At 42.2% G+C, this 72,089-nt stretch overlaps 1 protein-coding gene across 1 annotated transcript; it reads right to left on the bottom strand.

Moving 5' to 3' along the window:
- Window positions 1–44,775: 44,775 nt before the first annotated feature.
- On the bottom strand, window positions 44,776–45,900 carry LOC108017915 (uncharacterized). Its single transcript, XM_017085084.4, has 3 exons — window positions 45,593–45,900; window positions 45,402–45,534; window positions 44,776–45,346 (listed from the first exon to the last, which is right to left on the bottom strand). The coding sequence occupies exons 1-3, from the start codon at window positions 45,842–45,844 to the stop codon at window positions 45,246–45,248; spliced, it is 486 nt and encodes a 161-aa protein (XP_016940573.2). The 5' UTR covers window positions 45,845–45,900; the 3' UTR covers window positions 44,776–45,245.
- Window positions 45,901–72,089: the final 26,189 nt, after the last annotated feature.

Below are 72,089 nucleotides of genomic sequence, written 5' to 3'. Positions count from 1 at the left end.
TATTATCGCCAATATAACTACCAGATTACATAATTGATGTATTTACATATGTTTACATATTTAATATTTAATACCCAGCCTGGACGCAAAGGCGCCGCCGGGAAATAAATTTATTAATTGTGCATTTATTGATATATTTTTATTGGCGACGGATACTGTCTCATTTAAATTTGTGCATTTAATTTACCCCTTATATGTAGTCGTCTTTTTGCTTACACCGAAATTCTTTGTGTTAGCTTCGCAACAGTCTCGGGTTTGTTTTTGTTTCCATCGCTTACCCACTCCACTACGACACTCGAACTTGACACCGCGACGTTTGTGTTCCGACTTTGTTTAGCTTCGCTTCTTTGTCTTTCAGAACGGCAGCTTAGCCACCACGAATCTTTACTGTGTCAATTTTTGTTGTTTATATTTTCGTTTGCCATAGCGGAGACCCAGTCCCCGCGATCCCCTTCCCCTTGTCACTGCTTGGCAAGGCAACAGCTCAGTTTTCCAACGAGCTCTCGTCCATTGTTACCGAGCGGCATCTCAGCCCCCGCGGCCCCCTCGCCATATCCGTGGGCAAGACCGCTTGAGCATGCATTAAATCGCTGGGCCGATTTAGCTTGCACAGCTCCATATGAGCAACCCATTCCAACAATATAGGAACAGCAAGCAGGTCCCCAGTGACTCTGAATCCGAGACCGAAGGGCCGGCAAGAACTTCTACACCGAAAAGTGTAAGCGTCGGCACTCCCTCAGACAGAAACATGCCATTTAACCCAGACCAAATAAAGGCGGTAGTAGAGGCTGCCGTCAACCATGCCCTACAGGACAGCCAGCGCAGGGAAAATGAATTGCGCCAGACTATCCAGCAACTAGCCAACCAGGTGGCGGCGATGCAGGTCGCACCCGCCCCAACAGTAACTCCTCAGATTAAAGTTTATGCACCCATAGACATTAATAACGCCGTCATTTGTAATGAGCCACTGGACGCCGTCAAATGCCTGCCCGAATTTTCGGGTGCCCAGGAAACATACGTCTCCTGGCGGCAGGCGGCAGTAGGCGCATACTATATTTTTAAAGATTTCGTAGGAAGTTCACGCCATTATCAGGCAGTTATTATAATTAGGAGCAAAATAAGGGGCACGGCCGATGCAGTGCTATCCTCATTTGGCACAGTGCTTAATTTCGAAGCGATTATAAATCGACTCGACTTTACTTATAGTGACAAGCGGACAATGCATGTCATAGAGCAGGAGATGGGCACCCTCAGACAGGGGAGTCTCTCGCTTCTACAATATTATGATGAGGTTGAAAGGAAGCTCACCCTCCTCACCAACAAGGCGACCATGACATATGAAGCCTCCGCTGCACAAGTTTTATGCGAAAAATTCCGGGATGATGCCCTTCGCGTATTTATCTCTGGGTTAAAACGCAGCCTCACTGACGTCCTCTTCGCGGCGAAGCCCAAGGACATGCCATCAGCACTTGCCTTGGCTCAAGAGGTCGAGGCGAACCATGATAGGTACACCTTTGCGTCGTCATTTGCAAAAAGCCAGGAGGATAGGGAGAAAAAACAATTTCCTAAGGCGCAAGAGCGTCAGCAGGCCACCGCTCAGGCTAATTCCCAATATAGTGGCGGTAAAAATCCCCATTTCACTAAGCAGCACAAGGCACAGGTGCACCCTGCTCTACGCAGCGAGAGGCACCAGGGAGACACTCCAGAACCCATGGAAGTGGATCCATCATTGGCTAGAATGCTTAAACCATCACAAGCCCCGGCATACCAGAACAGGAAGCCGGCGGCGTCCGATAAAACCAACCCACAAAAAAGGCAAAGAGTAAACCACATTGCCCAGAGCGCTGACAAAACTGGTGACACGTACACCGCAGCGGCCTCTAGCGCGGCACAAGAAATCGATGATGACGCTATCAACGAGTACGACTCGGATGCCATAAATTTTTTAGGGGAAGATCCCTGCTACCCGTCATCAGACGAAGAGTAGCGGGGATTGACATGAGATTTCTAGTTGATACGGGCGCGTCCAAAAATTTCATCCGACCATATGAAGGTTTGAAAGGTGTCCGCCCGGTAGAAGCTCCATTCAAAGCTCATTCGATCCATGGAGTCACCAATATCACGAAGAAATGCTTCGTGTCAATTTTCAACTTAAAAGCCACATTCTTCCTTTTACCAGATTTGTCCTCTTTCGATGGAATCATCGGACTTGACCTTTTAAAACAGGCAGGGGTGTCACTTTGTTTGGCCTCCGGTCAGCTCAAATGGGGCACGGAAGTAGAGAGCATCGACTTTCATACATGTCCCGATGTAAATTTTACTGAGGTGGACTGCTCAGATGCACCACCTTTGGTCAGAAAAGCATTTTTAAAAATGCTCAGCGACAGGAAAAAAACCTTCGCAGACCCCAATGAGGCCTTGTCCTACAACACGTCGGTGGTTGCCACCATCAGAACCATTGATGAGACGCCCATTTATGCCAAACTTTACCCATATCCAATGGGGGCAGCTGATTTTGTAAATGGCGAAATCCAAGATCTGCTTAAAAATGGCATCATCCAAAAGTCGAAATCCCCATACAATAACCCAATATGGGTTGTAGACAAAAAGGGCACCGACGAAACTGGCAGGCGAAAAATGCGTTTGGTATTGGATTTTCGCAAACTAAACGAGAAAACAATACCCGATCGATACCCCATGCCGAACATCTCGATGATATTAGGAAACTTAGGCAAGGCCAAGTATTTTACAACACTGGACTTGAAGTCCGGATATCATCAGATCACGCTGGCAGAATGCGACCGTGAAAAAACTTCCTTTTCCGTTAACGGAGGAAAGTACGAGTTTCGTAGAATGCCATTTGGATTAAAAAATGCAGCCAGCATTTTCCAAAGAACAATTGATGACATACTGCGAGAGCAGATTGGCAAATTTTGCTATGTCTATGTTGATGATGTTATCGTCTTTTCGGAGGACGAAAACTCCCACATCCGGCACGTGGATTGGGTTCTCAAGAGCCTACACGATGCAAATATGAGGGTATCAACAGAAAAGTCACGATTTTTCAAGAAAAGCGTCAGCTTTTTAGGGTTCATAGTCACCAATAACGGGGCTACCACAGACCCAGAGAAAATAAAAGCCATTCAGGAATTCCCAGAGCCTAAGAACATATTCGAGGTCAGGTCATTCCTTGGCTTGGCCAGCTATTATAGATGCTTCATAAAAGATTTTGCGTCCATAGCTCGGCCGATCACTGATATTTTGAAAGGGGAACTTGGAAGTGTCAGTAGACACAGATCCAGGAACATCCAGGTGCAGTTCACCGAGCCCCAACGGCAGGCTTTCCAAAAACTGCGTAACATTCTGGCTTCCGAGGATGTCATCCTCAGATACCCCGACTACCAAAAGGCGTTTGATCTAACGACGGATGCCTCAGCGTACGGCATTGGCGCAGTCCTATCCCAAGAAGGGAGACCCATAACAATGATCTCTAGGACCTTGAAGGACAGGGAAGTTAACTACGCTACCAATGAAAGGGAGCTATTAGCTATAGTTTGGGCACTGGCCAAATTACGCCACTATTTGTATGCAGTCAAAGATATAAATATCTTTACTGACCACCAACCGTTGACCTTCGCAGTGTCGGAATCTAATCCGAACGCGAAAATCAAGAGGTGGAAAGCCCGCATCGACGAGTCCGGCGCTAAAATTTTTTACAAACCCGGCAAAGATAACCTTGTTGCGGATGCCCTCTCAAGACAGCAACTTAACGTTGTGGAAGAGGAAGAGGCTTTTTCTAGCGCGGCCACAATTCACAGTGAGCTGTCGCTAACCTATACCATTGAAACCACGGACAAGCCTTTGAATTGCTTCCAGAACCAGATAACTCTGGAGGAGGCACGCTTTCCGTTAAAACGCAGCTTCGTCCTCTTTGGGAACAAGAGACGGCATGTGATTAACTTCTCCTGCAAAGAGTCATTACTTGATGAACTCGCAGATATAATCGTTCCTAAGGGCGTAAACGCCATTCATTGTGACTTGCCCACGCTGGCAATGATACAGGACGAATTGGTTCGGCAGTTTCCAGCCACCAAATTTTGGCATTGCAAAAACCGTGTAACGGATATTTTTGCAGTTCCTGAAAGACGGGAAATCCTCACCGTCGAGCACAACAGGGCTCACAGATCGGCCCAAGAAAATGTTAAGCAGATACTCTCCGAGTACTACTTTCCAAAGATGGCCAAGCTAGCCACTGAGATTGTAGCAAACTGCAAAACATGTGCGAAAGCCAAGTACGATAGGCACCCAAAGAAGCATGAGTTAGGCGAGACTCCGATCCCCTCTCATGTGGGAGAACTGCTACATATCGACATCTTTTCCACAGACAAGAAATACTTCCTCACTTGCATCGACAAGTTTTCGAAGTTTGCAGTTGTGCAACATGTCCACTCTAGGACAATCGAGGATCTTAAACCGGCCATACTCCAAATCATGAACTTTTTCCCTAGGGCTAAAGTAGTCTATTGCGATAATGAACCTTCGTTAAACTCGCACACTATCTCAGCCATGCTTGACAACCATTTTGGCGTCAGCATTGCAAATGCCCCACCACTTCATAGCGTTTCAAACGGGCAAGTAGAGCGCTTTCACAGCACCCTCTTGGAGCTTGCTCGTTGCCTAAAAATCGACAAGAAGATAACCGATACTGTGGAAATTATTTTATTGGCAACCGCCAAATATAATAAATCAATTCACTCTGTCGTCGACAAACGGCCAGTCGACATCATGCAAAAGCATCCAAACGACCCACAGACGGACGTCCAGAATAAGATCGTTAGGGCGCAAAACACGCTCAGGGCTAGGGAAAATGCCTCCCGACAATGCAGAACATTCGAAGTCGGCGAGAAAGTTTTGGTTAAGTCGAACCGAAGGCTTGGCAATAAACTCACACCACTGTGTGAGGAAAAAGCTGTTGAAGCGGACCTGGGGACCACGGTCCTCATTAAGGGGAGGGTGGTCCACAAGGACAACATTAGATAATAATTCATTTTTTCTAACGTTTACACCTAGCCACTTGGCGTAAGTTTTCTTTTCCACAAGGAACAACATTAGATAATAGTTCATTTTTTCTAATGTCTACCCCTAGCCACTTGGCATAAGTTTTTTTTCCATATTTTCTCACCCCTATCCACTCGGTATAAGTTTTTGTTATAATTGTGCTTTTTTCTTTATGCTTTGGTGGTGGGCTACAATATTCTAAACAAACACTACAATACATCCAATATTACAGGTTCGCATTCGTATCCCTGTTAGTCCTGCTTACCGTAACATCGGGGCACGTCTCGGACTACTCGCAGGCCAAATATATTCCCATCATTGATGGTAGAATTTTAGTTTGGGAAGAATTCGCGTTCGTCACACACTCGGCGAATCTCTCAGAATATAGGCGCGTGGTGGAAGAAACAAATGGCATGATCAGCATGTTTCCCCAGTCACACATGCAGAAACTTTTGATTGTCGATGTTGCTCATCTGCGTGACCTGCTCGACTCGTTGAGCATCCACCACAGAGTAGCTAGGAGTTTGGATTTTCTAGGAGCGGCGTTAAAAGTAGTGGCGGGAACGCCAGATGCAGAGGATTTCGAAAAAATTAAATTTAATGAATTCCAGTTAATAAATGCAAACAATAGGCAGATAAACATCAATAGTAAAGTACAAGACCAAATTAATAATATTACTTCCACCGTCAACCAACTTCTGAGGTCAGCCAAGGGAACCCAAGTTGACACGGGGCATCTTTATGAGATGTTATTATCCCGAAATAGAATGATTAGTATGGAGCTGCAAAACTTATTGCTAGCGATTGCTTTAGCTAAGGCCAACATTGTGAGCCCTAGTATACTAGATCATGCAGACCTAGAAGATATATGGATAGAAGAGCCCACAGATACCCCCATCAAAGACCTATTGTCCGTTGCTTCCGTTAAAATATTACAGTCCGATAACCTTTTGTATTTTGTCATCAAATTTCCAATAATCAAATCATCCTGTATTAAAATCACTGTTTTTCCCGCGTCCCATCATGACACGATGCTCAGGCTGGAGGACAAAATAATAGCTGATTGCAATGGAGCAATTCATACGGTCAACAATTGCTCCACAACATCTGGAGCCACATTTTGCCAGCTGGCGGTAAGAAGGTCGGGCGCACAAGAGCTCCACGCTGGAGGCATAGCGCACTGTGACATCCAGCACAGCGATCTACATCCAATTACTCGCGTAGATGAAGGCATCATAATTGTAAACGATCGTCCGGCACGTGTGAGTGTAGATAATGGCACTTACATCCACTTACGAGGCACGCATCTCATTACCTTTATTGAGAGTGCCGTGGTTAATGAAACCCGATATGTCAATAATGACAGGGCCCAGAAGAGGGTCCCAGGAGTAGCCAGCTCGCCCTCTCTGAATATCACTATGGAGCACAACATCCTCAGTCTTCCATACCTTCACCGCTTGAGTGAACGTAATCTGGAACACATAAAGAGAGTCGGGGAGAATATCAACGACTATCATTCACATCAGATAGTACTGGTGGCAGCAGCAATATGTTGCGCGTTGATCTGCGTCGGTTTCACCTATCGGCGAGTCATCCAGGCCAGGAGAACTACGGCCCAAATAGCAGATATGATCGCCCAAATAGGGTCGGCCGAGGACGGCCTTAATTCTGAGGGGGGAGTAGTTAACTAAGTAAGTTAACCGGGCGACGGCAATGACCGATCGTCCGAAAGCTCGCTCCGGCCAAATTGCTGACACAGCGTCTGGCCGGAAGCCCGTGCATAGCCGGCAAGCACTACCCATTGGAGTGGCCGCTATGAGTCCCTTTTTATGTTAGCTTTAAGTTTAGTTCTCATTTTGATTTGAAAGAATAAAGAGCTAACGCTCACGAATTGAAACTCCGGCCATCGCCGTATTTGATTTATTGAAATTACACCCAGTCTGAGTCTCTAGGCCAGCGGGCTAAAAGAGGGCAGTTACCCTCTCAACCTAATCGTCATATATTTACTGTTGATGACGCAGGCCAACCGGCCAACTACAACACACACAGCGGCTGATATTACCAGCTACAACTACGGTCAACCGACCTCCTGCTACAGACGTTCTGCCAGCCAGCTTCACCCCCTCCACAGACGGACGGCCAGCCGGCACACGGATTAATTAATTATTTAATTTATATGTGGCGATGGGGAAGTGCGGACGTCCAAGCGTGAATGTCACGTAGCCATTGGCAGGGTAAATAAATAAACAGACCGGGACACTGGACATTCACACGACAAGTCCGCGGATGGAGACCCAAATATATATCAGCGATAATTTATGTGCGTGCTGACATGCGGGACCCTTGGCCCCCAGTCTCATTCCCAATCCCGATCCCGATCTGTACCTTTACGGCAGTAGCTTGTACGCTTTGTTAACATTTTAATGGCATAAACATTATGATTTCTGTTATTTCAATTGGGAACCCGAATTCGAACTCGGGACTCCGAGACATCTTATCAGACCGGTGGCTCTTGGCCAACGTGAATGCGATGCTGGCTACCAGATAAACCTGGTGCATTTGACGATGAGGCCCAGCCTCCGATGTGCGTATATTTATACATCCCAGTATTTATTCGACTGAGAGTGCGACTGCCACTGCGGGAATTATTATGCGTAACACGTTCGGTTTGTTGGCTTTTTCGTCGGTCGCCATAGTTGGCCCCCAGCAGGCGGTCAAAAATGTTAACAAGCGCAATTTGAACGCCGGGCGGCAGAACAGGGATCGGAATATTGGGATACCGGTTGAAAACCCCCCATCCATCCAGTGCATGTGTGTGCAATTGATTTTTGATGGCCGATAAATATAGTTATGAATACTTAACTCGCCGGGCAGCCCGGGCCCATGCCGATGGACAAAGGTTCGCAGGGGCACCGCTAGAAATGATTTTCGCCAGGGCCGACACAATAACAATTACGGTAAGGCAGCGGCAGAAGTCGTTTATCTGATGAGTTTTTAATTAATTTTCACCCATTGACTTGCCATCGATAAGAGGCGGTTCGGTGAAATGTTCGGATACTGGCCCAATATGGTGATATGGTCTGCTCTCCTCTCAGGAATTATCAAAAATGTAGTATCTCTTACTTTATCTGGCATCGAGAATTTCAAGAAATACACTTTCAAAATACACGAAAGACTGAGAAAAATATTTTTGATTTATATTATTTATTATCTATTTTAAAATAAAGATTTATATATATTATTAACGGTGAACATTTAAACATTTTAAAAATTCTAGGAGGAAATTTGTAAGAAAATATGCTTAACTTCCTATTTGCTGCCTACCTAACATTCAAGTTTACCTAATTTGGTCAATTAAAACGGGTCTGTTTTCTTGTAGGCTTATTTAATTTAAAGATTCCAAGCATGAAAATATATTTATTTAATTTAACCTATCCTGAAACCAAGAGCTTCCTGGATTTTGGCCGTTCTCACTCTACATTTTTCAGATACATTTTTTTTTTCTGATCCATCTTACTCTGCATTTCTTGGCCCGCAGTGTGGCTTGCACTTCCTGCCCTTGGTCAATCACTCAACAAGCCAAATTAGCCGCAATAAAAAGCAGGCAGGAGAACGCAGGAAATGCGCCTCAGCGTCCAGCTTTCAGTCCAATTGCCGCGCTTCAAATGCAATTCGCGGCTGTCAGCGGCCGGAACATTAGACATCCGATGGCAAATGACTCTCGACTGTCCGCTTGAGGTGTTAATTTGCCAGGCGAACTGTCAGCGCCAAAATTAAAGGCAAACTGGCCGCGGATTTGGATTCGTATTCGGATTCTGGCCTCAACTTGCATTTGCAGTTGCGCATGCGTGGAAGAGATCTCAGGCGGGAAATAAGGAACCGGTTCTCTAGTTTGTCATATCGCGGCAGTTTGCGGTGATTCCGACCAAGAGCCGCGATCCGTTGACGGTTTGACTGTTGGCTAATTATGTGACGGCTGCTTAGATTGAGACATAACAAAAAGAGGCAGGCGACGGACCTTTCACAATGCCATTCAGCCAATTTAATTACCACTCCAAGGCATTCGAGCAATCCCCGAAGGCTGAGAGCCTGCTTTCCGATTCCTTTGTTATGCCCGGCTCGTCTAGGGCAGCGGCAATAAAAGTGTCAGAAGTAACACTGTGTTATATAAGACATCGAAATTCGAAGGGGTCCCGAAATCCCCCAGCTATTACCCGCAATAAAAGGCCAAGACTCCTGCGGGATTAGTCAGGGCTGGCCATAAACGCTCCAGAAGATCTTCTAGCTCCGGATGGCGGGAGTTCGGGGTAACTTCTGGCCCAAACAAAAGGGTTGTGTATAAATAAATAAAAAATCATCAATGCATCGACTGCGTCAATAACTTAAAGGATTACGCCCCAACCAAATGTCTGGGCTTAAATCATAAAAGATCTCCATCTCTCGCCTTGTCGATCTCAACTCTCTTGCCACAATACCATTTGACTTGCCCACAAAGCAAATCACACAATTTAATGGGTTTGTTGTTCGACTCCGAGGCGGGGACTTGAAACTGGGACTGTAAACTGGGACTGTGGGGATTGGGATCGAGCTGTTTTCTTTGCATTTCCGTTGGCGTTTTTAAGTCGAATTTATTTGGGCACTCAAAGGCCATAAAATATTTGTGGCCTGGTCTCGTCGTGAACTGCAGCTGTCATAATTTAAATTCATTAAAATCACAGTATATAACCGAGTTATTACCGCCGTTCCACAAACTGTCACAAAAACTTTTTTATGCATCCCATGGGGTAATTGCTTCTCTGAAGCACTAAACCCATTAAAATGCTACTCCAGTAGTTGGCCAGACTCCACACTAGGCACGATTCCGGGTATTCCCGGAATAGGAATAGTGATAGATATAGATAAGGTTCTTTTTTTGGTGCCCCGATTATAGCCCATAGTCGACCAGGTATGTCCATTCGGTTGGCCATGAATGAAGCAATTTGCTGCGACGCAGCTACGTGATTTCGATATGATTTTCACTCCGATTACTTTCCATTCAATCCAATCTGGGCTTCGGCATCACACGTCGCCGTGATCGAAAAAACGCACGGAAAATTAGTAGCAATTGGTTTAGTTGGTTCAGATGCGTTGGAAATTGAGATTTATTAGGCATATGCCGCAGATCTGTTAGGATGATTAGCTCTCGGGTTCTACTACGTGTCCAGCATTTAAAAGTATGCGTTGATTCTCTCAAACTGAAGAATATCTCTAGGTAAACTTTACCATTTACTTTCAGGACTGATACCAATGTGGGAATTAAAATTTGATTATTATCATTACCGTAACATTGCTGGGTAATAAATATTTTCCCCAAAGGCTGCTTTATAAATAACTAAGCAACTTGAAAGGCTCTGAGATATCTATAAATCGCGTTTGATTTGGGCGAGGCTCACATCTAATGTTTATGGGGTGCTTTTCTTGAATTTTAGCCACCCTGAGGTCAATGGGGTTTACCTTTCACTTAGCGAATTGCTGACTTCCAAATGTAATTTTCTTTAATAGCCTTTTTTTAAGTGCGTCTGACATTTTTATAACTTTCAAAAAATATTTTAGTATCCTAGCAGAAAAGTTAGGTCTGCTATGAATAATAGAGGTATTTATGATTTTTAATCACTTCCAAGCTTGATTACATAAGCACTAGGCTTAAATGGGATTATACAGCTAGAAGAACCATAGACAATAAGAATTGCATAATGTCTATAAATGTCAAAAACTTGTAAGTGCATAAATATTTTGGTGTTTTATGTTAGGATGAGATTTTAATTGGCAATCTCTTTTGATTAAAAACTCGTACATGGGTACTTATTTTTCTATTTAAATATTTTTTGAATCCCAGTTTACGATGCTAATCTGTTGCACAAAATGTTAACGGTTAAGAGTAGTTCTGGAAATTGTTTGACGTTGCTTAGGGCACATGACTCAACCTGACCAGGAAATTTTCCTGCTTTTCCATCCTATCCCATATGAATATGGAAAATGGCAAACGGCAGCGGATTGTCGGACTCGGTGGCAAGTGAACTTAATTTACAATCGCGCTAGAGTCATTCATTTGGGGCAAACACCTGCGAGTTGCAAGTGGCAACCTCCTACCTTATATCTTTATTTTTTAGTTTTTTCCTTTTTTTTTGTGCCCCAGTGCCTCCGTGTGTGGGGAGTGAATGCGAGCATATTGAAATGCATCGCGGATCGGTGGCAAAGGGGAGGCGTGTATGATTTTTGATTTATGATCTGTCACAAAAATAGTTGCCCCCGCCCCACTGTGCGGAATATATAAAATGCGTGCAAAGGAACTGCAAGAGGAACAGGAAGGCACTAAAAGATATTTACGATGCCCATGGTGCGGCCGCGATGTGTCCAGTCGAAGTTATGCATAAAACTTTCTATAGAAGTCAGAACTTGTGCCGGGCCTATCTTAACACGATCAAAGCCAGCCACAACAACAGAAGCAATCAATTTTCGTTGTTGTGATAGCCGCGGGTAGTCAGACAGCCCGTCTCCCCAGCCCCCCCAATCCGCAGTCTACTGGCCAAAACACCCATCCACATCCACTAAGCCTGGCCAAAAGGAGCTGCAGGCGAGGCGGTCGCTTAATAAATATGATAATGCAGCGCACACATGTACTAGCCGGCCGGCCTGCTCCACTAATTAATGTAACAGCGACATGGGCAGTCGCTCTGCCATCCTGGATCTGGTTCTAGTCCTGGTTCTGGTCCTGCTCTCACTCCCCTGGCAGCCCCTTCGAGAACCCCTTCGGGAACCCCTCCAGAACCCCTTACCATAATAATAATAAATAGTGTCAAGATTAATTGAATCGTTCGCACTTTTGAGCGGCCAGTTGCCAAACAAACCCAGGGACTCTGGGAACAGACAGCGGCGGAGAATGGGTGACACATGCTGCGACAAATGATATATCGTCATTTTTAAACTTTGCAATTTATTATAAATTTATTTATGCCATCGCAACCTGTCCAGGCCCCTCCCTCCAAGGCGTCGGTTCGGTTTGCTTTCGGTATGCATTTCAAACAGACATTTCCATGGCGATCAACCAGCCCCTGTTGGCTTGCCCTGCACTACCAAAAAAAGCATGGTATTAAGAGATACAGATATTTTTTAAGGGCTTTTTTATTACCAAGGGATGAGGTAAAAAATTGAATTTTACTCATTGAAAAATGGAATTGCGGTGTGTGGGATTACATGAGAAATACTTTTTTTGACATCCGATTTCCAGTGATGTTTTATAAAAAGTTTACACCACTTAAAGATTGCAGGAGAACGAATGTTAAAGAAATGGTTGATTATTTGTAGGATAATAGTAATCAGCATCCAAATTTTTTCTTTAATTAATAAACCTTTTAAGTTTGAAATCGGGTATGGTTGTGATACCCCTACATAAACTTTAAGTCTTTGGAACTTTTTCCTTTAATCATTGCGTTTTTTTCGAGTTAAACAAATTATATTTTGCAGTGTATTTAAGTATAGCAAAAAACTGTGGCGGTCGACACCTTGCAATGCGGGCAATTCCGTTTCATAGTTCATTAGTGTGGCACTATAGTGGCATGATTTACGCATAAACGCGACCACAAAAAAAGCACTTGCCCAACAAGTGCAGAAATTAAGAGAATTTCTCGATATAATTGGCCAATAGGAGAATCAGATCTTGCATAACCTTGAAAAGGTCTTACGATCAGAATCTTCAGAAAACCTTTATTTATTCGTTATAAAAACCTACACGTAAGCCTACAAAAAACAGAAAATGTACCTACACATAAAATTTAGCCTTTTTAGACGAATTACCCAATGACCATGACTTATTTGGAAATATGACTTCGTTGCAAGATATTTATTTCATATGTGGCATATGAGATTTATGGACGATGGCAATAAAATGGCAAACGAAATATTAAAGTTGGTAATTAATCAAATTCCGCGCGGTCCCGTTAAGCCTTAAATGCGCTTAAGTGTTACCAAAATGTCTGAAAAACCAGATGAGAAATCACAAAAGAAAGCTAAGAGGCGTTTAAAACAAAGCTCCATCCATCGTTTGCCCCTCGAACGGGGCACTCAGCTCCGAATTTTTGAGTGAAATGGAAGTGCACGAAATCCGTAAGCCATCGGCCCGTCAGTTCGCCGATGTGAGTCAGTAGAATGTGGAAATAATCGCAAGCCCGCGCATAAATAATGGACTCAAGTGTCAAAGGGGCATATCATCAATTTGTTGAGTTCTTACCCCAAAACGAAATAAAACGAAAAGCAGGGCGGTGCAGATCCAGATCCCCCTCGGTACACATTTAAAAATAAAACCAGCCAGCGAAAGAGCAAACAATGCCCCATAGATGGAGAAGCTCTCGGCTTCGGCTCCGCCAGTATTTCCAGATTTTTCAAACAAATTTGCTGAGTGCTTAAGTGCTTCCGAAACAGAGAAACAAATCTGTGACATGTGTTTCTGTTTCGGCGCGGAAATCGCAGCGGATTGGGGAACTGAGTTCGAAGGGGCTGCAGGAGAAATGCAAAGAATGTCCACCTTTCCATCCCGATGTCGACATTGTTGCGCTTTAAACCCGATTTTTGTCGCGGCCCTTTTTTTAAGCGGATTTCACCCCGAACAAGTGAGCCAAAACAAACGAGCGGCCAAGACGACTCAGGGTTCCGGCCTGATTTATGTGAGCTGCTTAGGAAGTGCCATGATACGGGAGGATCTGTATCTGTCCGAGGGCCAGTTAACCGTGATTGTCCCCGGGAATATTTCATATTCTCCGCGTTGAGGAAAAGTTGTCAGGCCATGGGTTTTCCACCTGGCCCGAAACCCACACAAAACTGGCTTAATCGCCAGGAGAAAGGAACGGCGACTGCTGTAATAACAAAGGACAACTGAAAATGGGCTTACTGCCACAAATTGAGCAATACCCACTCTATATATATATATATATATATATCCCTTTGCCTATTAATGCAGCTATTTGGAAACTAATGAGAGCTGCACACAAAAAATCGAGAAAATAGAAAATAGAAAAGCCAAACTAACAACAAACAAATGGGACAGCAAAAAACAAGCAAGCTGCACTCAGAAATCCGCTTACAGCGATGAGGATACAGAACGATATGGTTCGGGAATGGGAATGGGAATGGGAATGGGATGAGGATGAGCTGGATGGCTCCCAGCGATGACCAGCATGGAGCGGAGTGCAAATGAATGCGCATTTCAAATTAAGCCCTAATCCTTTTACAATTGATGCTGTGCAGCCAGCCATGTACCTGTGTGTTGGCCATATGTGTTCTTGGGCCAGTGTGGTGTGGTTACAGTTGGTACTCTGCCGTGCTCCTTGTTGTTTCGCTGCCAGGACTCCTGAGAACCGCTTGTTTTTGCTCTTTCGATTCCCTTTTTTTTTGTCTGAGCTACAGAAATATGTTAGTGTTTAGGTCCTGGGTGTGAGGGCAATATGTTTTCGGGTTATTGTCCATGTCTGTTCGGAATATGACCTACCGCATGATGGTCTCTCTCCTCTGGATTAGAAGGAGGCCTCAATAATACTCCAGAGCAGACTGTTTATTTTTTTAAGACTTTCGAGTTTGCTGTGTCTAGGCTTCTGTTTTGAGAGATCTCAATTATCCACGGGACACTGCAGCCGCCACCCTCGTCTCAAGATCCTAACCAAACTGATTATTGTCTGCCTCAAGATGCAAGAAAAGCCCTTAGATAAACAATCCAAGTAGGGGGAGATTTGCTAAAGTGTTAGGACCTTTCAACAAATAGAGTATATCCTTACACTTTTAGTTAAACAATGTTAAATACGGAAAATACAAAACCATTTAGTAGTTTAAAGAATGTATTTCTATGAAACAGGTAGGTAAACCTATCGAAAACACCTTCATCGTTCATTAAGAAATATCTAAAGTTAAAAATTTCATAACAGTTAAAGAAAATGGAAATTCCAACTAAAACGCTTAAACTCATGATTTTAATGTGGGTTCTCTCCATACAGTTAAAGTCTTTTAATAAAGAGTGACAAATTTTATAAAGAATACTTTGCATATAAAATGGTTCTATCTACTTTTTATTCATTATTTAAAAAGGTCCCCTATCTGGTGATATTTAGCTCCCAAATTTGTTCCTCCAAATGAACCACAAATCGCATTTTTACTCGCCCCATAAACGCGTTTTGTTACGCTGCAGTGAACCATTCCGAACATTAGTATTCCAGTTGGTACTGCCCCTTCCCATAGAGATCCCCTATGAAACTCCTACCGCACCTTGTTAGTGACCCCATAGAAATGTTGGCATGACACATCTGCCGAGGGGGAGGGCGGGGGAACAGGGGCTAAAGAGCATTTCAAAATCGAAAAGCGTTGCGAAACGGGGAAAATTTGTTTTTCCTACATAAGTTAACACATTGTAAGTGACAAAGTATGCACAAAATCAAATAAGAAATTCGTTACAGGTCGCCTGCCTGCAGCGCGCTTAATTTCAAACAGGATTTACGAGGTTGACACACATTTACCGGGCTCAGTTGGGATGGTATGGCGGGACTAGGGATGTCCAGGGGACACACACGAGGACCCATAGGTCTTGGGATGAGGAAATTGTGAAAAGAGCAAATCGCTCGTGACGAACCCGAATTTTCAACGCTCGACTGAGGATTTCCACTGTGCGATGCGTAGAAGATGCCAAAGTGCTAATGAAATGTCCTTTTTGGCTCAGACCAGCTCAGCTCAGTCGAGTTCTATCTGCTTTCAGCTGCCCAGGGGCTCAGATGCGATCCAAATGCGATCTTGGCTGTGTGGCGTGGCGAATGGAAATGCGTCTTGCAACGCAAAATTGCTCGCTCAATTGCGTTTTGGGTGAAACAGTGAGGCTTGTCTGTAATTTGTTGCATGCCATCGGTCGCAATTTGCCGGCCACCTCAAGTGGAATCCGGGCATTAATATTCAATTTTCCAAGTGCAGTACTTAGAGCAGCTTAGAAGAGCCTGCATTCTGGACTCTGGACTCTGGACCATGGAGTCGAGTGTGTTCGGCCCAATTAGCTGCAATTGTTGGCAATTGCTCTAAATGCAAAAGTGGCTTCCACATCTGCTCTAGATTCAATTTCTACCGGCCATGGATTCCAGTCAACTAGACAAGTCGGATTAAAATAAAGAAAATATAAATGTAACAAAAATCAATGCAGAATTTGCACATGTTTTTGGGAACAAAGTAGACAGTTCACTACAATGGGAATTATATATTTATTAGCCTTTATTGGTTCAGGAGAAAAATTATTCAATTTTAAACGATTAAAGATGGTATTCCGTAATTCATTGCAGATAAAGATAGATAGACTGTATTTTTTGGGGACAAAAAAAGCTCAAATATTTTTTAAGTCCTTCAGTATTATAAAAACTTACAAGGTTAAATTGTCTTTAACGAGGATTTTTAAATTTGTAAACTTTTTACAGAAATGTTAAAATATTTCTTTGTGAAAATTAACTTTTAAAAAAATAATTTCTGACGACTACATTGCCTATAATGTTTACGAACGTTACAAAAAAATAGAAATTATTTATTTCTGGCACTAGAATATTTAAATATAAAAGAAAAATCCATTTTTACTTTCCCAAAACCTTTTGAATCACTACTTTTTTCAAGGGCGTGATTGCCTGGTGGCCTTTCAACTGGGGAATATTCAACTACCGAACAGATGCATCTTATTGTTTTGAATGACAGCTGAAACTGAGCGAAAACCGCAGACTATTTAAACACTATAAACAACAGTTAGCTTCCGAATAATTCGCAAACAAAACAACTTTCCAGGATGGCACGCAGCACGAGTTGGAATTTCTTTAAAGGAGAGAGTTCTGGGTCCTTCGAGACACTTTGGCGCAGCTTGACACTGTGTTTGGGCCAAAATATTTGCAACGTATGACCAGCGGTCGGTCATTCGGAATTCCACGAAGCCAAGGCACAAAAGATTTAGCAGAAGTCGCAGGACTACCGAATCGGAGGCAGAAGCCTTGAAATTGCATTTTATGACATGCCATTAAGTTGATTGCACAGGCAGCTCGGAGCGTGCCAAATTGGACATCCAGCCGGCAGTTGACATTTCCCGGCTACTAACTAGGCACCACTATGGATTCAGCACTACGATCTCGGGAATCTGGACCCTGGACTCGGGTCTCGGGACAGTGGACCCTGCGCATGCGTGGCCAATCGCGGTACGTGTGTCCAGTTTGCCGCTGCACGCGCACAAAGCGCAGTTAGTCACAGCAAATTATGACGGGATGGGATGGTCTAAACGGGAAGGGGCAGCGGGATGGGATCTCACCTTGAGCGGCACTTAGTGCACCCACCTGGTAGCCGGGTGGACGGCCATTATCCTTTGGCAACAAAAAGCGTGGCTAAATGGCCCGCTGCCGGCTGAGCCGGCTAAGACAAATGTCACGTGGTCCGAAAGGCAGAAGTTAATGCCGGCCATTGTTAATAAGCGTGCCGAAATGGGAATCTTGTTTGGGGGGATGGTGGCCAGGGGACAGGAAGTGATGTAAAGTGATTCACTGTGAATCCGGTGCAGGGAAGTGAGACCCACAGGCTTCTTTTCTACCTACTCAGTCTTGACGGGAAAAAATAGAATTTAAGCTGTAATCTTAAATATATTTCTTTTAAAAAAAAAAAAAAATATTTATAGGCGAATGGATTCAAATTACAAAAACCCTACTGTAGTACATATTATAATATATATTGAAATGTTCCCCATTATTTATTTTTAAATGCAAAATTCTTTGTTTCAGACATTTAAATCCTGTAAATGGTGGTTATCCAAAAAAGGAATATGAAAAAATTAAACTATTTAAGAACGAATTATGTTTTTGGAAAAATATCTATATTAATGAATTATAAATCTAATAAGTCACATTAATATAAGAAAGTGGTGTGAAATATCGTAAAAGGTCGATTTGCTGCATGCATATCTCCATCTCTCACGCACTTCTTTGATTTGAGTAACGGGTATCTGACAGTCAAGTCCATCGACCATAACGTTTTCTCTTGTTTTAACTATAATCGGTGTACCGAAAACACCTGATGTGATATTTTCATATTATCTTCTCAGAATTAGAAAAATTATTGTTTATTAAACTGTGTAAACATTTAACAATATTTTTTAGGGTTTGTGGACAGCTATCGGATTTCCCATATTCAGAAGAGAGGAAATGACGGTCGAATAAAATCGTGCTCTGGGCCAGCTTTCCGGTTCTTCATAATCAATCAGAAATCGAAGCAAGGACCCGCATTCTTTACTTCGATTTCTGATTGATTTTGAAGAACAGGAAGGCTGGCCCAGAGCAGGATTTTATTCGACCGTCATTTCCTCTCTTCTTCCGTTCACAATCATCATTAAGCCATTTATGATGCCCAAATGAACCCAAATTTGGATCTTGATATGGATGTAAAAAGAATGGACATTGCCGTCTTTAACAGCGACATAGGAGTGATCGAGGTTCGATTTGGGGCCTCGCAGGCATAATTTTGAGGAGCTTGTGGGAGGGATCGACCTTGAAATTCAGCGTCCCTATGTCTTGGCCACGATATTGCTTATGGTGTCGGTCATCATTTTCCCACTTCTTCCGTTTATAATCATCAACGTGGAATTGATGATTCTGAACGGAAGAAGTTAGGAAATGGTGAACGAAACCCGAAGCGATTTCGTGGCCAAAACCCTAGGAGCGGTGAATTTCATGGTCGATTGCTTCCACAAGCTGCTCCAATTATGTCTGCGAGACCGCAATCCGCAATCCGATCACGCCTATGTCGTTTTTGAAGACGGTATTATCCATTTTTTTTGCAGCCATCTTAAGATACAACTTTGTGTTCATTTGAAGAGTGGAACAGCTTACAGCACTTAATTTTAAAGTGCAGGCGCAAGGGCTCTCTTTAAGGCCTGGCAGGACTTCTGAGGACCCGGATCTTCTGGGGGCACTGCTCCTGACGAACTGATATGGGCGTAATGTTACTCCTTCTGCACAATTGCTCCATTGGCTTGAGGCTCCTCTCACTTATTATTTGCAGTTGCTGGATGATGGTCATCCTGTATTGCTGTTTCGACTCCTGAATCTGACTCCTCTTGGGGCTTTGGTGGGATTGATCCCAAGTCAACATCCGCAGAACCAGGAGCCGTTGTCCTTGAAAGCGAGGTAGCCAAGGAGCTTGTCAGCCCCAATGTTCAGAAAAGTCAGGAATCAGAGTATCTGGTGGTCTATGCTCGTTCATTTGCATTTCTTTAACTGGCTCTACAGCAGATGTCTCGAACAGTTTCCAGGTCCAATTCATTGTGCACTCGTTTTCCAAACTCCGGCTCTTCAGCATCAACTTTGCGAAATTTTGCTTGTTCGGGGTTGGTAAACGTCGGGCTTTGAGTACTCTAGATGATTTTGTTGGTGGCATTAGCTGCTCGACGGATCTAAGTGGATGGGTTTAGAGCTCTCCTGGTTGGCAACCTTAAAAACGACGGCCTGCAGACAAAACTTGCCGGGCGACGGTTCTCAGATCGGAGCACTGAAATGGTTTTAATAAAATGGCTTTAATTTTTCGCTTAATTTACTAAAGATGGCTTACCAGGACGGAAGGAGTTCGGACAAAGGTGTCTGATTTTGAGGCTTCATTATTTCTGAATCTTCTACAGGCATTTGTGCCCTAAACAGAAGAAAACCCACTTTAATGTACGGAAAACATTTATTGTTCCGTTCCTACCTGTCAAAAAACTTGGAACTCCTGCGCTTTTTCTGACCCCTTGTGGTCTTCATTTTTTTGCGGCTTTTTGAGGGCTCTTCACCGTCATCCGAAAGAATCTTCTGGAGCATTTCGTTGCTAAACAAGAGATTCGTGAATTCCGTGTCCTCCTGGTCCAAAGAATCTGAGGCAGGTCTCACCTGTTTCGACGGAGTAAACAATTCGACTTTCGACGGACTTGGAATCGCGAGAGGAAAAATTATTTATGCCGGGCAAGTGCGCACAGTCTGAAATCAATTTAACTAATGTCAAACGTCGTACTGAATTGTCGGATGTAAAAATTTTTCACAACTCAACCCGCTTGCTGCGTTTGCAATTCTCGTTCGATAAAACCAATCTGCTGGAAACAGAGTTGTCACCCTATTTCCCTTAAGAGCCATGGCAACTAAGTAACATTTAAGTATTAATATTAATAACATATTAAGTATTTAAAATTAATTTAGAAAGTATGTTTTAGTTCTTCTTACCTTGTTAATAATTATAGGCATTAACTAATAATGAAAATTGAAATATAACTTGTTTTTACTTCCGAAAAAATATGCAACCGGTCACAGCTGTTAGGTTTAGATGTTGACTTAAGTTTGTTCACCTTAAATTATTGTTGAGAGTAAAAGTACATACAAGTAAGAAGGAAGCTTTTTCTTGCTTTTTTTATAACGAAAGATAACATTTTGGAAATAGTTTCATATCTTCAGCACTAGAAATTTACTTTGTTACAGTAGCGCTTGCATATTTTCCCACTAAACTTTAAAAACTCTCTCCATAAATCCACCCTAAGCTAATATATGGCTAACTCCCCCGCAGACCAACAAACATGAGGAGACCATAAAATAACATTATCTATTCAGAGGGCATTTCCAGAATTTCTCATTTGCGAACCAGTTATGGCCCCCAAATGATAACGACTTTTTGCGACAACGGCCGCGCTGCAAACGTAAGCCAAAGGCGATTCCAAAAATGGAGTAAAGTGAAATTATTAATGTTTAATGCAGCGCAACATGCAATGCAATTACTCGCGCTTGGCGGGCAGGGAATGGAAATTCTGGGGATAAAGAACTGCATGCAAAAGCGAAACTTGTGACAAAAGCGCGGAAAGCGGAGCCGGAAAACTTTTGCCATGATGATGAAAAGCGTTTTGTGCGGGCTTAAGCCAATTTGTGCCAAACACAGAGTAGCAACAAGTGGGGAAATGGGGAAAACAGAGCGAGATCTCTGGGAGATAGAGGGCAAAAGCAGGGAAAGGCAGCGAAAATGCCAAATTAAAGTTGCCATGAAGTTTTCGCCAAGCGGCTTAAAGAAGCGAACAACTGCCAAAAGCCGTATAGCATAATGAGAAGAGTTTTTCGAGTTTCCCGCGAGTTCTGAAATTGGCAATCGGAGTTTCCCCCGTTTGCTCTGAATCTACTCCGCCGATTAGGCCGATAAAATCTTCCATGAAGAAAAGGGCCTGAAACCTGATTAACGCATGAAAACCGACGCAGGGAACCAGAACTCGCACTCTCTCATAATTATTGGCAATTTCACGGCAATAAAATCACAAGCGTGCAAAATCAAGAATGATAAAATTAGCGGAGGCAGCGTGAAGTGTGCAGGTGGAATTACACAATATTTAGTCTCAGGACATGGCCATAATCCCACTGCCAGCTTCTTGGGGGCGTCACCCTCTTAAACAGCTGCAATTTTTATACGAAAATATTTATTAAACAGGCCCGTTTGGCTCTGTGAACAGCTTAAGGCCTCCTTTTTTTGGCTTTTTCCTTTTTTTTCTGGCGAGGTGTGAACGCGTCAATGTGGCCATGAAGCCAAGGGCTCAGCTCAGCTTGGCTCAGTAGTCTGGGTTTCAGCCAACAGCTGTTGGCCTTTGCCTTTTTGCATTCATTTTTTTTGTAATCTTTTACCCAGCGTAATTAGGCACCTCTCTGGGTAATTAATAAAAATGATACCCGTAACAGTAAACTGGGGAAAAGCGCCCCAAGCTGAGATTCCTGTCTAAGGCAAAAATGTGTAATAATTATGATTAAAGGGGTGGGGGTTCCATCGGCCAACTTTCTTTGGGCAACGTGGGAACGCCTTCGCTCTGAATAGGTTGCAATCTTCCACTGATGCGATTGTTGTGGCTGTCAAAATATTGAAAGAACCTCAAAGAAGCCGGTCCTCCAGATTCGCACACTCATTGGGCGGCGAGCATCAAAGTGGGAGGAACAAGTATATAAAGTATATATAAACATAACATGACAGTATTCCCACCTTTATTAACCAATTTGCTAGGGTCCGGCGGTGAGTTACCAAAGACCTCTAATTGCTACGGGCCACACTTGTAGCCACACACGAAGAGGCCGGTTGACAAACGCACCTTAATACGATTCCCAGGCCGAAATTATTGTCAACGTCATCGTTTTTGGCTGTTGCGTGTGGATTCTAGATCGAACAATGGGGTCTTCAGATTCCCGCAAGAGAAAAGCCGAAGGAAAATGTTGCCTTAGAGGCTATTGTCACCTGGACAGGACCTCCTGTGCCCGTTGTCCTACATTGTTTGTGCCATTTTTTTGAGCCGGCCCACAGCTAAGCGGCAGTTAGGACTCATCTCCTGCACTTTGCAACAGTCGCCCCGTTTGATCCTGGCTGCCTCGGCTCCTTCCATTTTGCTCCTTGATTGCCACCGCCTTTGAGGCTTTGTTGTGCGTCGGTCGATTTGTTTTCATTTGAAACTCATTTGCTGCACTTGCGATGCCTTAAAGTGTTCTTTTTTTTTGCGAGGCGGCCCTTTTCTTCTGGCCTCCTCCACGTGCAATTGTTTCCGCTCAATTGCCAAACGGAAAATCGGCAAAGGAAAACCCTGCCAACTGTGTGGTCCATCTCACAGGCTGTGGCCATGGCTGGGAATCAGGGCAGTTCAAAAAGCATTGCATTTCGGTGCTCGACTTTGCATATGCTTAACATGCTAGCCTCCTCTTTGGCTCCTGATGATGTTGGTTTGGGCCACTGCGGGGTGCTCGGTCCATGTGGTCGGCCACTGGAGATGTACAGTGGAAAATATATAGTTGGTTAGGATGTAAAAAAATTTATAAAAAATTTATGTTTAATTTAATTTAATTTGAAAAAAAAATTAATACTAATTCAAGTTACCAAAACAATTACAGAAAAATATAATGTTTACTTTTAAGATTTAAGAAAGGCAATTTTGGAATTTTCTCATTTTTTCTTTAATGCTTATAATACTTTTTACAAGCGTATATTCAATTTTAACTATAACTAAGTGCTTAAACATTTTTAAAGATTTTTTAAATGACCTTTATAAATAAGATTTTCTATTTTCTTGAGTAGGTACATGTCATGTCAAATCTTGTCTTCGTATAGGTTGCCTAATTTAAGTAATAATGCCCCTGACAATTTAGTTATAGCTGAGCTTTGTTCAACATTTTCTTTTCAAGTGGTGAACCTCAAATCTTTTAGACCCACCGTATCTTAGACAATTGTGAACCCAAATGGTTGTCGGTAGCCGAAACTGTTTTGCATGATTGACTGTTTGACATAATGAAACGCATGCGAGAGCAAGCGGAGCTGAAAGCTGGCAAGTAACCAGATTTGGACGCCCGCCCCCGTACCGCCCCCGAACTCTGCCCCTCCCCCTCCTTCCCAACAAATCACGGTCTTACCAGCGACCCCATTCCAGACCCACGCAGATCGGCAACCGTTCCATAGTCGTTGTTTTTGTTGCTGCCGGTGCATCCACTAATCAAGTGCAATGTTGGCACGGCCATGACCAAGTCCATGTTGCATGCCATGTGCACGGAAAAAATATCTAGCTGAATTAGAACATTATTATAATCATTTTGATATTCTAATATTTAAAGGGTGTTGGCAAACCTGATAAAAATGTAACACTTATAGGAAGGTTTTGTTCTTGACAATGTAAGAGTTTCGTAGTTCCTTTAAGAGTTTCAATTTTAGACCTTAATATTAGGAATATATTTATGTTTTCCATCTCTAATATTTTGATAGAGATTTAAAAAAATATGATATTTTTTTTTTCTAATTCAAAACATTAAAGTATTTCATCTCTTATAATTTGATACAGATCTTAAGAAATGCATTTTTCGTTTTCCATCATTTTATTCATATTTAATTAAACACACTCAACAATTACTTTTACATACTTGATTCCTTAAAATCTCCATCTCTTGTTTTTATGAACACCCCTTCCAAATATTCTAATCAATTAGAGGTCTTTGAAAACTATTATTTTCAGTGCACCCAGTGGATCCAGGGAGGCAGCTCTCTCATTTTGGCCAGTCAGTATTGTGGTTTTTCCTGCTGCCTTTTCTTTTATCAACGCTGGCTCAGATCCTGGCTGTCACTCGGCCCCCGGTGGGAAGTTGGCCCGATGTGCTGCTGGGATGTGGGGCCATTGGCCGCCGGCTGTTGGTGTTCGTTACGTTGTTCTGCCCCCGAGCTCTAATCAGTCATTGCACAACATGGAGCAAGGAGCAAGGCGAACTCGGTCAGTCAGTCAATCTGACCGGGCCAGAACAGAACAGAACCCAGCTGAAAACAGTTCAGTTCATCAGCTCCAGTTCACTCGGGGGGCTAATGAAAATGAAAATCTGTGTCATTGTGCTTAGTTTGCATATTGAGCAGGTCGAAGGGGACTCTGGCCGAATTCAGCACTTTCTTCTGCTCAAGAAGCACACAAATTAGCCCCAACATTCTGGGCCAGATGGCCAAGTAATTGCCAACGACAGCAAAGAGGTAGGCGGCACAAGTGGAAAGCACTCCAATGCTTTTTTCCCTGTTAACTCGGAAAAAAACCACAAAAATCAGAGAGTTTCTACACCAAACTGCACACATTTAAGTTATTTTGTAGGCGAAAAAGATTCGAGTTTTTTAAATTCATTTAGTTACATAGGAATTCCGCACTAAGTGATTTCTATGAAACCTTCTTTAAAGCAGAGTATACATTTTCAGAACACTTTAAAGATTTATTTTCAAGAAATAAGTAAGTAGCCATTATCTACACAAGTCTTAAATATGAATGCTGTAATACAAAATATTTTTAAGGTGAATTTCGATATTATTTTTTAAGATATAAATAGTGAAAAGGGTTACCTAATCGATATTTCTCATTTATTGAACTTAAGGAATGTGGTTTGGTCTCTATGCAGTGCAACCAATTTGCAAGTGTGCACAATGCCTCGGCATTTGAGGGCAAAACCTTTGATTCCTGCTCATAACTTATGTATGAGATCAGTGCAAAACGTGTGTGGGCTCCGAGTGTCGGCAGTACTAAGAGGCAGTCAACCAAGAGCCAAAGAAAGATGACAAGAGCGGAGCTATTAAAACAAACGCCCACCGACGAGTCGGTCTGGATGACATGCATTCGCCGGGCGAAGTGATGAAAGTGTTTCACAATCACCAAAGACAACGCTGGCGGCACCTTCAGACGGAGTCGAAAAACCGAAATAAAAGAAGTCACCCACGCACCACAGGAACAAAAAGAGATGAGGTCCCAAAAACCCCGACCCAGGAACAGAAAATACGGATTCCATCCAAGGCGTTACTAATTCGTGTCACATTTTTTGCTGCCCGTTTCGCCGGGGAATTTGCTACACTTGTTACACGGTTCACACGCCGGCCGAGCATCTTCCGGCTTTATCCCCTGACTTTTCTTCTTTTGGCAATGATACTTGCGGTAGGTCGACATCATCGATCGAGCTGCCCATTCATCTTCCCAGCGGCTGCCATCGTTGACAGAAGTCGGGGAGAAAAGATCCCGAGGATATGGGCGGATGGATGTCTCCTCCGGCATTACTAATTGCCGATTCGTTACGAAAATGTGTGACTTTTGGCAGCTCCGGCAAGTGGGATGCGACTCACTGTGTGGGCGAGGGCAGCGACCACATATTCAGCATGCACCACAGTGCCGCAGCACCACCGGGGTGGTGCAGTGCCTCAAGCTGGGCAAAGGAGACGTCAAGCGGTCTGGATAGGTTCTGTTCTAAAAAGAGGAATAGAACCCTGAAAAAATGAAATAGAGCGGTTTATCAAAGCAGTTTCCATACATTTCTAAAGTAACACTTGGAATTTATACAATTTTTTAAGTGGCTTACTAAAATTTCCAAGAAATGTTTATATTTGGTGGGTCACAGATAAAATGTATAAGATGTGGTTAAAATTTTAAATAAATTTACAAAATTAAAACACTCTGATATGAAATGTTTACTATATAAAGAATGTGTGATACAGAATCATGGAAATGTCCTTAACTTGTTTGAATTTATTTCGAACTATTAGACCTTACTACGGTTTCAAGTGATTAATTTAATAGCACTTTTAAATATTTTTATTGGTCAAAAACCTTGGAAAAATTTTATAATAATAATAATGATACGTAATAATGATATATCGACTTCCTTAGAAGTTACATCCTAAACACCTTCTACCATAGCTATGAATTTTAATCTACTTCAACAAAACAGAACTCTGGATAGTATGCTCTTTAACTAAGCTTGTTGCCTCATCGATAGAAAACTGCAGCAACAATCTCTCATCGCTGGCTACTCAAATTCACGGTTTATGGCCAGCTCCTGCCCCACCTTTGAATGTTAATCAGACTTCCCGTTTACTGGCCACCAGTTTCCCCTGGGCAAATGCGAGTGGAGCTCGAGTTTCACTTAGAACTCCCCTCCTTAAACGGGAACCGAAGCATGGTTTAATGTGCGCCTAACAACGATTGCGTTGAACGCTTTTGGCCATGATTTGGCGTACGCCATTTAATCAGAGATATCTGCAACACCTGCCGCATGCCGCATGCTGCAGCCCCAGCTTTGTGCAGCTCCTGCAGCAGCAATAACCAGATAAAGAAAAGCAGCAGCCGCAACTCCAAACGCCTGCACTTCCTGTGTGTGAGACGGGAGTCGCTGGGGGCAGCACTGAGAGAAATTGTGGGCTTAATAAAAATATGCTTAAAAAAGTATGTGGAATGTAATGTCTTATAAACACATAAAGTGTAGGGCTTGAATGGGCTTGAAACACATAAACTAAACTAGGTAAAATTGTGATATATTTCCATATCTTACTGAATTATTCATGGTACAAATAAGATTTTTTGTTTTATAATTTACAAGAATTTACATGAAATATCTTAAATATTTACAAATATGTTAATAAAATAGATTGTAAAATATATAAAATATCAAAGCCATCAAAAAATATTTTTAATTAATGTTAGATTTGAAAGTATATAAACACTGATTGCTAAGTGTCGTGATTTTTTTACAATGTTATAGAGTACAAAGGTATTGGTTATGTATATTTTTTTGTAATATGCACTATTCATTTTTTAAAAATACAATTATGTTTCAATTTTTTTCTCTGTGCAGGGAGTTGATCTAGCCTCTTGGCCTTGGCATGCCACGTAACTGGAATCGGAGTGGATGCGGTTGGCGTGGTCGGGGGCACAGGGCGGCGCTGCTGGGGCAAAAATTAATTAAGTTGACTTCTGGCATTGGCAATGGTAAAACTCCAGCTTCAGCTTCAACTACGCCTCCTCCCCGCCGAATGACTGGCCATCAATTGCGAGCGGAAGTCGTAAGTTTTGGCATTCGACTTTCCGGACTCTCTGCCCCAGTGCATTATGAAAAATGAGGGAAAACTAACGAGGCGAGTTGGCCTGCACTGGCGCCGCTTCGAATTGGAGTTGGGAGTTGGGAGTTTGGAGCTGGCAGCCCAATCAGGCGCACATGTTGCCAGTGAGCCTGGAATCGCAGCCGCCTAATTGATGAACTGCTGAAAAGCTGGCCAGCACTACTTATACCTATATCCCGATCCACTTCCAGCCCCAGATCTGTGCGTAGGCGCAGAAATATTATTTACAAATTGATTAATTGTTGTTTATTGGAAGTCATCGTCGGGCAGACGACTTTAGTTGGCTTGATAAATGAACTTGGCCCTGTGTGGCCCCGGTTCTCATCGCTGGTGTCACTCCGAGGTCGAGCAATCAGTCATAAGTTAAGCACACCAGAACACACACACCTCAGCTGCATGAAATGCAATTGGTAAAATACCTGCGTCCGTCTGGGGATTTGGCTTTAGCCCAGTTGCCCAACCGAAACTGTCGCTCCAAACTGTCACTGCAGTGCACAGTGGGCACAATAAAGAGAATGAGTGACATTTGTAATTGATTTCCAAAGCGCCTTAGCTTTGGATTACAGCACATTAGCGGTCGGTCGGTGAATGGGAATGGATCTGGGTGAGGTTTTTGGCCGGAATGCAGGGGAAAAACTGCAATCGGGTTGGGTCATTCTAAGCCAAGGAGTTCCACAAAAGCCGTCAAATTGCATCACACTCACATCTACTTGGGATTATCTAACTCCACTATCTGCGGAACCCCCTCTAAAGTGCTTTCGCTTGTCGCTCCGATTCTTATCAAATAAGTTGTCTTACTTTTTACACTCCATTCACATCTCGATCGGGCAAACAGCATACACGCACTGCGGAAAGTAAAACTTGTCATAAAAATTAAGATCAAATCCAGGTTTTACGAGCAGCCACACAATTGCAGACAAACTTGTAGGCACATTTCAAATGGATGTAAAATAATTTAAAGGCCATCATTAACATTATCGCTGTCGATAAGCAGCTGGGCGGTCTCAGCACCCATCACCCATCACCATCCCAATCCCAATTCAAAGTCGAAACCCAAATGTAAAAGCCCACCTCAACACTTTCTTTGGTTTTTATGGACTCGAATTTAACGCCGTTTGATGCCAGTTGTTGCTGGCTCTTTTAATTAAAAGTAAAACCAGGTTAAGTATTGAGCAAAAGCGCAGCATGATAGTCGGGTTCAGATAGGGCTAATACGCGGCAGGGGCTGCCACTCTTGTTGGCCATTAAAAGCGCGTAAATCTCGGGCCTACAAGCCATCAAATCGGAGTTCATTAGTTGTGAAAACACGAGTCGGCGAATCACTGAGCCTGGCCGATACGGCTGTGCATTGCACATTGGCCCGCTGCAGCTGCCAACTTGGAAATTATGCTCGCTGTTCACCTTCGCTTTTTGGCCAACTGGCTTGCCAAAAATTTCGTCTCGCTCAGAATCCAATTCGAAATGCGTGTCGAACACTGGAACATCATGGAACGAATTCTCAAGCCGAACAGGACAAAATGCCGAGCGTGAAAATCCGTTTTCCTTTATGCCAGTGGTGAGGGAAACTCAAGTGTGAAAATCTCTTGTGTGTGCTGGCATTTCGCATCTGCAAAAATATTTCTTTGCCCAGCGGAGAGCTGGAAAGTCTCTTGATTGGATTAGAGCCGTGGAAAAGGTGCATAAATGTTTCCCGTTTACTTTTTTTTTTGGGGTTCAAATGGCACCCTACCTTTCATAATTAGTATACCTATAGGTATGTGCCTTCGCATGGTTTTTGGTAATGTTTTCAACTACCCCGAATCTGGGTCATTTCATTATTATAATAATTATTATTAAAAAAGTTCCCCCAACCGAACCACACCTTCGGCTCGGGAGATTGTAATGGTCTGGAAGCGATTTCATATTTCATTCGGCTAATGAAAACTCCCCGTCGCGTTAATGAGTCAAAGTGCTGAAATTATTTGCATTCACTTTTGCCGCTCGATGTATTAATTTATTGTGGCTGTGCACGAAAGTCCATAAATCAGCGCACAAAGGTGTTTCAATGAAACCGAAGCCAAAAAACCAAAGCTGTAATGAAAATAAAATTGAAAGCGAAAACAAAAGCACTTCGGGCGCCGCATCTCTTTTTTGGCCGAGAAAAGTGCTGAAGTGCAGCGAACACAAAAAGTGACCCATTCAAATTAAGCCAAAATTAATTGCGGGCTGGCGAAAAATCGACTTAAACAAAACTAGTTTTTGCTGCGAAATGTTGCTGGCTAATTGAAAATATATATCACGCATGGCATGTGGGTCTCGTATGCAGATGGCCAGCCACGCCCCCTTCGCCCCCTTTTCGGTGGTGCAATTGCAGTTGCAATGGAAATTGACGGTGGGCGCCACCGTCTATGAAACTGGTTAACGGGCCATTTATTTATTGCACTGCAAAACGGCATGAAATCGCAAAATTATATAGTAAAGTTAATTTAAATTCAGGCCAACTTAATGTAAAACGCATTTCTGACAGTCGCTCTCTCATTACCTTTCAATCCAGCGCGGGGTTTTGAATAATAATGAGTCTAGTTGAAATGAGTGGGCAAGGAAAGTGCAGTCGTTTTTGCAATGCATCAGTATTTATTTATATCTTTTTAAGGTACTAAAATAAGCTTGAAATGGTATGAAAGCTTAGGCGGAATATAAAGTATTCTTTCGGAAGCCAATGGATTTATTGTTTGGTCTTTAAGATTGGAAGAGGTACTTTAGAAAGTCCCTTAGAAAGTATTCATTTTTCCCTAAACAAAAACTAAACATAACATGTTAAGGAAGTAAATCAAAGGTTCTTATCTAGTCCTATGAGATATACCCTGTACTACCAGGAATAATGAAGCTTACAAATAAACAAATATAAATTCCGAACCATTTTGAAACCGCCATTGGAGTTGCTCAACTGAGTTTGATTGTGTTATTAATGGGCAATTCATTTCGGGGAAGCAAATTGATTATATCGCCGGGTAAATAGCGTAAACAGGCTAATGGTCATATGCAGAGTACGAAAAGCAGCTAGTTTTCTAACCATAACTTCCTGTTGGCCAAGCGGCAAATTTACGAGCTCAATTGTTAGATACGGATACCAGGCGGCCGCAAACATGATCAATTACAGTGCGAATGCGAAATGCTGCGAAAAGCAGCAGAGACCCAAAGGAAAATAAACAGACTACCCGGCTGATATGTATGGCGTTTGTTTTTCTACCCAGATGATTGGGGATTGTGGACTGGGTATTGGGGCACTGGCACTGTGGGCGCGGTCCATGTGAGTAATCCGTGGCCACGGGCGGAATATGCTGCAGAATGCAGTTGTTGTTTGGCCCGCTTGATTAATCGTGGCTAGTTGCGAGTGGCAATGGCGAAATTAGCCCGGCCAGATAGCGCTCCAAGCTCGGAATAGTTGGCGTTTCAGAAAAACACCCACATATGTGTCTCTCTACATCCAAATCCACATCCAAATCCACATCCACATCCGACAACCCTGAACCGTGCGACACAATTATGCAAATGCGACGTGAGGCACTGTGTGTGAGAAACAATGTAGAGAAATCATTACGAGACGCAAATTAATTACGACCTGCAAATGCATCTGGCAATCGAGTGGGAGACGCCTTGTACTGTCACGCTAATGAGACAATTGCAATTGTTTGCACAAAACTTTCCTTGTTTGAACGCTTGTCGTTCAGCCATTAAGATGCAGCTTACTCGCTTGTCTCCGGGCTCTGACAGCTCCGTCAGCAGCCCCTGGAAATGCAACTTGCAACTTGCAACATGCGACTTGCAACAGCAGCAGCAGCAGCAACAGCAGCTCCGACCACGGCAACAACACCTTGACATGAGCCCCAACTGACCCAATTCTCAGCATCCCGGCATCTCAGCATTGTCAACGTTGTCGTAATGTGACATAAGGTGCAGGCAATTTCAGCTTCAATTACACTGAGCAACAGCGACTTAGAACCGCACAACATGGCTGGAAGTTGAGTTAATGCGAAGGCTTGTCAGCAGCAAACAAGTTGCCAGTGGCTGCACAGCGAGAAAATATGGGGGCCTAGTGTTACATTAGGTTTTAATAGTTTTCAGATGGAATGGTAAGGCCCTTATCTCGCACCCTTGAATTCTAATGACAATCAACCGACTGCATTTGTTTAAATAAGATATAAATTCAGAATATATAAGCTGTTAACCTGTATAAACTTTTTCTTGTGGGTTGAAACAACATTATTTTATCTTAAGCTTATAATTACTTAGAGATTTTTTTGAAGCCATAAAAAGCACAACTTTTTATTGTAGGTTGCAACAACATTATTATATCTTAAGCTTATAATTACTTACAGAATTTGTTGAAGCCATAAAAACCAAGGTATTAAAATTGTCATTTGAAAACAAGCTAATAAAAAGTTTTATTATATACTTTTTATAACAAATATTATATTTGAACACAATTTATCAAGCGACATCCAGCTTTTTTTTTGTGTTCAAACACCTTAGCTTATATTTTATTACGTTATCTTATTTTTATTTCAAACCCACTTCTTTGCTGATTAGTGTCGCTGATTCTTCATTATGATAGAAGCTCGGCTGCCGTAGCATCTTAATTTGTAAAGTGTCTTGCTGCGAGTGCAATTGCTGCTGCTGATGCTGCTGCTGTTGCTCATGTTGATGTTGCTGTTGCTGTTTGGTATTGCATTGCCTGACTGTCTGGCTTAGTTAGGCAACTGTCATCATTATTTTTTCCAATATGCATTTAACGTTTTTATGGGCATGCGTGTTTGTGTCTTCGACTGAGAGTGGAAACCCTGGCTGACCAGCAGCCTAATCAGCATCTCATATTGTTGCAGTTGCAGTTGCTGCTGCTGCGGCTGCTGCTGCTGCTGCTGCATGTGGCACGCAATTGCCGGCCATTGTTTGGCAGGTCTCTTTGGCCGTATCCTTGGCCATTGAACTTGCCTTCGTGACACTCATCATCATCAGCAACAACGTCATCAAAGCCGTTGTTTATATTTCATAGGCATTTTCCGCCGAAGCCTTTGGCCCAGGTCCAGCGGCAATTGACGTGGCTTGACGTCTTAATTCTCCGGCAGCAACCACAACGCGTCGCCAAAGCACTTGAGCCATCTCCAACTCGGCTGCATCATCTCTAGCCTTTTACACTTGGAAAAATAATTAGAGGTAATATTTCTAGAAGATATTTTGAGCGTTAAAAAAGCAATTGAATTTAAGAAATCGATTATATGTTCTGTTATCTAATACGTCTTGAAAAAAATTCAGTTTTTGTTTTAATCCATTTCTTAAAACCTAATGAAAAAATGTTTATTTTTTTTAAAGATTCTGGGAATTATATACAGTATCGATGAATAAAATGTGTAATCTAAAAGTGAGGTCCCATATTTCCATGTTCTACTAAGGTAAATCTTGGTAATAAGTAATATTCATCTAAGTTTTTTAAAATGTATGCAATAGCTTCATGTTTTTAATTCCATAACAAATTTTGAATCATTAGTTTTAGGAAATAAAAAACACGAAACACTTGATGGATTTTTAATCATGCATAAAAAATATATTTTCGTTTTTATAAGAAATCCATGATGTGTTTTTATGTAAATAGAAAGTAATTTATTTCCCCAAGAACACCTAATTTTTGTGAGTGTACTTTTGGTCCGGCTACGTGTGTGTGCGTGCAGCGACGCCTTCCGCACACACTTGATGGCGTCTCATCTGGCATTGGTTTTCGGTTACCATTAATTGCAATTGCGTGTCCCAAAGCTGGCTGCTCATTGTTTGTTTTCCCCCCGGTCATATTTCCCCGGCCGAATATGCTGCCAATAATGCAGTTTTTGGCCGTACGCTGGGTAAATAAACATTGATCTTGAAAACTTATATTTACCCAAGTCATCAGCACCGTCATCATCATCATCATCGCCATCCGCTGGGCATTGTTTTCTTTGCTGATTGCTTTGTATGACCAGGCAGATGACAGAAAGTCGAATGCCGAGATGGTCTCTTCTTATTTTTTTGCAGAATTTAATATGCTTATGCACCTCGGCGAGGTGTTGATATTTGCTTATTAAACACGAGACTCTTTTTTATGTGCCCAGGCCAAATAAGTTGACTGCTTAATGAGCCCAATCACGTTAATTTCTTTGGCAAATATTGAGCTGGGTCAGCTCGTGCGGAAAACTGAGGACCTGGGCTCTTAGTGGGACATTCCCGTTTCCATTTCGCACATAAGCGACCGCAACTAAACGGAATTCGATCCAAGGGCGGAGCCACAAAAACATTTTCCGCAATCAAAGCCCACTGACTAACTAACAAGCAATAGCAATAGCACCACATCGATCTTGTCTATCAATAGCAAACCCGGACTCCAGAGAGGGGATTACAAAAGGCAGGAGTTGTTCGGGTCGCAGCACGTGAGCCAACATCATCAGCGGACACCCCCAAGAACAACCTGTTGCTGTTGCAGCAGCAACAACATCAGCAGCTACAGCAACAGCAGCAACATCGGCCTGCAACAACGTGGATGACGACGTCATTGGAGTGGAAAAATCACTTCCGCGTATGTGACCAAAGCGAACAGCAGTCAAAAGAATAATGCTGAGCTGGAAAATGGCTAAAGCTGGCCAAAGCCAAAGAGGTATAAAAAAGTGCAAGGGGAAACTAACGAAGATCGGGAGAAAAATTGCTAGAAAATAGTTTGCCATTTTCCACTTTGGCGCTGCAATTTGGCGCGCTGGCAAGTTTAATGCGAATTTAAAATGTTGTCGATGATAATCTATTAATTATAGCTTTGAGCCGCGGCAGCCCAAAAGGTGTTGAGTGAACTGAGCCGGTGGGTGGAGTGTCGTAGCCCCCAAGAACCCGAGATTGCGGTTCGGAATTTCTCTCCTTCCAAGGGGGACACGCATCAATGAAATAGGAAATATTGCCTATAAATCTTTTTTGAGGTTCTTGAAAAATATTAAACTTATTAAGCCTCTTAACATACATTTTTAAATCCCCCGAAATCCCTTAATTCGATTTATGCATCTTAAACAGCAAGGATATTGCAGCTTCGGCTTATTGGTGTCGGAACCAGACTTGTCTTTCCCATTTCTAACTGTCTGCAGCAACGCCCCTCAGCAACACCTTGACCGGTGCACCGCAGCAACACCACGACGGACCAGCAACACCGGCAACACCAGCAACACCGGCAACAACTTGTCTAGCAACATGGAGAAGCAAATTAAGTTGGCACTCTTTAATAAGATGATGATGGCTTGGCTTTGATATATCAGCGCGCCTGGATGGCTGGCTAAGTTGGTTGTTGGTTGTTGGCCAGGTTGACTGGCCAGCGTGCCGGGGCGTTGCAGCAACACCAACGACCAACGGGCCACAGAAAGGTGTCGTGCCTGTTGCAGTTGCTCTTGGTGTTGCTGTTGCTGCTGTTGCTGTTGCTGCTGACTCGGTGTGGCGAACGGCATTGACAGATTGCAACTGAGCGTGAAAATAGTTCCCATGTCTGGGCTCTGCAGCTTCTAATGCGCTTTGGTTACCTGTACTTGTACCTGTGTACTTGCCGTTATTGCTGCAGCCGGCAGTCATTATATGGAATTTTTGGATATATCATCTTTCGACCGCTGACTGACTGGCTCTGGCCCAACTCTTGGCCGGCTTACATGCAACACGAAGCGTTCTCGCGCCGTTGCCGGCGGTTAATTTTTTAGCCTTCTGCGGCGGGGACACGTTTGCCAAACAAAAAAAAAACAAAGTTTCGTTTTATTTTTTCGATTTTTCTTGATTTTTCGGCAACGGCCAGACAGAGTTGCCAGTCAAGTACTTTTGCTATCATTGCAATTTATCACGGAGAGTCGGCTTGGCGGTCTTTGTGCCCCGAACCGGCCCACATCCACATCCACATCCCCAGCTCCTCCATCCCATATCCATCCTGAAAATCCAGCTTGGGTGAGAAGTGTGCGTACGTGTTGCTGATGCCGCGCTGATGATTTTCGCCGACAATCGAGGCGGCCTGCGGGAAATGGGCGGCGGATGGGCCAAAGGATGCTGCTGCCCACTAACAAGCACTCCGACTAATCATAAAATTATGAGGTCGTCGTCATTTGACACATTTTCCAGGCATTTTCCGAGCTATGCTAAAAATAATTGCGAAAATCAATTTCGCTTATCAGTCGCGTCTTGGGTCACAAGCCAGACGAGGTAGGTGCACAGAAAAAAAAAGTACTAAGCTATAAATGATTGAGATTTATAAATTTAAGTTTTTAGCAAATCATTTCTTTATAAAAAATATTAAAAAACCAAGCACATAAAATGTAATAACTATAGTGAAGTGTTGATGGTACTTGTCTTTTTTGTTACCTTTTTCCCCCAGTGTAGCAGTTAAGGTTGCTGATGGGTTTGGACTTTTCCCAGCATGATGGTGATAGCGATGCCGACTGTGATTTTGTTTCAAGTGCATTACTGAAGGCATGCACACAGGCGAGCATCGCACAGATAGCGTCATGCTGAAATGCTGATGGGCAGTGGGAAAAAGGTAGGAGTTTAGTGCCGAAAAAATATGAAAGAACCGAAGAGCCATTTGAGATTTTAGATAACCGTTTTCCTTAGCTGGAAACTATAGGAGATTTTATTTTAAGAGTGTACCATAACATGTTATCTACTTCGTTATGTCATTCACTTTAATATGGGAAAATGGGCCTAGACCAAAGTCAAAATGTGTTTGCAAAAACTCGTCAAGCCAAGTACAATTGAAATTGATACATAGTATCTTGTTAATAGAGCCTTACTTTTTATAAGACAAAGATTCCAGATAGACAGAGAATAGATAAAAAGGTAGAAATATTGTACAGGATATATTAAGTAGTGATATATTTTAGATGATACTTAAAATGTATTTAATTTCAATTTATTTGATATTCATTTATTTGTGCTTAAATATTTTTTTATCAGAAAGTGTTGTAATGTTGTAAGCCATCCCAGGCTTTTTATTTAATTAAATTATGGTATTTCATCTACTTGAATTGTTCTAACTTCTTAAAGCATTTTTGAAGTCATGGTCCACGGTGCCTGCGTTGATAATTTATGCCACGCATCAGTTTTCGTACTTTATACGCGTCCAGATAGTGCCGCGTCCCATTCTGCGAGTCGGCGTTGCAATCGCGTCGTCGGCGAACTTAACGCGATTTCATTTCCTTATCATTATCACCTTGGCCCGGACACTCAGACACGGGCCCTGGCACTCCCCGAGTGGCAAGGGTTCAGGTTCGGGCCGGGCTTATCTGCGCCGCCTTAACGTAATTTAGCATTTAATCTTGTCTCGACTCTTAAGAGTCTGCCACAATTTACGCGATGGATGCAGCTTGCAGCTCCAAGGTTGGCTTCGCCTGATTTGTGGTCCATTCACTGGATCCCGGCTCGCAGCCGGATGGCTTTGGGAGCAAAATGGCTGCTAGTTTTACACTTGTTGCCCGGCAACAGGTAGACGGGATTCTGCGAATTCCTGTAAAATACGGCTAGCACGCGCCACCGGAAAAAATAGTGGGCGTGTGCCGCCCACTTAATACACCTTTCCTGATTTACGACCATTCAATGGAGGACCTTCGTGGGATAGGAAGCCAAGGCAGTTCCGGCTAAGCCAAAACGTCAGCGGTCACTCGAGCATGACAAATCGAAGGTTATCCTGGGATTTGGATTTTTTCCCAAGGACCTTCATTTGCCTGTCGCGACACACGCCGCCCAGGAGGTCGACATTCACGTCTCCTTTTTCCTGGGCAGGGTGACAAACTTTCCCAAAACATCCCAATTTTCTCAATTGATTTTAATGGCCCGTTTCACGCCGCGCATTGGTCAAGGTCGAAGCGAAAGGCAAACGCGTGTTTAGGTAGCGTGAAAAATCGTACGGAACGTGGCAGTTGAGTTGGAGTTGCAGTTGAAGTTGAGGCCGCAGATGAAGATGAAGATGGAGCTCGAGTGGCCGCCTCCTAGATGCCATTTGCATACAGGCTGCCCAAGGGCCCTCCACATGCGGCCTCATGAAGGGGGCTCCCCAGCTTACAGCTCCCATCTCCCAACTTCCATCTCCGATTCCCGCATATGGCATTGAAATTTACGACACTTTCAACACTTCACGCCGCCAAGTGTGAGACGGAGGATCTCGCTGGGCGAGATCACGCACACGGGCTGCACTTGCTCCTAAGCCCACGCTGCACAGGAAAAAAATAGAAAATCAGTTAAATAAAAATATTAAATTTTATTTTTCGCAATTGTTTTATACGAAATTCGTAATACAAGTATAAATTATGTGCTATGGTATAGTTAGAAACGTACTATCAAAACATTTATTGTGGTAATTGAATAAACTTTGTCATAAATACTGTGGAATACCACATTGGTTTGTTAATATAAACCAAACATCTAGTTCTATAAAATACTCACTTCTATAATAAATTGAGAAAAAAGAAAAAATATTATAATGTTTAGAATTACTAAAAAACAATAGTATTAAAAAAATCAAAAAGTTTTTCCTAACTTTTTTGTTAAGGATCTTTTTAGGTTTATGTTCAGAATTTGAATACTAAGCCTATGTGACGAACGTAAAAATTATAGGAATTCGCTGGGCTATCCAATTAAATAAATTAAAATTTTTTTTAAACCAAATGGAGTCTTAAGGAAGTTTTTACTTTTGTTGTTGCAAATTCTATTTATTCTAAGTTCTTAAGACCGCCATTAAACATACATCGTAAATGTAAGGTTTAAAATTAATTAATATACATATATTTTGATAATTTTTCACAAAAATAAAGTAAATTAAATTAAACCTGATAGTTTCCACAACAAATATGAAAACTTTTCTATGTGTAGCTGAAAAGAGGAAGAAGTAGCGGCATCCAAATTAGTTTTGACAGAGCGGCCAAATGTTTACACATGGCTGCCAGTGGCGGCAACACCTCCCCAGTGGCTAGAGGTTGGGTGGGAGTTCCCCGGTTTGCAGCTTGTGTGCGCAGCTTCCATAGCAGCACATAAACTACCAAAATATTTTAATTTCAATTTCGGCGATGGACCCGAGGGGAAAACTCACGCTGGGAGCAAGTGGATCGGAGGATCGGTGGATCCGTGGATACGTGGATCGGTGGCTTGACAAATGCAACCGCCAACAATGACGCAGTTGGTGGTGCATTTCTTCGGCATTTCTTTAAAAATAAATTTATGTGGCCGCCTTGGCTGCCGCGCCTTTGATATTTCCTCGATGCTTCCTCAATGGACTCGCTGCGGACTGCAGCTCCACTTTTTTCCATGCGGCTTCTGCGCGCTGCCGCCGAACTAATTGCAAACAAAAAGCGAAAGATACTTTTGTGTTCTGGTTTTTTATGGGCCCCCAAATGCCTCGGTCGCTGCCTTAAATTTCGATCTAATGAAGTTTAATGCGCGCATTTCTCATAAATTATATGAAAAAACCTCTTCTTCGTTTTTCAGTTCGGCTGCCCCTTTGTGGATCCCGAATAAAAAAAACTCACATAATACCCGGGTTTTGTGCAACTGGCGGGCGAAAGTTGGCCGGGATACAATCAAGCCCTGCTCCGCATCGGAATCCCCAGTTTTATGCGTTTTTAATATTGGCCTTTATGGATTCTATGTCCGGATTTTGCATAACAATAAAGCGGATATCGGTCAACGTTTCTCTGGAAGAGCAATAACTTGGAAAACAAGGGCTATTGGGCCTATGAGTCACTGGGTTTGTAAAAGACCAGACCTTGAGGCGTCAATGAAAGTTGAGAATATTTTTTAGGAATTTCAAATTCAAACATCCTGTTACATCCCTTTTTTAATAATAAATTATTTTTCATGACAAATGGTTCTGTCACTTTTTAAGCCACTTTCCTGTAAATTAGCCCACAAATCCGGATAAATAGCATAATCTCCCTATTGTTTCGCCTGTCCCCAGACACAAGTGCCAACAGTATTGTCCTGATGCCAAAGACCTCACCACGTGTTGGCTAAACATGAAGTTCTCGGTTTATATTTTCACGAATTTCGCCAAACATCTGTCCAAAATGCAGAAATCACACACAACGCGGAATAGTTTCTAATGCGCAGTGGAGAGATGGGTTTTCGGTTGGACAAACTTCATGAAACGGGCACTGTGACTGCATGGAATGCCGGGGAATTGTGTGTCATTTTTTATATGACAAGCCCGTAGCAGAGCACGTACTAAGCTGACACAATGATGCAATCATCACGTGCAGCGTTTGTTTTCCAATTCCCATTTTTCCCCCGGTCGGGTTCCACAAATACAATATATGCAATCCAGCGCTGGGGGAGTGGTATCGAGGCGAGGGGCTTTGGCCACGCTATTTATGACGAGGATTTTGGGCCACTGCGACGAAGTCCGTCCACTGGGTTCTGTTCTGCGGTTGTGTTCGATTACCGGACAAGAATGGCAATGGCCCGGTGGCTCTGCAGGAGAAACCCTTTCATATTTTAATTGTCGAGAGTCTTCTGTGCGGCAGCTGGCATTGTGAGGCTTAGCAAAGCGGTACGTGACGGGGCCACACGCGCGACTCTTACACCAAACATGGTACACCAGAAAAAAATTATATTATATTTTACTCTATAATATGATAAATGATATGATATGAAGTGATATGATATGATTTTATATGATATGATATGATGTGATATGATATAATCTGATACGATACGATATGATATGATATGATATGACACGATATGATATGATATGGTATGATGTGATTCTATATGATATGATTTCTTACCATATTTATTAATAAAATAATACAAATAATATTAAGTGTGAACCATTTAAGTCCCTTACTTCACATCGTATAATATGATATTGTCTTAAAATTTATATTTAAACTCTTCCCTATAACCCCTAAAATATTTTTATTTTCTAAACCTTTTCAAAAATCACAGAAACTTCTTAAAATTATTCTAAAAATATAAACTGTATACCATTTGAAAAGTTTTACTTTCTTTTTTCGGATATAAACTTGTAGTCACCTTTAATATTCTTATATGATATATTATCCTACTTTAATAGAAGCTGAAATACATTTACTAAGACTTTTAAAGATCTTGAGTAATAATGCATTGGTGCTATTCTCTCTACTCTACTCAACTCTAATTAATGTTTTTTTATTGTTCATAACCATATGAATGGTGATGCCCCCTTGTTCTCCGTGTAAACAGTGGCATTGGCCCGAAACCACAGTTCGTGTTCCGCTGTTGGCCAGTGTATTTGCTTCCAGATGCATCTGATCTGGCTCTGGGCGAGTGCATTGACTTGGCAATTAAAATTCTACAGATATGCGATACATTAATTACTCGCTTCAATTGAAATGCAAATGCCAAAACTCGCCCAGCTCTTGGCTGCTGGATCTCTTTGGTTTTTTGTTTTTCCTTGGCCCGGCTAGCGTGTCTCGGCCAAGTTAAGCATCAGAGCCAAGGGGAAAAAAAAGAAGAAGAGCCGGAGTCCCAGAGCGAGGGACTAGTTTCCTGGAAAGCCGCGCCGAGATGATTTACAACCAGAAGCGCATTTATTCTGCCCGTTTTTCGCTTTGGCAGCCAGCACACTCGCACAAAAGTTGACACTTTATTGATGCTCATAAATTGCGACGTCTGGCAGCAATTAAACCAACACGTCCCCAAGGACATGGCAGGACGTCAGTGATTTGTTTACAGAGATTAGCGCAGAGCAACCGGGAGCAGGGAAAATTTGTGTCAGGTGGGCCAGGTAACCGAGGTTCCTGTTCCTTCCATAGGCAGGCAGCCGAGGCAAAACGTCAAAAACTGCACTGAATTTATGTCGCAGCGATTTACGATGATTCCCATGGCTTTGCGCAATGCTATGGTTACTTTCTGCCGCTCGACCCTTGGTCCAGATCTGAATCCCGATTCCTTTGGCCGGCCGTTAGTTAGCCGGAATCGGGGTCGTATATTCGGGATGGGTCGAAAGTCGGTAGTCGAAAGTCTGCGGAAAAAGAGTGAACGGTCGCCGGGCGTCAACGCCTCTATTTGGGTTACGCCCAGAAGCGGCTGGCTGCTTGTCAAACGCCCACAAATCCCAGTCGCAATTCCGTTTGGCCTTATTTCGCCTTCTTTTTTTTTTGTTTGGTAGTTCGATGTTTATCCTGGCCATGTGTTGCTGGGCTCGCCATAAATATTGAAATTTATGTAGTACGCGAAGGGAAGGATGGCCTAACAGGCCAATCACCAAACTCTCGTGTCCTGCTCCCTGGTTTATTAGTATTTATTTGTGGGCCGTTCCACATCGGCATTGTCAAAGGACTCGATGTTTTATGACCGTAGGGAGGGCATAAAAAACCCAAAACTTAATCCCCGGATTTATTATGCTGTGTTCCAAGAACCAGAGCAGTCTGTCGCTTGCTGTGCCAAACAATCTCAATAAGAATTTAAATGACAAGTCAACAAGTATTCCGGTGGTTAATGCACCGCGCCATTTGTCAAAACATGTCACTTTGGCGGAAAACAATTTAACAACATTTAACCGAAAAAGCCAACTCGGCCAATCAACATAAATATAAAGCGCAGTCGGCCGGCTAAAATGCTAAAATGCCCAAATGGCCATTTGTGTGTGCGGGGCTGAAAAGTGAAAGTCTAATGTGGTTCAACTGCCGCCGCTGCGAATTCGGACCTGGATTGGCATTGCCTTCTGGTACATGGGGTATGGTATATTATGGCATGGTGTGGTACACAGCCCATGTATCTCGGACCACATGTCCTCCCCCGCCTCGCGGAGCTTGTAATTTTGTGGCGAAAACTTTTATTACGATAGGATTTGTTGGCCCGGCCAGTTAGCCGGCCGAGATCGAAATGCAAATGGCCGAGACAAGCGGCCGAGCATTTTGTTAGACAGAGCGCTCAAGTGGGGTCGACGGGCTGCCAAATCAGGTTGGGTCTATGGCAATGGCTATGCTTTTGGGCCAAAAACGCTCCAGTTATGTCAAGAGGGAAATAAAAGCAAGAAGCCAGAGCACAGCCCAAGCAAAACATGAGGTAACTCAACGGAAAATTGCATGACGGTGAAACAGGGAAAAGCGCTGCGTATTTTCCGCAACGCCTTGTAGAGCAAAGTGTTGTATTTGTCCGCCGGCCGCAGACACCGTGGTCGTAATCTGTCTTGCCGGACCAAGTATTTCCTCATCCAAAAATATTTACGTCAACACACGAGGTTCGCTGGAGGAGTTTGGGGAGTTTAGGCTAAATTTAAAAGTATCTGATAACGTCAGACCTCGTTTTTTTGCGAGGTTACTTAAAGCGAATATTTTAAAAAATATTTTAATTACTTAATTGATTAAAAAGTTTTACAAAAATGACTAAAATCATATTATAAAGGTTAGACTCTTAAGTAAAAAACATATAAATTAATAGTATTCTTTGGAGTGTAATCTTTAAATACTTACAACAAATACCAAAGTGGTCAGTATTAGTAACGTAAAATGTTTTTTCACAACTATAAGACTATGCTTGGAATTTTAAATTTTTACCAGTTAGTAAATAAAATGATTACTTGTAAACTTTAGAAACTCTCAAACCAACATTTCCCAATCTCTCCCACCAACTTAAATTGCATCTCATAAATCTTGGACTCAAACTCCAACGAACTGAAAACTGGCCGAGAATTTGATTTGACATATCAATAATTTATAACGAAATTATAGTTTGCATTGCCGAGCCCCGAACACACACACCGGAACTGCTGCCGGCTGGTAATTACCACCAAAAAGCTGGCCATAAAGTGTCGGAGTTGGCCGGAATATCGGCGGGACTCAATGGGCTGTCTATGGCCGCTCCACAATGCGTCGATTAAAATCGGTGTTAAAATTTATGCAACCAAGTTTTTATGCGATTTCTATCGACAACAGCGGTAACAAGTTTTGCCAGATTATTTCTGATGCTTTTGCATTGGCTGGCCGCTTTTTCGGCGGCTGTTCACGTGTGTAATTGCGGCTAAACAAGCAATTTATTGGCCCCCGATTGGAAATTGGTATGTCTGGCCAACAGATGATGGCAAACAATTTGGTATAATTGTTTGCATGGGCTTTCCCATTTTCCATTGGGCATTTCGGACATCCAAATAAGGCAGCCAAAAATGTATCGCCATCTGACCGAATCGACACCTCGGAACAAAACCCGCTCCCTCGATCGCTCGGCCAACTACCGTTTGCATGGGGGCTTTATTAATAGAAATAAATCAAGTTTTGTGCACCGACATCAATTAGCCGCAGCCAGAGCAGCCAAATCCCCAGCCGGCTTCCTACCCACTGGCGTCAGATACAAATGTATCTGTACCTGTGTATCTGCACAAGCTTGTTGCCGCTGCCGGTTGTTGGTTGGTGTTGGCCCCGCCGTGTAACAACCAGCCACATATGTTAATAATTTGCAAAATGCATTTGTCTGGCGATAACACGCAGGTGATATCGCATACGAAATACTGCACATGGCACCTGAGATCTGTCAGAGCCAATCCCTTGATTCCGCTGGCGCCTGGAGTTTTGCTAGCAATTAGCGCGGTTGGATTCGAACTCGGATTCGGCCTTATCGCGGCTTATGAAGCTATCAGAGCGCTGGGTTGAGCCGATACGACCCTGTCATAAGTCAGAAATGAAATCGGAGCCCCAACGGGACCCCAATCAATGGGTAGAAGCTGCCTCCATTAGATAAAAACTCACTGGCCCATAGATAAAGCCTTAAACGCAGCGATGCATTCCGCCGATAAGGCGACAGACAGCGGCCAATTCATAATTCCTGAAGTCGGTTTTTGGGTTCTACACTGAGGAAAATTCATCCAGATTTCTTATTAAAAATCCCACTTTAGCCGTAACAGTCCTTGATAAAATAAACATCAAAAGTTGAGCTTAAAATATAATATCATAAAAATAATAAATATAATGTTTTTTATTTAAGAAATATTTTTATTAGAAAAATAAGTTTTCAATCATTATATTTTTTTTATTTAAGCAAGGAAAAAACGCCAAGAGTATAATTTTCTTTGTGAAGAGAATAATTTGTCTCCTCTACTTTAGTCCTATACATCTCTAAATAATACATCCTTCAGATATGGTTATCATTATAAAATCTAACTATCAATCGATTTAGTGAAAACCCTTTTTATATGCATTTTTTCTTTCTGTGTACCAGCAACAATGTCGCGCAGGCGTAACTCGAAACCAGAAGGGACATACTCGTAAATCGCCAGCCGAGAAAGGGAAGAAAACCAAAAGCGTACTCAGAACGAGCGCAGCCGAAACGAATATTTCTGGTTTTTATTTCATCGCCCAGCCAAGAGGTAGGGCATATTTTTTAATTTATATTTCGTTAATTTTTATATGAAGAGTTGACATCCAGACGCACCGTTCTGGGCCTGATATCTCCTCGTTCGTCGCCATCATCAGCCGCATGCCGTCCTCGTCTTCGTCTTGGTCTTGGTTTTGGCCGTTATCGCCCGTTTAGGCAACGCCGCTGGGAGCTCAGACTCCAACTCCAATTCCGATTCCGAATTGGGCCCCGTCTCAGACTCCAACTCCCATTATGATAAATCATTTTTGTTTTTATTTCTTGACATGTTTTCCTGGTCCCAAGTCAACCCATCCAACCTTATCGCTGTCTTTGTGTGTTCTACCGGAAAAAGTGGCATGTGATCTTAAGTCGTACGAAAAGTATTTCTAATTTTCATGCGCAAAACAATGTTAGTATTCTATATTTATTTCAGAAACAGATCTCAATTTCTTAAGACTTCTCAATTCATAAAAATAGGAATACACCACCAGATCGATGTAGAACAAAAGTACTGTCAAAAGAAGTTTAATTATAGCAGGAACATTACTGAAATATAATTAACTTACCTAGGGGTACGAGATATATAACAAAACTTTCCAACTTAATGCCATAAATTATAGCTGTAAGCAAATAGAATGATTCCACTGAAATGGGAACCAACTGTGCCACTAAAAACAGTAACAAGAACACGTATTTCTTCTGCATTGTATATAGAGTATGTTTTAGAAAAGCTTATTAATATTTAAAATATATTTACCATAATGGTCGCATATACCAAAAGAAGAGTTGTACAAGCCATCACGATAAATGCAATGCCCAGCACCCAAAATCCAATTGTTTCCTTTTCAAATTCGCGGGATTCTAGAATTACTGTGGCCCTCTGGGTATGAATCATTTGGTAATACATGAAGTATGCCAAGGCTCCGTAATATAAAAGTAGCCATGCAGCACTAATAAAGCATCCAGTACGCAGGCCAAAGAAATAGCAACAGCCCACTAGTCTAACCATTTTTAAGTTTTCTGATATTTTGATACATTATGCTAAGCTATATGCTCAAATATATTTTGAGAAAAAATAAGTAAAGGGCTTATTGTTTTCTCTTTATCCCAATTGATTTACTGCTTTCCGCCGATTTCTCGCACTGATTATTATTATTTTCGGGGAATAAAATTAGGTTACAAGTGCCAAATACGTTGACCCGGCAAAGTAAGCGAACATTTAGGAATTCGTTTTTAACTGGCTTATGATTCATGCGGTGAATCGACCCACCGACCACTGGATTCGAGACAGTTTAAAGACCAAACCTGAAACAACAAGGAAGAACGCTATAGTCGAGTACCTCGACTATCAGATACCCGTTACTCAGCTATATGGAGATATGCAAGCAGCAAAGCGAGATTAAAATGCGCCACCTACCGGCGGTATACAGATTTAAGCGTTATGGGCGTTAGAGTGGGCGTGGAAAATTTTTTTTTGGATCAATCGATAGGTATCGACGAGACCAATACATTTCAGTTAAAATTTTTTATCTAGCATGAAAATTGTGGGCGTCACAGGTTTTCGCGGTTTGTGGGCGTTAAAGTGGGCGTGGCAAACTTTTTTTTGGGTCAATCGATAGGTGTTGATGAGAACAATACATTTCAGTTAAAATTTTTATTCTAGCATCAAAACTGTAGGAGCCACAGTTTTGGGCGGTTTGTGGGCGTTAGAGTGGGCGTGGCACTGTGCCGAAACAAACTTGCGCTGCGTAAGAAGCTCAGGAATCTGCACGCCAAATCTCAATAGCCTAGCTCCCATAGTTTCCGAGATCTCAGCGTTCATCCGGACGGACAGACAGACGGACAGACGGACAGACGGACAGACGGACAGACGGACAGACGGACAGACGGACATGGCTAGATCGACTCGGCTAGTGATCCTGATCAAGAATATATATACTTTGTGGGGTCGGAAACGCTTCCTTCTGCCTGTTACATACTTTCCGACGAATCTAGTATACCCTTTTACTCTACGAGTAACGGGTATAAAAACCAACTGATAGCATCGCGGCAAAACGAAATGCCATAAAAAAGACCAGGGCAACTCCTCGTTGCGAGTGAGTTTTGCAAAAATTAAGAAATTCATAAGTTCCCTGTGCTTTTCGCTGAAAGATTTTATGTGATTGGACTTGGTTTTGCTGGGATGGGGATGTTGAATGTGGATGCTTTTTCGTACGTGTGGCAAAGAGCTGCAGGCAGGGCCCAGAGATCCCGATGCAGATTGAGATTGGGCTGACGGAAGAACTTGTTGAACGCCATGAGTTGTGGCCATAAAGTGTATATATCCGCCATTCAATGTCTTCGATATACAAATCTGTCGCCCCCACCATTCGATTCAAATCGAGCTAAATGCATGGGAGCACTTCGGCACAGCGCTAATGTGACACTAAACTGATGTAATAAAAAATCCGCTTATCGCGCTAACAAAGCCCCCAAAGCAGGCCCAAATATAAAACTAAATACCGCTGAGACCCCGTCGACAACAATATGAAATTTCATACTGACTGACAGGTCAGCCCACGAACACAAAGAGCGCTCAGCAATGGGTGAACCAAAATCAAATCAAATTTCAAATCGAGCCAAGGCTTCAATGGGGAATAGAAGAAATCGTCGAATTACGACAAAGTCCCCCGGTTGACTTTGATATTCTGCTGTCAGGTGTCCAATTCGAATGTCAATGTCGAATGCCCCAGCTTGTCCCAAGAACTTGGCCTCATATGGAAAGAGCTGAAGAAAAATCATATTATTATGGCAGAGCTGTATCTTTGTAATTTCTCTCCGATCAACGAGGAGGAGGCGGCTGTGCACCGCACCTCAGAAATCACATATGGGGGAAATAAACCCGTTTCGAGTACTCCGCAACTCGATTCGGCCATCGATCAACTTCGAGTGCCCGTACTTCAATTATGCGTAATTTAAAAGAAATTAATGTCGTGCAAGAAATTACTTTTGGCTCTTTGGTTTTTGGCCTTTTCTCCGCTGCGTTTTAATATACCTACATGTATTTTTTCTTTTGGTAAAAATAACATTTAAGAGCGGCGGACGCGCAAAATGTATAACTGCGCTCAGGTACGGGCCACATAATCATAATATTTATAGTATTGGCATTAAATGCCGGTCGCGCCCAAAAAACACAAATTGGAAAGGAAAAAATTACTTCTTTTATGTCGGGTATAAAGCCCCGAAAATTCCTCAATTAAAGTTTATACCTGTACATTGGGACATTGAAGTATTTGGCAAAGTTTTCTCTTTGCAGTAACTATATATAGGTGATATATTTTCTGAAATCATATGCAGATATATGAGTTTGGGAAAAACTGTTATCCCGAATCAGTTTTCGGAATCTGGGAGCAAGAACATGGCCCGCGGGTGGCAGTCAGCCCTTTTTCTCCCTCACACGGCCATATCTCAATCGGGCCATTTCATCCTGGTGGCCAAGTCGATGGCTATACTTGTTGGCTTATTCCCGAAAAAAGCGAAAAGAAAACAACATAACCCTCAATTATGATATATATTTTATGAGAGCACTCGAGGAACCGATTGCCAAAGTCTGCGGCTGAAACTGAGAAAGAGCTCGTGCCCGGGACCTTTGCTTTCCTGGGGCCAAGACACACCGACAACCCACACAGGGTATAACAATAAAATAAAGTGCAGTTAACACATGACTTGGCGCAAATAGTGTCACATTTTGATAAATGACACTCGTTTGTCAAGCAGGCACCAGCACACCATCATCCACTTACTCGGCCCAGATATTTTGTGTCGGCCAAAAATTACCCCCCAAAAAGAGCGTTTAAGCCAGCCAAGTCTTGTCAAGTCAAGTCGGGGTTCTTGTCAGTCTGCGGGTCTTCGAACTCGAAGGTGTTTGGAGTGAATTACACGCCCTGCACAGCCAGAGGAGCAATCTTGACGGATGGGCCAAAAACAAAAAAGAGGCCTTCACCGAGGGACAGCTTTATTATGTCTTAATTCGTATATATATAAAATCCGAGGCCCGATCCTCCAGTGGGTCAACTTTCGTTTCGGGGCGTGTTATCCCGTGTTGGCCAGAGCTGTTAAAAAAATTGAATTAAATTTGCCGAACCGAACGCGCAAATTAATTTCCGCATAATGCGTGGGGCCAGCTGGGTTGTCGTTGTCTTGTAATTTCTTAATATTGAACTTGTACTGCACCCAGAAAAATGCGATCTCTGGCATACTGGCCACATTTCATTAGGTGGTCCTGTTGGCCGTTTTTGTGGGCGCGGCTGGTTGGCCAAAACTTTATTTACCGCTAGAACCCGATACAGGGCGGTATTGAGGGGGGCTCGAGATGATCATCTGCCGTTGCTTTCCGGATGGCTCGATGGGTAGGTGTAGCCATAAAGTTCGCGCTTGCAGGCCGAAGTGAAAGAACGAGTTTTCAGCCATAACAATTACAAACACTTAGGCCACGGCCAACTTTGTTGCTTTTTGGGGCGTGGTTGATTTGTCAGAGAGGCGTGCTTTGGGCCAAGACGTCCTGTTCTCTTCTTTCATTTTTTTTGGCTTAAAGCAGGCGAAAGATATTCATGCATAATGCAGATAGATATGTAAGTATTTCTGGAAACCCATAACATTTAATCTCCAATAGAGTATCACCACGGTGGTGCCATAATCCCACCTTTCAGCCGGTTATGACTGGGAAAGTGGCACAAACTAATGCAGTAGGCACGACCAACACAATGCATCCACCATTTGATAGTCAATAAATTTAAACATTAGCCAGAGACTTCGTTTCAACCTGCTGGCATTGTCAATGTCGCAACGTGTTAAAAATAAACGTTTGTTAAATTCATCGCACTAATCCAGCATATCATGATAAATTATGACTTAAATCAGCTTTTGTCACATTTTCAACTCATCGTCAAGACAAAATGAACGGAGGAAAATTTGTCACAGGTTAAATAGTTAGAGGTGTTGGAAATTATCCGGTCCATAGAAAAGGTGTGAGCCGCAAACAAATGATTTGGTATGGAAATAAAAGAGATGCTATTTCGAAGAATATAAACAATGGACTGTCTAACTTGAGACTGTTGGGATGGTAAAAGCTTTGCTAACTGAATGAGACAGTTACAAAAAATATTATTTAAATTGTTTATAAATTGTTATTACATTGATATGTTTTTTAAGAGAAAACAATTTGAATACTTAACAAAAAGGAAATACCCCAGTTTTTTAAAATGACTCCCCTAAATTCTAAATATAAATTCAGATAGCTGACTTAATAGATTTTCCCCTCAAAGCACTTTTTACGAACCCCATGGTCTAGTTTTTCCCAGTGCTTCGTTTTTCCATTCACAAAAAGCGCATCGTCTTTTCTTAAGCTCACAAAATGATGCATTTTCCTATGCAACAGTCAGGCGGCAACGACATAATTTAGACTTTTCGCCCTGGCAGCCCCTCGCCCATTTTTGTCCCGAGTAAAAGCCAGAGGAAAATGCTTTTCCTCCGCCACTCCCGAGTCCCATTGTCTGGTGAATTAAGTGCAAACATTAGCAGCAAACAAAGCCCAGTCGAGATGATGAGGATGGCGAAGGCGATGATGATAATGAAGACGATGTTGGGCGGTGCTGATAATACCCCATGGACTTTACACCTAGGCAAATGGAACGTGATAGAGCTTTTTCTCTTTTCAACTCCGCTCGTGCAAATGATTATCAATCATTTTGGGATTAAAATTCCTTGTGGTGTTTTGTCACACATTTCGTTGCTTCTCCAGGAGAGTGAGATATACTTAGCACACGTATATGTATACATTTGTATATAGATAGATGGGTGCATCGGGGGTAAAACACATTGTGTCTCGGATCGTCATCAATATAAACTGCGGCGGTATTTAGCATAAAAAAGTCTTTTAGTGGAACAACGACAAGCGGCCCTCAAATGTCGCAGGTGTCCCGGCCACAAATCTCCGGAAGGGAAAGCAAAAGCTATAGTGCAAGCTGCAGATGCAGATACATCTGAGAGATAGATAGATAGATAGATATACACCTACGGGGTTAAAAAAAAAGTGTTGCCTGACAATATTTCCTCGCTGTCCGATCTGTTTGCCGTTTGCTTTTGTTCGGTTTTTGTTTCAGTTTCAGTCTAAGTCCCTCCGTTTTTTTTCCCTCAAACGATTCTCACGTTTGTGTTCCTACTGACAAGTGGATTTAGCGGCATTGACGTATGGGTTTACAGATAGTTTCGACTTTTCCTCAGCTGCATGTGCCCCAAGTTGAGTGATGCTGCTAATGGCGGGTAATTAATATCGTAACGGGCCATGCTTTCCGAAACGGAGCAGATTTCCCCGGCTAAACGGTCTTGTGACCCAGGGCGTTGGACTTAATCCGGATCGTAAATTGAGCGGCCCACAGAATACCATAAATTCGCCCGATAAATAAGCCCCTTCTAATGCCCGAGCTGAGCTTTAAGCCTTCAGTTGGCTGCAGTGAACGATTTCATAACCAATTATTGCACAGATTTATGGAAGGCCCCCATTGGAGCCTGTCGACGATTCGTGTCAAGGCGTTGGCCTAAACCATTTTGCGGTGCGGGCAATTAAACCAGCTGGCTAATAAATACGAATACGAAAATTCTATTTCTATTTCTGGAGCGCGGTCTACTTAGACTGGGCAACGCATTTCGTTATAATAAGCCAGGTAGCAGGATCCCGGGAATGGGCCCGAGTGGGATGGTTTCGGCCAGGTAAGCCAATAAAAACTGTCATGATTTACAGTTCACACTCTTTACGATGTCCCGGCGGTCTCTCCAGTCGGCGACTCTATCGGTTTGGAATTATATGGAATCTAACTAACCGGGAAATATTTAAACATAATTATACTTCTTTTTACTTACTTCAACTCTTTTTGGGTTCGGTTCTGTCGGAGTTTTGTTTTATGTTTCTGGCTTTTATGGCCCAAGCGCATTTCCTTTACGTACGGTGGCAAAATGGCCATAAAAGAACTCTGTTCTTCTGTTTGAACTTGGGCCAAACAACAATGGTAAGGGTATATATATCTATGGAGAATTCTGTGAGTCGTTTGATGGACCGACCCGAGCGACCGACCGACCTGACGTAATTAAAATCATTTATTGGCATATTTGAAGCCTGATTCCAGCTCGGCCCACGTAATCCACATAAAAGCCAACGTTTTAGACCAAACTCTGGCGCATTGCGCACAAAACATTTTCCGTCATGTAGCATTTTCACTTAAAATTCACACTTGATACACAGAGCGAGCATTTATCATTTGGCTCGGATCTGGCGATGCCTTTTCAGAGCTTTCCACCGAGGCCTAAAGTGCCGGCTCTTAGGGTTTTCAGCCCGTTTTCGCATCTTTTGATTTATTTTACTTCCAAGTGCCCCATCGTCGCCGTTGTCGGGCTTTTATTTGTAAGGCAACCTAAATATTGAGATACAGATCTGCGGTCAGTGTCAACCGGAGCGAGTGTGTGGAAGTTCCTTCGCCTCATTAGACGAGTGCTCGTAAAAAGCGGGCACATCTCGCCGGTTCTCACGGATCCAACTCTTGAAAGATGTCTCCGATAGCGGGAATAATAGTTCCCCTCGGACGTGCTCCACTAAAGCTCTTTAGCAGATAACCCGACTCTTGAATATTACCTTCTTATTCAGATTTGGTAAGCTAAGTACAGTCAAAGTTTATAGTTCAGATTTAGATTGTTTAAATTAAATTGAGAGAGAGAAAAAACCAAGATATCATTGATTAAAAAAATTTTAGAAATAATTTGATACAAAATAATACATTTTCTTGAAATTTTGAATTTTACAAAGACTTCAAAGAATTAATCATGTAACTTTACTAGGCATTTAATTTTCGGAAGATATGTATATGTATATATTTGTATTATATTTAATATTTTCCATTAGATTTATTTGGTAATTATAATATAGCTCATGTTAAAGAGGTCCATAAGATGACGCTAAAAATAAAGTTATGAGATATAGGTTAGCTGTGCCCTAATACCAATAATCCCAGATCACTGCTTGAGTCATCGAAGTGAGATACCAATTCCTAATTTTGAAAACCCCAATGCACCGTTAGTAGGGTTCGTTCGCCCTGCTGAAAAGCGGTTCGGTTTAAGTTGTTTCGGTTTGTCGTGGCTTTTATCAATTGTTCAATTGTCGGGCTTAAAGCCAAAGTATGACAAAGTGGGCAACATTAACGCTTTGTATGCATCAAAAGACATGTAGAAAACCCGAAAAAATTATGACAATTTCATTCGAAGAACCACTTCGTCAATGTCAGACTGACGAGCCCCAAGATCTGTTACTCTCGCCCCATTGGAACTCACTTTTTCTTAACTCCAGGGTCTGTGAGCCTCTTACCTTTTACCTGTTGCTGGTGTACAGAGAAGCGAGTTCTTTAAACGACTTGTCGTGTTTTCTCATTTCAAATGTAACAAAAAACGCGCACAGCTGTCCTCCGAGTAACTAGAAAACGTGTAAAACCTTGGCTAATGCCTAATTGGTTACTCCCTGCTTCTGAGAATTGTCCTAAAACGTAACTAACTTTGTAGTCGGAGACCCAGTGAAAAACACGAGCAGAATTTACATGTTATGCAACTTTACAGCGAAGTTAAAAGCCAACCGATTGTGTGTGGTCCGAAAGGTCAAAAGGCTTGACACCGCCTTTAGACCAGCAAATCAATATGTGGGCTCACTCTAGCTGAAAAAGGCCAGCACAATAGTTGGCCTAAGACGGCTTAGGGAAACACTTATGTACTTCTTAGCGGCTTTGGCAAACCAAATGAAGCCAAAGAATTGGGGACAGTGGGTTTCGAGGCGATAAGTTGAAGAAAATAGTAAGGGACTCATATGGCCAGCTTGAGTTTCAAGGGGTTAGCTTTAAACTAAAACAGTATCACAGTTCAAACACATATACTGGTTTAAAAAGGTCTTTCTCTCCCCAATTATTCATTAAAATATCATTTTCTTTTCCAATTCGATTGCATAACTTCTGCCTTGGGACCACAGTGATTGAACTTGTCACTTTGTGTGTTCGTCGGTAACTTTTTGGTAACGGCTCAGGCCAAAACTCTGGTCCACCTGGCTTAACCCACAGCCAAAAACCCCCGAAAAACCCAAAACTGAGTGCTGGCAGTAGGAGCGCGTGTATCTGTACGACTATCAAACTGTCAAAAATTATGACATTTGAAATTTCACGTAACCGGACAAGAAAGTTGAGGCTTTACCCCAGTTATCCGTGAAAAGCCAAAGCCGAAGCCAAGTGTTTCGAGTGTCAAGTTTGCTTGTTGCTGATGCCTTTGCAGCTGCTTCCTCGAAATACATACATGCGAAATTTTCAATTACAGTTCGTGCCAAAACGCGAGAGATCAAATTTAGCGCCCGGCTTACATATCTGTCCGGTTGTCTATCAAAAATGTACATATACGGAAACAAAATAAACCACTCACACACCGGAGCAGCAGCAGCATATTTAAATTGTTGAACATGAATGAAGGGGCCTCGTATTGCAGCAAAATCGAAATACAAAAAACAAGTCTGCAGCTTTCGGGGGCTCAGACACACGCTCCAAAAAAAAATTGTTTTCAGATTTCAAGAGCCAAAGAAATCTGCGGCACTGAATGGAATCGCGATTGCTTGTTTTTGTCATCGCCCCACGGTGTCTACAATTGTTGAGCATGCAAAATGGGAATAAATAAGAAATTCAGTACGATTCGAGGCTGGGAACATGAGACCCGGGCAAACACAATTTCCGAAAAGTCGATTTGGCGTCAAAACATTTTTGTTTTATTTTTGTCATTTAATTGAAATTTAATGATAAGGCACATATTTATATGCAAAGCCAGCAATCGAGAAGTCAGGCATATGGATTTCGCTGGGGCGTTCGCAAATGACTCAACGAAAGTTGCTAAGAAGTGCACACAATCGATGAGTAATGGCATCCAAATTCGATTGTTCGAATTTAAAACGATTATTCCGTGACACGCATGTCAGAATATATAACTTTTGCCCACAGGTCTGTGGCTTACGAACAATAGGATGTGCCACAAACAAAAGATTATTGCCATTATTAATTTTCAATTCACAAATATTTCCAGACTTTAATCCGACATAAAATAAAAATCATTCTTCAATCAAGTGAATGTTCAATAAGACAGACAGAGAAAATAGTTGTATCTCACATCCAAAGATACAATTTGAGAAACAAATCTTAAATCTTTCTATTTTATTATTGATAGCGCATTAACTGGTCGCATTTGCCCACTTCCGCTTCTGATTTGCTCACTTTTGAAATTTGATATTCACCAATTTTTCACCTCAATGTGAAATTTTGCGCTTTTCGAGCAGCTTGTGCGTGCTTTTTCCAGCTAGGGGTTCGTTCTCAACAGTATTTCTGAACCGAGAACAGCCATTCAGCGTTCGACAGGGCTAGAAAAAAAGCTGTTAACTAGGCAGAAAGCGAAACACTTCAACGGCTTCGCCGGCTTCCATTGGCAAAAGGCGATGGATGGATGAGTGAACGGCCGGGGGAAGCTGACAAAGCAATTTGCAGGCGAGAAAGGTGATTTTCAAATTGGTTCATTGTGCCCCCGGGTCTCGGCGTAGCCTTATTGAAATCGAATCAAATTGAATTGAATGGAATGGAATTGATTTATTTGTTTGTTTGCCTGTTTGCTGGCTGGCGCGAAATTTGCATATAAGTGCGATATAATTGATTAGAAAGCGTGCGTGTGAGAGAGCCACCCGATCGTAGGAGCCATGGCTATATGGCTTTAAGGCTCTATATAGAGATGGCTCCACGCACTTTCGCTGGAAAGGCGAATGCGGGCACCACCGCGGGCACTAGAAAACCGCTTTGAATGTGCATATTTTCCCAAGAATTTCCCTGGCCGGGGCGGCAAATCGCCATAAAGGCAGCCGCAGTGATGATGGGGAAAAACTTGAAGTGAAATAAAAAGCGGACGGGCCAAGAAGCACAGCTGTCAGGCCGGGCGGGCACTCGAAATAATTTTCGTGGAAATGTACCGACAAAAAGAAAAACGCCGGGCAGAACAAGACTTTCCACCATTCCATTTCAACCCATCATCTCATCTCATCTCGCACACCACGCAAAGTTCTGTTCTTTTGTTTGAAGGCCGGGTAAAAAAAAATGGGGAAAAAGCGAACGGGGTATGGAAAATTGTAAGGCCGCCGAGTAGGCCAGTTTTCGACACTTGTCCAAGTGTGAACGGCCCATTCGGTTGATCGGGGATGGGGGACTCTTCTGACAGCCAGTCTGTCTGGGATGGCCAACAATTTGTTTTTCCCCCACTTACACTTTAACCTTTTCTCTATTTCTCTGTCTCTCCACTTCTACATTTCCACATTTCTCCATTTCCATTGCGAGTCGAGTCTGGGCGGCATAATTTCGGCAACTGTGTAAAGTGGAAAGCGACTTGTCACTTGCCTTTCTTATGAAATACGTCAGCGCGGTCTGGAAAAACGCGGCCCGAACGAGCGTAGAAGCTGGAAAAACTTCAAGTGGTTTGTCAGCAACATTTCAAACAAAGCGTCGGCGATGCAGCAACATTGAAAAACACTACAGACACCAGCACACGAATAACACCAACTGGAACAGCAACAGATACAACAGTCCTCGGCGGTGACAGCATCAAGATGATGCACTGAGGAAAACATGGGGTACAATTTGGTAAATTTGAATATTTATTTAAAAAAGTATAGTCCCTTGAAGGGTCATAAAATTAAGAATATTTTAATAACATTTAGGGAGGGATTGCATCACGTAAAAAAATATCTTCAAATGTGTTTTGCCTTATTTCCAATTTTCATAGATCAGGTGCTTTATTTTAATACTTTTTAAGGGCTTTCATTATATTTTCTTTGTAGAAAAAAAAAGAATAAATATATATAGCCTATATTAACAATTTTAATGCATTTTGATAAAGCATTTTAAATAGTTGTTGTTTAAAGCTAAAGAAATTTAATAATAAGCATTAAACAACCATAAACCTTATAAGGAATTTTTGAAATAATAGGTAGGTATTAGGAATTTAATCACAAGCTTTTATATCTCGGTAATTAATTCACCATCTTTGAAAAAGCTTTGATATTTTTTTCTGTGTAAAAACAGATACGAAACTTGTTTGCATCCTCTAACGACACTGTGCATTTTGTTCACACTCACACTCAGTCGCATTTGTCAGCCATTGAGGAGCCGTTGCCACTGCCCCAGAGCCAAAGCATTTCCCCCAGGAGAACCGTGTGGCATATAGAACAGTTCGACATTTCAGCTGGCAGGCAGAGTGCAGAATGCAGAATTCAGACTGCAGAATGCAGATGCCGATGCCAGGCAGTGGGAGCTAGCCCCAACAAGCTCGTAAAGCACAATGAATGCTGGATGGGATTCGCACAGACAAAGCCAACGCTTTCGAAGGGGGAATGCATATTAAGTCTGGCAAATCTTGAGGTGGAAAATCTCGTTAAGTACGGGTATATGTCACTGAAGCTATGAGCCACGCAAATCCAAAAAGGTTAAGGAGATATGGAAAAAAGGGGAATGAAATCCATATATAAATACCTTTTAGTTTAAAAATATTATGGAAATAGATATAAGCTTTGATAATCCCCTACTGTTTATATGATAAATACCAATAAAAAGCGCCAATAGATCATTATAATATAGATACTTGTCCTTATATACATTATACTATCATATTGCTCAATGGCAAAGGCAATTATCTTGCTCCAACTCAAAGTAAACACAAAGAAATTTCGCCATCCAGCTCAGCGATTAATTGCAACCCCGTCGATTTCCTTCTGTGTTTTTGCAAAACTTTGCAGTTGTTTTCCTACAGATTGCAGCTCAATATCGAGGAGTCGAAGAGCACGATTTCTTAATTAAAAGTTGGCATTGTCTAATGAAATGGAAAGCGTGGTGGGGTTCCCTCGAATGGGATGGCGTTGGGGTTGGGTGGATAATTTGGGTGGTTTCCTCAAATGGGTGGCCCTTAGTCTGTCTAGACGACGTTAAACTTTCCCCCAATATCATCCAGGAGCAGCTTCGGCAGCTGAGAGAGAACTTGGTGATATTTATTTTTACAGCCGGACATGCTGCAAACTTTTTACTGGCTGCAACGACGACGGCTACGTGCGAAAGTGAAACGCTTAAAAAGGCATCGAATGTCTTTATTATGCTGGCAAAGGCAAAGGCAGTGGCAAAGCCAATCAGCCAGCCATTGGCAGAGACGGTAAGAAAAATCGAAAACTGCAGCGGCAGGAGGAGGAGGAGTTGCAACATGGCTTGTCATCAAATTTTATTGTTATTTAAATGACGAGACGGAGGAGGACAGCTACTGCAGCCACACTGCCCGCCCATGCAAAGTGTACTCCCCTTTCGCCGCATTGCTGCCAATATGCAGCGCATGCCTTGCCCGTATAAGCCGGGCCAACAAGACCGGCAGAGCCACTGCCACTTTGTATATGGCTCGGCAGCTCCTTCTTCCACATATATATTTATTGCGCCTCGTTTCAGTCAATGGTGACACTTGCTGCATTTTAAATGGGCGCGCGCCTGCACATTGCCGTTCTCGAAAGGGGGATATTAGGGGGATTTTGGAGGGGTTTCAAGGGGTATTCCGGGGGTCGGGAGAATGCAGAAGGTGCCTGGCAACACATTCCGCAGAACCGCCTGGGTCCGCTGCTCCAACACGTTTCGCGGCCATCATTTTGCGCAGTTTTGTCCATTAAAATCATCAAAATGTATGGCGCTGGGGTTTATGTTGTTATGAGAAATTTGTCGCTAAAGTTGATTTTATGCTTTGTTTTGAGTAGCTGGAGTGGCTTTGTGCAGCTGCAAAAATCGCAAAGAATCGCTGAATGGCAGGGTTGAAACACGTCTTGAACTTTGGAGAAGAGCCGCAAAGAAAATAAAGCACAATGGCCTTAAATACCCGAAAATAAAAAAGGGACGGTGCTTTAATTTGCTAAATTTATGGGCCTTTTTACACAGCCAATTACATTAATTTACCAAATCAAATTAAAAAGAGGTTCCCCATACACCTGTATAGCTTTCTGATGCCTTGAGTTTTTAACCAAAAAATACTTGACTACACTACAATAAATACAATTTTTCTCTCAAATATTTGGCTTACTTTCAATGAGAAAAGCAGTTAAACAAAAAAAGTGCAGCTAATAAATTTTTTACTATTATAAGCACCAATGTCAGCTGTCAGCAGTTTTCAAACAAATATGCCAACCAAGCAGAGTGGTAATAAAAAAATTAGCAACGCATTGAAAATGGTTAAATGGCAAAATGAACCAATTTTGGCCACGTAGAGCAAATCAAACAGAAATCAGCCTGCGGGGCAAAAAGAGATAGTCTGGTGAAGAGGGGGCGATGAAAATACGGCAAAGGCAAATGCGGTAATTATTTTTTAATGTAACAAAATAATATCTGGCCAAAACGATCAAGTCACGCAAGTTTTTTGGCCAAGACCGAGTCCCGACGACGAGGAAATTAACATGAGAATAAATAAGAAATTTTCAGCGGTCTGGGCCAAAATTGAAACCGAATCCGCCGGCACGAAAGTGGCCAAAACCTGCAGCACGCACGACTTCTCAGGTGGAAGGGGGCGGTATCCAGGTGAGGCTGGCCAGTGTTGCCGCTTTGCCACCTCATGACGCATGCGCCGCGCTTCCGTTCACGATTGGCAAATTATTTCCCCCGCGCGCGAAACTTGAGATCCAAAACCGAAGACCCCGTTAGACTGCAGATGGGGTCGTCTTACTATCAGTCTGATTAATCGCCCTGCCCACAAAACCATTTCAACAGCAGCCGCATCGACCGAAATCAAATTAAAAACCCCATACGAGAAAGAGACAGCAATTAATCAATCCGCACTTTAATGTTGATAATAGTATTCTCGCCGGGGGGATTTCACTATTTAATTTAAATTTCATTTGGAGCGAGTTAAAAATCTCTTTATTTCAGCGCCGATCCGACAAATGTCCCGTCATTAGGCCGTCGAGGGTTTCTCGACTTTCCGACTTTGTCGACTCTACGAGTTCGATTCGGCGTTCGTTTCAACACTTGATAACGAGCCATGGCAGGCACCATTTTCTCGCATTTGGAAAAATCACTTTAAAATTAGTGAAAGTGATTGATTTTTTCACTTAATTTTAGGCCAGGCAACGGAGGGGTACGAGAGACACAGCACAAGTAATGCCGATAATCAGTTGGGGCACCTCCAAAAAAAGAAACGGAAAAAGCCGGTCTACGACAGTCTAATGTGCAGGTCCACCCTAGCCAAATTGGCCATTTGCGCATGCGTCAAAGCGCTTTATTTGCTTCAAGTTGCTGCTGCATGTTGCATTTCCGTCAGTTGGTTTTTTTTTTGGCACAAAAAAGCGTTGGCGGAAATCTGTTTTCCCTGCGGAAATGTTTAGAAAAAATTAAGCCTTATTTTATTGACTGTTAATTTTTATTACAAACACTAAAATTGCTTTATGTAAGCTATAAACGATCTATTCATTTTTGAGTGTCTTATGTTTTCCTCCAGGTGGCTATGAATTTTTGGTTTTACCTCCAACCAATTCAGATATGTATTTGACAACCCAGAGATTGCCAAATCGCAGCCAATTATACAACAAAATGTTCCGCAATGTCTGTGCAGATCGTAGATATGTTTATTTTAATTAACAAGACATGAACATATTTCAACATCATAATTAGTAACATATATGTGGCATGAAAATTGAGCTAATACAGTAATAGCCAAACATGTTTATTAGATTGAAGCAAATTGAATAACTGTTGACGTTTGTCGACCGGTTCAAAGTTTAGATGTGTGGCAAGTACTTGTTTGTGGACGAATGTCTCGTTATTGGCTAAAAAACGGGGTTGGTAAGAGACCGTTTTTCAGGCATTTAAGAACAAGGCAAGAAATCTGTGGATTGGGGCGCCGGCCAAAAGGGAAATAAATAAAACACTCACATTGTGTGGATTTTGTGGTGCACTACAAATTTGCATAAATACCATGGCAACACCAACGGCCACGGCAGCAACAACAAGGAGTTGCAGCAGCAACAATTGGCACAATGCGCCGCTAACAATGCAACATGTTGTCGTTGTCGCTTGTAGTTTGGCATGTTGTGAATTATGTTCGGAATTTTATTTATTCGTTTTCCCCGGCCCAGTGCCTGCAACCCACCAACCGACCAACTCCACATATATTCTGCATACGTGCCGCAACAACGGCGACAACAATATGGCAGGACCTTTGAGCCACTCCGCAGGTGGACAGCTGCCCCGATGGTTTCATTTCATATTTGTGGCCCAAAAACCAAAGCAGCAGGCATGTGATGGCCCAGCGGTCAATGCAATTTTTTAATTGCCATCTACAACTTTAATGGCCTGGTGGCCAGTTGAACGTTAGTTGCACTTCTCTTGCCCCGGGGGCTCTAACGAATATTGGATGAGGTTTGCTGCGGGTTATTAAATAATAAAAAACCAGGAAATTTAATTAAAGATTTACGCATTTTTCAGTTTTATTACGCCTGTTAGCTGTAAAAATTTCATAGATTAATATTTTTACAACGTATATCTAAAGCTTCATAGAACCCTTTATATTCGTTGGATATTTTTCTGCTTTTACTATATTAAAATATTAAAAAGAAAATGACTTCGTGCTGCGGTCACATTAGAGGCCTTCTGCCCGAATGGCGTGTCATTGTGAAAATGTGTTAATCTTTGGAATTTAGTCAAATCGTTGCCTTTAATCATAATTATGGGGCTGGGGGTGGACGGGGCAGGAGGTTAGTGGGCGGGGGGCGTGGCACTCAACCGCCAAACGTGCCAGCTGCCACCGATTGCGGCCCGCTCGCCAGTGCCATTGTCAAAGTAAAGGACTCTCGAGTGCCCCGAACGGATGACGAGGATGCAGCTGAGTGTGGCGATGAGGACGAGGATGAGGACCAGGATGACGAGTGGCAGCCACCACAAACTACAACTCGTGCACGCACGGACACAAAATTTCGATTGCATCCCGGACTGGCGAAACGGCAGAGCCCAGTTGCCACGAGAGCCACTTCACTCGGCTGCATTGCACTGCACTCTGCACTTGAAAAAACAAATACAAATGTTACAAAATGCTAACTTAAAAGCATCAAAAAGTGGTTATTTACAAAAAAAATTAACCAAATTTAAAATAAGTTTTTTGCACTATAGTAAACCTGGAGGATATGGGCTTTTACTATCATTTATAGTACTGACGTGGTCCTCAAAATTTTATAATAGTCCCATTATATATTGAGTTCTTGCTTAAACAGATATAAAATAGTATTTTAGACAACCATAATGAACATATAATGGTCTCATTGTATATTGAGTCTTTGATTAAGCATAAAAAAGTAATATTTTAGACATATATAATATTATAGGCGTGATCCTCTAAAATATATAATAATCCAATTATATATTAAGTCCTTGCTTTGGCATATAAAAAATAATATTTGAGACATACGTACTTCCAACGTTTCATTATTTATATTAACTGTATTAATATTATTTTCATTTTTTCGGGATCTTATGGTTCCTGTACGTCAGTTACTTAAAATAGCTTATTGTAGTTGTATCTAGACCATTTTTTTCCGTGCACTCTGCACTCTGAACCACTGGCGACAAAACGCAGTCCTCGAGTGGCTGCCATGTCACGGCAAACGGGACAACGGGTCGGCCAGCCCCTTTCACACTGCAATGTAAATCAATGCAATAATTAAGAAAATTTTTTCATTTATGCGTGAGGCCCTTGAAAGTGCAGCAGCTCCTCGATGAGGTCGGCAAACAAACGTCCATCAACCTCGCAGCTCGTTAGCTCAACTGCAATTAGACAGCCCCCAAGGAAGAAGCCTGACACTCCCCCAAAATACTTGACAAATGTGCGTAAAGTTCATGAATCGTAATTGGGGGAGGTTTATGGTACACCGAAAAAAATGGTTAACCAGATAAATAATGTTTACCCTATTTAGTTCTAATTTTGAAATGTAAAAATAAGATAATTTTCAAGTAGTAATTAATATTATACTTTTCTGAATAAATTGAAATATATTATTTGTAATGCCATTTTCTATACTCTTGTAGTTAAATTAGTCCTGATTCCATTTACATATTTTAAAAATTCTATTTGTATTTGAGAAAGATCATTGTTATAAGGAGTTTGACCCTGAAAACTCTAATCATTTTTGTATGTGTACCCTGAAAGAACCCCAAAGACAATGCATCACACATGTGCATTGCTTTTGTTAATTAGGAAGTCCATATCGCAGTTAGGGTTCAGGTTAGGCCCGGTCTAAGGTCGGGATCCCAGGTCTGGGCACTTCCGATCGGCGGCGCTTAGTTCTAAGGCCTTGCCGCCGAAGTTTCGCACTTCAATGAGAAATTTCATGTAGTATGGCGAGTTTGCTTTAGTTTCTTGGATTTTTGGACTGCTTCGAATGTGTTTTTTCCTCCTTTCTTTATAGCGAGCATGCAAGTTGGTCACGTCTTAGTCTCGCCGGCATTCTGGCCTGCAGTTTATGCTCTATTTAGATTGTTTTTATTTGCCATGTCTACCGTTTGTGCGCTAGCCAGGCCCATAAAAACAGGCAGCGGAAACATGTTGTTCTATATGATTGTTGTGCCCGTCAGTAGGCCGATCTAAGGCTAATGCACTCTGACCGGCAGCCGTGGAAACGAGTGAAATGTACGCGATCATTAAATTAATCCACAAACATTTGCCAGGGAAATTTAAATTAATTACAAACATGGAAAAAGAAAATAATCACATGGCAGGCAAAAAAAAATCCCTTCAACATATTGAAAGACGTGCCATTGACAAGCAATTAAATTAAATTAAATTGTGCAGAGCGTATCTTCTGATGTAATGTTGTTGTTAATGGGTTGTTATACCGCCGTGCTGTTTTTAACGCGCAAATTGGTGGGCGGGCTTAAGGGCAACGCCCACGAAACAAAAACCTGGGCAAACAAGCGGTGGTCCGATAGGAAAAAAAACTTATTAGCATGATGATTATTAATTAATTGAAAAAGTGAATGAAGCATAAAATGTGCAATGAATAATAAAAGCGTGCACCGAGCCGAACAGAAAAAAAATACACAAGCCGAATGCAAACAAACAGCCAGCGGAAAACTCGGAAAACGGTGAAATGCATAGCATATGGAAATTGTGGAAAGGATCAAATCAAGTGAAATTAAAAAATTTATTTCAGGTAATTGATCAGCTGTAATTGAATGGCATATTAATTTGACAAATGAGATATCAAGTGCTTATCTTTTTAAAGGGTTCAAATAAACATAAGGATTAAACACTGCTTTTTAAATGGTCTTTAATTAATTAAGATATGTAGGTACCAATCAAAATGGAGGCAATCATTTTGTCGTAATCATTTTGATAATCAGTTTTAAGATTGTAGATTTCCAGTTCGTGCTCTACACTAATATCTAAAGGTATACCTTGGCTTAAGTGATTAACCCAACCTCCCACAATTAACAAGTCTAAGCCAGCTTTAGCTATTTGCTCGATATTACCCCTCGACGGCTAGTTACCAATGTAATTTTTAGAACATGCTGGCTGTTACAGTCTTCTCTATGTCTGCCCATTTTCTGGGGGTTAAGGGGCAGGGACTAGGGTCTTCACTTGGCAGGCAGCGCGAAATTTATTAAGAGCAAAACTATAATTAAACCAAAGTAAAAATTATTAAGGCAAGAAGCGCGCGAAGAAACAGAGAAACTAGTTCTGCCTGGGCTGGCAACCTGTTTGTTGGTCGAAAGGGAGAAGTGCCAGAGCGATTTAATTTTATGCAGAAATCATAAAAACGCGTCAGGTAACAAGATAGTTGCTGCTCGTGGTTAATTGTACGGAGCTGGATCTGGAGTTGCCCTGAAAAATGATGCAAAGTCGAATATTTTAAGAATTCTCTGGCCGGCTCTTGCGCAATTACGCTCGAAGGCACAGTGTTGGGGAAGTCGTAAATACGGCCAGACAAGTGTGGTTTATAGTTAACACCTAGCCAGCGAGAGGGCATAAAGCTTATCCCCGGCTTCCTGTGCTAATTTCCAGGTTCAACGATCGGCAAAGGAGAGCTATATCTTAGGGCTCCATCGCTGCAGCGAACTTCTGATCGGAACCCCTTGCCCCTAAGGAATTTAATTAATGATTCTGCATTGTTCGATCGAGACTGCCACCACCGAGATTCTTTTGTATCTGTACAATAGTCGCGGGTAAAAAGTTTGGAATTGTAATTGTTGTGGGTCCGGTCAATGCAGGCAGGCAGTTGAGATTTGTAACGCCATCATCATTAGACCCAAAATATCTGATTTTTTTCGGTTTTCTATAAAAATTAATTTGACTATTCTCCGCCGTCCGCTGTGGTGCCTAATAAGCCATAGGCAATTAAGCAAAACACTTACTCATGCCGTCCGAATCCGAATCTGAATCTGAATCTGAGTCCAAGTTTCTGTGCGATCTTGAGTTGGAATATTGGACACGCAAAACTACGACCACTTCTTCATCAGCCGAGTGTTTTTCGGCACAGCGGGCGATCGTCCATAAAAGCAATTCATTATGGCTTATGAATCCAAACATATATTCATGCAGATATATACCCGGAGAAGTGGCGCTCAAAGCGTCGTTGTTAACGCGCAGTTTATGGCACTTTTTCGGGCCGGATCGCCGATCTTATGAGGGTTCTGTTGAGGTAGCCAGGGAAAGCGAAAAATGCGGCCGAAAGTGTGTCCCAGTCAGCTCAAATGCTAATTAATTGTTCTAATATCGCTCACAAACTGGCGTCCATTAATCAGACTAACTTTCATTCATGTATGTCGAGGAAGACATTGACCCAACGTTTCTACATTAACTATTATGGGAGAAAGATGAGATCTACTTGGTGAAAAAAATTGAAAAAAAAACTATAAGATTGTAATGGAAACTTTCAAATCAAAGTGTTGTGCTTAACATTTTGCTTATTAAAAATATGACAATGACATATTCTCATAAAAAAAGTCATGTAAGGGAATAAAATATGAAATAAAAGTATTTTTTTTTATCTTAGGCCTTTGGAACTAGTGTTGTATTATTTTATAACCAAACTTTTAAACCTTTTTTATGGACCCCCTTTGAGATATCCATTTTACTATAATTCCCATGCCTGAACTTTCTTGTATCCCCAGTTACCAAACCAATTAGACCGCCTAACACACATTCCGCACGTGGAGCAAATCGCACAATTCGAAAGGCGTTTCCCAAAACGCTCTCACCACTCATTTATACATTCACCAGACAGCGTTTTCGCCAAATTACATAGAAATAACATGCTCATTTTTGATTCATGTATTTCCCAGCTCATTTTGTATACTTTTCCGCTCCGGTTTCCGAGCCCTTTTTTTTCTAGCCACATTTTTGTGCTGCGTAATCTACACAAAAGCCGCATAAAAGTGCATGAAATTAGGCGGAAATTGAACTTGAGAGGAGCTCTCATGGCTTAGAATTATGAATGGCGCGACGGGTGTGAGTGCTTTTAAAAACCAATTAATAAATTTTAAATGTATGCACTGCAGGTTGCTCGCTCCGTTGATGTTTTGTTTATTATGCAGTTCGCTGCATGAGGCGCGAAGTTCCGGCGGTTCTTTATTTTTCAGTTTTCTTGGAAAGGTGGGGAAACCCAGCACGACTTGTCAGTGGCTCATTTTTCTTGCAGCCTGCCGGACTGGACGCTTTGCATTGTCTTCGTGAAAAATTAAGTGTGAACAACTTATTGGGGAATTTGTACAGGTGGCAGTCGCAGCATCAGCATCACCATCATCATCGGCAGAACCAGATCCACGCCGGGCTGCCGTCGATTGTTTAATGACTTCATTTGCGGGGTTACAACCCAAGTCGCGCAAAGAACCCGGCTGCTCGGGTTAATGAGCAAAGCTCTCCGGGCCTGGCCCCCAACTGATATGGCCACCATAAACCAAAGACAGAAACAGGAAACCGAAAACTGAAGACTGAAAACCTTCCGACAGAAGGGGGACACCATTATTGGGTTCTGACTGAGACCAATTCATCGATTTAGACATTACATCAGGCCGTTTCGTCAGACTAATGGTATTAAGTAACAGAAATATAAGGTCATTTGTGAGTTTGTATTTTCCGATTAAATAATATCTATTGTTGCACAAGTTTACAGCCAAATTGCTCTAAGAAAATGTGGTAGTTCCTGGTAAAGTTGGATCTCTAGATCACAAAAAAAGAAGTCAAAAAATGTTTTTGGGAAACGTTTTATTTTCAAAAATTAATTAAGATAATTTGCCTGGAATCTCAGACTTTTTAAATACATCTCGAAATGCGCCAAACCAAAAAAGGTGATAAATGGTTAATTATATTTATAATGTTACCCTTTAATTTAGCCGAATAAATGAATAGGCTACATTAAGTATATTGTGAGCTGCAACTAGTCAAACTTTGAGTAAGTGTAATTTTTTTAACAATTTAGTGACTGTAAAGCATCTGTTGATATCGTAAAAAGTCGAATAAAGTACACATTTTCAAATATTGATATCGTTTTAATATTGGTCACCTCAGTGATAACTTTTTAATATGAAGTCTTCTATACACTTTTAAGTCTTACAGTTTTTATTTAACCTGCTTTATTCAGGTATGATTTGTATATAAAGACAATTAATAGGTCACAAGTAAGGAGTTTTTTTGAAGATCATATGGATATTTGATTTATAATGTTTTATTGAAATTTGAGAGATCAGAAGTAATGAAGACTCATAAATTATATTAACTCAATTGAGGGACTTACACATAACATTTATTAGACCATTACTCGGGATCTTGCTTCTGTTGGCCCCCCGCATCTCTGCGGTCCAAAACTGTGCGCATTGCAAACGCGAACCGATACCAAACTAGACTCAGATCGATGGGTCCAATAAGCCAACCTGCCACATGGCAGCCGCAACGCAGACATGGCAAATGTGGAGCAGCTCGCTGGCCCCGCGATCATGTCACTAAAGTTGATAACGCCGATTACTTCACATACTTGGCATATTGTCGAACTTGCCGGGAATCGCGCATTGCGTTGCACCTACCCCGGTAACCAGGTTATGAGGAGGGGCCACATGGTAAGGGGGGGGGATGACTGGATGTGGATTGCAGCTTCCCTGCAGCCGCTCCACATGACACATGAGTAATGGCCACGCAGGCAAATTTATGACAAGTCACATTTCTGATGTGCTCGTTTATCAAAGCCCATAGACAGGAACGGGCTGTGCCAGGAACTGGAAATGGTGTGGTATGATGGGCATGGCCATGGATGTGGGGGGATTGGGATTGGGACTGCGGGCTTGGAAAAAACGGGGGGCTTTGGAGGCGGAAAAGCGGGCTGACAGGCGCGCGTGACAAGCGAGGAGCAGAGCGGCCAGCGAGTTGCCAGGTTCCCAAGTTCCCAAGACCTGGCCGTGGCATTGAGTTAATTATAAACGACGAGAGTGAGCTTCAATTGATGCCGGAGTGGCCAAAGGAAGCCCCTCAGCTGGCAGCTAATCCCGGCTGACTGATCAAAAGGCGGCCGAAGATGGATGGTCAAGGGCTTTTATAAGGTTGTTCCGAATCTCAGGTGGAACGGAATTGAGATCTACGGCTCCTGCGGCGGGGTCACACACTGAGAAATATGCGGCATCGTTGCTAACATGATGTTTATCGATCTACTGATGGTTTTGGACACTGGTTTTGATCCTTGAGATAAATAATAAGATAGTTCTTAATCGTTGGATCCCTATCATACTTATAACAATAAAATATTACAAATGGACAAGGACTAAGTAAATTTAGCTATATGTATACCAACAAGGCTTTTCATCTAAATTGGGAGAAATATTCAAGCATTGTTCTTAAATTAAGAATATTCGTTCTTGAAAACCGTGTAAGTACATTTGGCGTCAATGTCAGAACAAAATGGTGAGAAAAGAGGAATAAAATTGAGTTTATTTAACTGGACTAATAGTTTAGTAAAGTAAATACCGCCAATTCAACTGATTCAAGCACATAGAAAATATTTTCACCTTCAAAAATGTTGTTCCATTTTTAAGAACATTTTCAACTCAGAAGAGAACGTCAGAATTCTCTCTGTGTAACATAATGATTGATGAACAATAAAAAACATATATTTGTAAATTCCACATTTAAATAAAAACCACACTATTTAATTCGCCAATTATCGCTTACTTTATCCAAGCATGAAAACCTATAATGATATTTTAGGAATGTCTGCAAAAAGGCTGTTTCGCGCTCTGCACGACATTGTCTGGGCGATGTAAATCGCTCACATAAACGAATTTGTAGCCGCGAATCAGCAGAGCAATTAATTCTGCGAACCGATGGGAAGCTGCCATCCAACCGATCGTCGCGCATTATCGCCGAAGTTGGCCCGTTCAAACGACAATTCCAGGCAATAAGCCATGCAAATGGCAGCTCAAGTGAATGCTAAGGAACCAATAATAATAAAAATACACGAGAGCGTGGGCTTCCAACGTCCATCGTCCATCGTCTGTTCACTCTAAACATCCTTCAGAGGCGGGAGACGGGCGATTAGATCACAATACGAACGCTCGTAAAAACGTAGAAATTCTCTGGGCCTTGTTACGTTTTGCATAAACTGTTTGGCGATTCGGCTACGTCGGAGTGAAAAATAAGCAGCCAGCCAGGAGATATTATGGAGGACCTGGGTCCACATCCACATCCACATCCACAGCCACTCCATTCGGTTTGATGGCATCGTTCTGGGTAAAGAAAGCTGCTGACTGAGCCGAGTTCGGCGGTTATATATGGTGGATTGCCATCCAGCGGACACCTACGTGTGACAAAAGCCAGTGCCACACTTTTGTTTGGCCGCATGTGGGTCTTACCAAACATTGCTGGCCATTAGCACGCACGAGGCCAAGCTGCAAGTTCCAAGTCCCAGGTCCCAATCCCAATCCGAAATCCCCAATCCAAGTCCAAGGAAAACGAAGACGAGGACGAGGCCTTTGTGTGTGCCACACAATCATGATCAAGCCTTGACAAATTCTGTTGTCTTGCTTTAGTTTTGTGGCAGCGAATGGTTTATGTGGGGCATTAAGCTGGGCAGGAAACCGGGCGAGATCGTTGCGGAAGACAATGTAAGCTACACAAAAACTAGAAGAGAGAGTGGGTCTGCTCTTTGGGATTCTTCGGGCAGATGAGAAATGCAGATAGGATTGAGGTTAAGCTGAGCTATATCCTTGGAAACTACAATTTTATACCTTAATGTATTGGTACATATCACTTGACTTTCAAGCTATTCTAAGATGCTTTTTACCATCTTATTTCACTCTACTATATTACTTAAAAATATATAATTGGTATAAATTTTAAAATACCAAATCTTGGCCCTATTACGCAAAGAGAGAGTAAATTGTTCTTAAATTGAGAACAATCGTTCTTAATAACCGTGTAAGTATATTATTGTATCAATGTTCTTGATATGAGAAGAGAAAAGTTATTTAACAACTTTTTAATAGGTATACACTACTGACGGGACAAATAGTTTAGTAATTGAGAAATGCAATGTAAGTGGAATAAAAAACTGGAAAATTTAAAAAGGGAAAAAATCAAGGCCTGGAGGACCTTCAATAGAGATATGTCGACATATAATCTAATTAACTACAAAAAACTGAACGCCCAATACAGAAGAGAAATAAGATCGAGAAAAGCAGACAGCCTCTTTGAGCTCACATCCAAAATCACGCCACAATCCAAACCGGAAACAATTTGGAACAAAATAAGAAAGCTCTGCGGACTCCACAAAGCCACAAATATCCATGCTATTAAAGACAACCATAATAACAATCTCCTTACTTGCCCGGAACAAATTGCCGACACATTTGCAAAATTTTGGTCTCTTCGCTCAGTGGACTCACAATTTTCCACAAGCTTCATCGAAGAAAAACAAAAATTACTCACACTCAACCAAGGAAACACCACACACAGAACAGCACTATTTATGGAACAAGATATAAACTTTCTAGAATTCTCTACCGCCCTGAACAGCCTAAAAGGTCAAACACCAGGACAGGACAAAATAAATTATCCAATGATCCAACACGTCGCAAACCCGGTCAAAATGAGAATCATAAATTTCTTCAATAGCATCCTAAAGTCACACATTCCTCAAACCTACAAATCTAGCATAATTATCCCAATACACAAAACAGGTACGGACAAAACTTTAACAGAATCCTACAGACCTATTTCCCTCAATCCCTGCTTGTCAAAAACACTAGATAAAATAATATCGAAACGGCTATGGTGGTTTGCAACGTCCAACAAACTACTAAATAGCCGACAACTCGGGTTTAAAAAAGGGAAATCTGCTATGGACTGTCTGCTTTACGCAGACGCTCTTATCAACAGAGCCCTCAACGAAAAGAGACACCTCTCAATCATATCCCTAGACTTTGCCAAAGCCTTTGAAAAAATAGGGCTACACACAATCGTTAACCAACTCTTGGCATGGGGCTGTGGTCCAATTATAACCACCTACGTGTCACATTTTATGTCTAATAGGAAAATCCGAGTTAGAGCCAACAATACCACGTCAACGGTACAACCATTACACAACGGCATACCGCAAGGATCCCCACTCTCGGTTATACTTTTTCTTATCGCATTCAACAGCCTCTCCGATATTATAGACAATCACAAAAACCTTTCCCACACAGCATACGCCGATGACTTTAACATATTTATCAATTTAAAACGAGAAAAAAATGTGTCGATCAACTTGAACAATCTATTCAACGAAATTAACGCTTGGTGCCAAAAATCAGGAGCAATGCTCTCTGTTTCAAAATGCAAGCACATTCATATATGCAGGAAGAGAGCCTGCTCATGCCAGGTATCAACACAAGATACGACCATCAAAACGGTTACGGAACTGTCGTTATTAGGACTACATTTTGACCACAGATATAAATTTAAGCCCCACATTAAGAAACTACAAAAATCAATAGACAAGTCCCTAAACATAATAAAATGCTTATCCAGCGGAAAATACAATAGCCACCCACATACCTTAATCGAAATCGTAAAAAGCCTATGCATTTCCAAGATAGATTACGCCCTTTCTATATACGGCACGTCAAAGAAATCTACTCTAAAACCAATCAGAA

Source organism: Drosophila suzukii, chromosome 2R (assembly GCF_043229965.1).
Source record: "Drosophila suzukii chromosome 2R, CBGP_Dsuzu_IsoJpt1.0, whole genome shotgun sequence".
NCBI classification, from domain to species: domain Eukaryota; kingdom Metazoa; phylum Arthropoda; class Insecta; order Diptera; family Drosophilidae; genus Drosophila; species Drosophila suzukii.
This window is presented reverse-complemented; position numbering and strand designations above follow the sequence as displayed.

Coding starts and splice junctions, on each gene's coding strand:
- LOC108017915 (XM_017085084.4), bottom strand. CDS start 45,844: ATGGTTAGACTAGTGGGCTGTTGCTATTTCTTTGGCCTGCGTACTGGA. Junction 45,535..45,592: donor TGGTATATGCGACCATTATG/GTAAATATATTT, acceptor TATACAATGCAG/AAGAAATACGTGTTCTTGTT. Junction 45,347..45,401: donor TATATATCTCGTACCCCTAG/GTAAGTTAATTA, acceptor TTCTTTTGACAG/TACTTTTGTTCTACATCGAT.